This window comes from Pempheris klunzingeri, chromosome 11, assembly GCF_042242105.1.
Source record: "Pempheris klunzingeri isolate RE-2024b chromosome 11, fPemKlu1.hap1, whole genome shotgun sequence".
Classification (NCBI taxonomy): Eukaryota; Metazoa; Chordata; class Actinopteri; order Acropomatiformes; family Pempheridae; genus Pempheris; species Pempheris klunzingeri.
The window spans coordinates 25,905,905-25,977,993 of NC_092022.1; the positions used below are offsets into that span (position 1 = coordinate 25,905,905).

Sequence of the window (72,089 nt, forward strand, 5' to 3'; positions counted from 1 at the left end):
GCACGCTACTTACAAGCTGATATTATTATCCAATCATAACAATCTGTCTCCTATAAGCTGATTGTGGAAGGTGCAATCCCCTCGCCGTGGTGATCAGACAGCTGGGGCCCAGGTACATAATGTATCCTGGAATAATTATGGGATTTAGGGAGATGTTAGGCTTTGTAAGTGCTTTTGTGACAGTGTTGAGTGTTTGACACAGCGGTACTCCTAGTGCACAATACCTGGAGGTCTGTGTGTGTGTGTGTGTGTGTGTGTGTGTGTGTGTGTGTGTGTGTGTGTGTGTGTGTGTATATACATGTAGATACATGCTGACCACAATCCTGTCTTTGACAGGCTCACTGCTCCTGTGATCTAACTGTTGACGGTAATTGCTTATTAAATTCCAAATATTTGCTACTGCTTGAATTTCCTCTATTAAACTACAAGGTTTTTTCTTCTCTTTAGCTAAATGTCTTCAGGTATTCTCTTTAAAGCATGTTGTATTTGGTTTATTGTACTTTGCCTTTGCCAGTTCTGATTTTTAGGTCTTCTGTTCTTCTCCACAGAAGCTTAAAATAAGAAAGAGTACCTTCACTGTGTTAGACTGTATAGAAGAAATGGAACATTGGCTTCACTTTTCGTGACCAGAAGCTATGAAGCGCCGAGGCAAACTTCATCCTCGTGCCCCTAATGCACAAGGGAGAAATAGCTCTCTGATCTTCAACCTCCAGGGTTAGCGTAGACTTTAGCGGTTAAGGCTTCTTGGCCAACAACCCTGAAGGAAAACTTCATGTGCAAGCCAATGCGAAAGTGTCTTAAAGTGCCCCCCCCCCCAAATTCATCCAAATTGAGCCTAATTTTCATTTAACATATTACCTCAGCAAACATTGTCCTCATGAGTTTATACTCACAGTCACTGGTTTAGTCTTCTTCTTTGTTAGTAAAATGGTAAATGATGGTCCCCTGTAGAATAAGATAGATGATAAATGAACTGATAAGAGGCAGGTCAACAGTCAACTCTGAAAAAGAACAAAAAACAAGATGGTGACAGCCACAAATCAACGGGCAGCCTATGGGTTAGTTTGTTTGTATTATTATGTGTTTTCAGTGGTTAGTTTGGTCTGATGTGATCTGAGCGACGTGTTAAAAACATTGATAAAGGCTTTGGGAGAGCAGTAACTGTGTTCTGCAAGGTAGAATGACTTTTTTTTGTCAGTGGAGTGTTAAGGCTAGGCTCAGAAACAGGATGGACTCAACACAGAGACCTTTTGGACAGGTGACACTCTTTTAATTAACAAAGACAAACAATACTTACAAAGTGGAACTTGGCAACAAAGACTTAACTAGATTACAAAAGCTTTTGACGATCTGGCACAAGACGAAGGGAGACGCAGACTATTTATACGTGAGGTAATGGGGAACAGGTGGAAACAATCAGGGCGGGGCAGACAATCACACCGGCGGGAAACACACAAGGGCAGGAAGTCAGCCTGAAACGAGAGGAGAGTTTAGGGTTTCAAAATAAAACAGGAAGTGGGAGATAAGACTAGACACAAGTGAACCTAGACAACTTAACACACACGACGAGACATGACATGGAGTCTGGCACTGTTGAAGAGAACGAAGAGAGAGAGAGAGAGAGAACTGCTCTGTGTGATGCAAGGTACAGTGAATAATAACCTGCTCTTGTGCTGCCATGATTAGTGCTTCTGTGCGGTCTTTTAAACCAGCCTTTTCCAGCCACTGGTAGGATTTCTTGATAGAAGCCACCAGGATCTAGGTTGTTCCGTCCTGGACAGTGGCTTTGATGCTCACCAGTCTCCCTCACTCTGCTTAGTGTACATTCTCACTGTGCTGGACTTGGTATGAAACCCCCCCCATGCATTGTGAGGAGCTTCCTCGTTGTGATATCAGTTACCGGCTCTTGTTCTGGGAGATTGCTGTGGTCTGTCCTTAGATCCACTAGCCACTGAGTATTGGGGTTATGTGATGCCTCCTTCTCCCATATGCTCTTCCAGTATTGTTCAGTCTTAGCCCTGGATGCATCTCTTCTGAACACTTTAAATGGTTCGGTGGAGAACATCGTATTTATTCTCCTGGTTTGTTGTATTGCATAGGCACATCTCTCTTCTTCACACCCTTATCTTGCTCTGAGAGTTGACTAACTTCTCTCCGTGTCGCCTTGATATTTGTAACGCTCTTTGTGGCTTATGCTGTTTAACTTGTAGCCAAGCACCTCTGGGATCACTGCTGCTGTGGTGAATATCAACTGATATAGTAGTATATATTGTTACTCAGGCTCAGTATTCGGCAGCAGTGGTGCTTGGGTGTCCAGCTAACTCATGATCTTCAATCTCAGATCAGTCGCCTTGTGTTAATGGAGTCTCTCTAATGAGAGCTTGTTGGGGCTTGGTACCCAGTTTCAGAGTGTGGGGGTGATAATGAAACCCCCCCCTCTGACCTGTCATCTTGGCCCCCCCTTGCCACGGCATATTTGCTGTACCTCAATCTCTAGTTGTGATAGCAACCCTGGTTTGCGAATGTTGGAACACTGAGCCAACAGTTGTTTCTTAGCTAGCCTAGACGTTGGGTTTCGATATATCCCACATCCTCTGCCTATGGCCCCTCTCACTGGGGTTACTTCCATAGTAACTCTTCACCTGATCCATTTTCTCCGCCCTTGTCCACCTACGCTTTGCTCCAGTAACCCGTTTCTCATCAGGTTGCCCAGGTTGACCCGGGCAGAGCCGCTATGACTCTTGTACGTGTGGTTTCACTCATCCTGAGGGAGGCTAATAGCACCAAGGACCTTGCCTAAGAGTCCACACCGGATAAAGGTGTTCGAACCCCTGACCTCCAGAGCCAAAGTCAGGAGCAACAGGATTGTGGTAAATAATGAAATTTAAAGTTCACTATCTGGGAAACACTGTCAATTAACTGTGACACTATTGATGTAAACACGGAGTCCTCCGGTGTCCACCCCCCCTCAGCTGGTGCCTGCTGCACTGAAGGACAACTGAGCAACTACTCAGAATGACGTATCACTTCACTTGAATAAGGATTACTGAAAGTCAGTCAGAAGTAAAGCTTGAATAGAACAGCTTAGCTGAGAATAGCTGTTAACAATTCTATGTGGGTCTCATTGCAAGATATGTCTGACATCCCAAACAGTGTTGTGTTACTTAGAGTGACAGAAGTATTTATCATGTTTGACCTTAACTTTCACAAACCTGTTGACCTCCATTGATTTTGTCTCTCACGATTTTTGTAGTTTTATTGTGCAAATGTGAACCCTGCTGTTACATCAGTGGTCTTTTAAAGCTTTTCCTCACAGACTGCCCAGCCAGCAGGCCTGACCATCCTCAGAATAGCGTGTTGTGGTCAGGGCTGGGTCACAGGCCCTCAGGCAGCAGCCAGCACTGCTCAACTAAAGGCTTTTACAACCTCCTTCATTAGCAACTCCATTCACTCTGCTCAGCCCTTACAACTAATTCCTACTATCTTCAATCACTGGAGCTGTCACTGAAGCATTCAAAGCCTGGAGAGTCGTAGATTATCAAAGGGGCTTGAGATCATGACTAGGGTTTATGTCATCAGTGCAGAAGGAAAAGAACTTTCCGAGTGGATTATCTCAGTGGATTACATTGGCTGCTAAATGCTATCAGATGAATGATCATAAATGTAAAGCACAAACAGCATATACAGGGGATTGCCGTCATCCTCACACCTACCTCAGCCCTAACACTGGACCTCCAGTGCTCTTCCTCTCCCATGCCACCCAGACGATGTTGGTCCTCCTCTGCTCCCTGCACATCTGAGCTTTATGCATTGAACACTTTGCAGTTTGTCGCAGCTCATCCCTCCTCCATGCTGTCACTGGCAGTGTTCTCCTCCACTGCACATCTCACTGATCATCCACCTTAAACCTACGTCAGGCTGCCTCCTCTGTTTGTTAGATATACTCCATACACGTGCATGCACAGTGCAGTGCAGTGCAGTGCAGTGCAGTGAAGGTCCAGTCTAGACGATAAATGTCTAGTCTTTTTTTGACATTGCTGTTTAATTTTAAGCTTCTGTACTAGAATAGCTATACTTGCTTGTTTTTACATGTACACAATGCTGTCGCTGCTACAGTGAATAAAACAACAGTAGAAGAACAGCTGGAAACCTTGTAATATAGTCTAATCCACATAATCACAAAATCAGATTAACACTGGTTCTGAATAAGGTACAAATGGATAAATGGTCATTTATACCTCATATTTTTTCCCCCTATCTATTTTACTGCCAACAAACAACAACATATTTGTTTTTTGTTAATGAAGCCAGCACAACCCTGTGGTCTTGGTCCAGTTGTAGAGCTTTAATGAACAGACAGTTACGCCAGTGTTACAGTGGACACACCGAGAGGCTGAGAGGAGTAAATGCCAATACAAATTTCTCACTAGTCTAATACTTCCTACAGGTAGAATAAATTATACAATGGCAACATACACACATGCCAAACAGAAAGCAGAACAAAATAAGCAGCGAAAGGACCAAGAGGTGAACAAGAGGGTGGGGGTGATGAGCATATCTGTACATTTGAACCTTGATGTTCTCCTTGGTTTGCTGTCATTGAAAAAATATATATACAGAAGGTAGAAGGTTAACACAGCCAGTGTCTAAAGAGTTTCAATGGCTCTCGTGGAGGTGCAGAGATATTATAAAAGCCTCTTATGAGACAGCGATGATTGTCCTCACCATAGGTATACATGTACACCAGCATCCAGTGGGAATGGAAATGAACTCATCAAACAGTTTTATTTCATGGCATCATTATTAAGTTGACGATGGTCTTGTAAGCCAATCATTTAACACTGAGCGTCTCTCTGGAATGGCATCAAACACGGAACAAAAGGTGAAACAAAGAAAGAAAACTTTAAGAACGCACAAGCATATTTTGACTGTTCAAGTACTTTCTACGTGTGGAATGATGCAATACGGGGAATGATTCTCTGCTGGGTCTCCGTTTATCATCCAGCCATTAAAGTTGAAGTGGCTTCCATGGTGCGATTGAACACAAAGCTTGACGCGGTGGTGGCCTTGCAGCATTGTGGCTCCTCTGCTGAGCGGCGCAGGAGCTCCTGTGGAGGCCACAGAGGACTGGAATTGTGAGGAGCTTTCCCTCCTCTCTGACTGCGCCACACATCCTCAATGAAATCTATTTTGAAATTATTCAGATCCACATTATGAATCACTTTTGACTATCTGAGTCATAAATTCTGCATCCGTAAAATTCTCAAATGAAAGCTGGTAGTCAATTCAGGTAACAGAATTCCTATTATTAAGACTGTTGAGATCGTTTAGTACTGAGTTAACAGCAAACTAAAATGTGGTCGAATATACTAAGTACTGGGGAAATTAGAAATAAAAGTCTGGCTCTAAGTCTGTTTCAAATGAAGGCCTGGTTGTCTCTGCAGCTGAGGTCTGTTATTTGATTTACAGTATACAGTATCCTCATTTACTGATAAACTCTATACATCAACAGTGAGCTGAGAGGAAACATTAGGATTTTAAAGGTCTGTCTCAAACAAAGACCTGGTTTTGAATATAGACGCTACAGCTTTACGATAGCTGTCACGGGTAGATGGCCATTGACAGATGCCAAACATAATCCATCACAGCATTATATTTTCTCAAGGAACTCATGTAGCAAGTATGAAAGAGTTAGGAGATGCACTTGTTAACTAAACAAACACTGCATTTCTTTAGGATGATTATGAATAGTTGATTGACTATCCAGTACTTGTTTTTCATAGATAAATGCATGGCAGGGACATTAAAGCAACAGGAACCTGGAGTCAAATTCCTTGGATGTGTACAAATAAAATCCCGATAAAGTCGATTCTGATTTTGATGAAACTGACTAAAATCAAAATACGTGAAAATGTGGAAAAGAATTGAAATGACTGGCACTAAGCTGCCTGGAGAATCGTCCAGCTCTAAGCAAACAGGGAGTGATCGTCGCACTGAGTGTCAGCTGCTCAGTCAGGAGCGTGTTTGACCTCCAACTATTGCCAAAGCTCTTCAGGGAGGTCTTGTTGTTGATAAGAGGGACTGCAGAGTCAGAACCGAGACATCTCTTCAGGAATGGCTGAATTAGTCCATATCAGTCTGCTACAGAGGTGTTTATCTCCCTCACATACTTACACACACATGCACACATGGATTCCTGAAGGCTGACACTTTCTTCCTGTTTAAGCTGCTAATAAGTTGTGCTGATATTCAGCATCTATAAAGTTGACTATTCTCACATAAAAATAGAAAGTATTTAGGGTCGCCCCATCATTTTATTCTAACGCTAAAACTCAACCAGGGTCGATTGGTCTAGTTGGGTTGTAATTTCTTAAAGACAGCTGGTGAAAATCTTATTTTTACTGGGTTTCAATTCTCACCGGCCATCTGTGATGCTGTGTGTGGTCAGAAGTAGTAGAAGTAATCTGAGGTAGCATCGATGAGCTGTAATCAAATCACACGTCCAGTTGTCCGATAACACAACCAGAAAAATATGTGAAATAAATGAAAAGTGCAACACAATGTAAGTGATCACGGAGCACAGCAGAGTGACAAAGTGACTTCGCTGCCGTGAATTGAGGCAGAAAGTTATTCTTATCAGATAAAAATGGCATTACACCTTTAGATTAGACACCTTTACAGGATTAGATGGTTTTCTAATGTTTAGCTGTCAACAGCTGGGCATCACTTGGGTGTCATCCTCAGCATTTTGAGATTTCTGCTCTAGTGAGCACATGTTTTGTAACAAACATCTGTCCCAAGCTTTTGATAAATAGATTTTAGACTGCGGGGCACAAGTTACACTTACCGTATTTACCGGACTATAAGCTGCTACTTTTGTCCCACGCTTTGAACCCTGCGGCTTATACAACGATGCGGATAATCTATAGATTTTTCTTCGCTAACGTTTCAGCACACAGGAGGAGGATGAATAAAAACATTAATGACTTTTCTGTTTTGTTCGATCAGCCGTGTTACAGGCACCGTTTGGAAACAATTAAGGTCTGTAAATAAACATTTACAAGATCTTTCTGTGTAAATATCTCATTTCACAACGTAGATATCTGCGGCTTATAGTCTGGTGCGGCTAATATACACTACTCACTAAAAGTTAGGGATATTTGACTTTCAGGTGAAATATATGGAAAATGTAAAAAGTGAATGCTACAGTGATATTATATCATGAAAGTAGGACATTTAAGTAGAAGCATGCACTGGTGATTTTATTCATCTTAAACAATTTATTGAAAGAAAATCTACCAACAGTGGTAGGTAAACCACAACAAAACATTTTCAGTGTCTCAATAAATTGGGACGTGGCCAAAGGACGTCCACTCCTCTCCTTTCTGTGACTCTTCCAGTCTCTGTATCACTGTTCCAACCTCCTGATGACACTCTGTGACCCTCTAAGCTCAGTGAACACCTCCGTCTGAGGACTTCCTGTTTGAAGCCTCCAGTGTTGAGGTGCTGCTGATCAACTGTTAGGTGTCGTCTTGGTCTCATGATGTCAGAATGTGAACAGCAGGATGAGGAGGACTGTTTAAATACCAATTCTACCTGAAGCAGGAAATGTATTGGTGGATTCATGGATCAAACCTGTTGTGAATGTTGCTGTTAAGCTTCTTGTTAGAGAACAGCAGCTGGTGCAGAAAGTACTGAGACACTGAACAGTTGGACATGTGCATTCAAAGGTTTAGAGAAGGTCACATTAAGTTCACCTGAAAGCTGAATATCCCTGACTTTTAGTAAGTAGTGTATGTAAAAATATTTTTTTCTTTTAAAATTTAGCGGGTGCTGCTTATATTCTGATGCGCTCTATAGTCCGGTAAATACGGTAGTTTAAATTGAGTGGCTCAAGGATCACATGGTTCACATCACTAGTTTATAGTTATGCAGTAAACCTGCACACACTGATGCTGTGTTCGACGTTTGGTACAATATTATATAACAACAAATAAACACTAAGAAACGTTCCTAATAGAGGAAATCCTTGTTGTGGATTGGTGTGGTCCCATGGGAAATGTTTAAAGCATGGATAGCTGCATCATTCTTAAATCCTGGTGAGACAGAAACTTAAATTAAAGTATAGAAAAGCTAAATATCAGCCCCAGGTATACTCTATCACACACACACACACACACACACACACACACACACACATACACTCTCCAGGAGATTTGTGTTGATGGTAGCAGAAGGTGTGGGTTGTGCTGGTGACCAGGTGTCATGTTGTTTAAATATGTTAGGTAAGTACTAGTAGGCCTGGCCGGTCTCAACCTGCAGCAGTCCCAGTACAGCTGAGTGGTCGGCCAGCTTCATCCTGCGCTGACTGGACAGGCTGACGTTCTTTGCCAGGTAATCCACAGCAGCTGGAGAGAAGACAGGAGGAAGACTCAGTGACCATGCGATGGAAACCTCTTCAACTACTACTGAGATACTCGGTACTGTGGCACCTGAAGGCACCTGAAGGCACCTGAAGGCACCTGAAGGCACCTTCTCACTGACTCTGGTCAAAATGAAAATATTAAAACTATATTTAAGGGCGCCACGGAGTGGAAACCACTAAGGAATACGACCCAACCAGTGACCCAGGTTTGATTCCACCCTTTTTCTGCATGACATCCCCTCTCTCCCCCCGTTTCTAATAAAGCCGTGGTCTGTCAGTGCATCTGTAGATATGTCTGACAGCATCACACATTCAGAGTCTTCCCCTGGCTATTTAACACTTTGCATCTGGATTAGTAAATCAGTAACATCAAGGACGCAGTGAACACAAATCCCCTCATATATTCACAGGTAAACACTTTATATGGTCTCAAGGCCATTTCAGATTTCAGACCACCACACTGACTCAGCTGTTGGTGAATATATAATGAGTAGCATCCAAGATATTGATATGCAATAATAACATTGTTTTGCGTGTGATGGAGCAGATCATCATTGTATTGATCACCCCTGACGTCACCACGACATCATCAGGGTTACTTTATCCATCTCCTCCAGAGCCACACTAGACTTCATACACTGTTTCCACAGGCTGAGACTTTTTTTTTAGCTGTAAGACTCTATAAGAGAGAGAGAGAGAGAGATCCTGCAGTTCAAAGTGCAGCAGCTACAGGTGGAGGTGGTGCTGGTATGGATGGTAATACTGAGGTGAATGAAGCATGTACATGTAATACCAAACCTCCTGATAATTATGTTAACATTCTCCTAATTCATTTTCATTAAATGAAAGATGTTTATAACTAAATACATTTGCCTTTTCTTCAGCTTGAGCGTATAGAAACTACAGCTTGTTTCATTCTTTAAGGTTCTGTTTAGATCTTGGTTATTGCCTGCGTTGGACTATGTTTAACCAAATCCAGATCCATCATATTTCCCTCCCTTATCCAGCCTAAACCTACACACCTACGCAGAGAACTCAGGATATGAACCCTGGGCTATGGTTCCAAAGTTGTCTTTGTACACGCTGCATATGAACATGAGCGAGGCAGCATCAGTGTTTCCTCCAAAGGTGTAACTTCTAGGACGCAGGGTTAGACAGATTCATAATAAACGATTGCACTGTTTCTTCATTACCAGAGCGCACACAGAGGAAGAATATACATCAGGCTTGAGACTTGATGACAAGACGCAAAATGTAGAATATCAGTGAACTGATCCTTTAACACGTATTGTATTGTTGTTATATCCAATCACACTGACTGACAGAAGAACACTATGTTTGACAGACAGACAAAAGGAGCCAACAGTTTGGCTTCACACCCAGAAAGACGGAGAGGCAGGTAGTCTCTAGAATAACAGTGGTTCTTGGAAAGCCGGTATTAAAGCTCAGAATATTTTTCTCTCGGAGTGGTGGATGTTGCCCCTCCCTGGTTCAGCTGGTGATAACTTCCCTTTTATAGGGCAGGAGAGAGGAGGGCTGACAGCAGATGTGATGTGACATGGTGTGTTTGGGTGTGCATGAGTGTGTGTGGTGGCTATTGGGGGGAGATAAGTAAGGCATGTCAGTTAGGATGTTAACATGCACAGAAAGGAAGCTGTCACTCTGTGCTGTGGAATGAGAGAAAGAAGAGCACCTATGGGTGGGCAGGTCTGCCTGCCAAGATGCCAGTCACCCAGACAGTTAGTGGGGGAGCAGTGTGTGTGTGTGTGTGTGTGTGTGTGTGTGTGTGTGTGTGTGTGTGTGTGTGTGTGTCCCAGGGGTTTAGTGAGGCCCTCTAAAGGAAGCTGTTTTTCCTGTCAACCAGGTTTATACCTTAAATCCCTGTTGAGCAGTCACACTGAGAGTCCTCTGCCTCCAAGATAGAGCCTATCTGATAACACACACTAACACACATGCACACATGTACAAACACAGGTGCACACGCACTCACACGCCTCAGCTATTTTGACAGTATGTACTTTAATCTGTCGGGAGCTTCCTGCAATAGAACAAGAGAGGAGTCAAATGTCTGAAGTGAACTGTTAAATCTGTCTGCAGGAGGGAGAGGTGGGGGTGAAGGGCCACAACTAAACATCTCATCACAGAGGATCACATAGAGTACAGAGTTTTTCTTCAAGAAATGTTTTTTAATAAACAGCCCTTTAATATATGACTTATTGCTGTAATGTTGATGATCATAATGGTCATCGGACGGCGGTCTGACACAGGCAGTTACTCTGGTGAGTACAATGATGTCATAAACCAGACTGAAAGAAACGATGGACAAAACTACGACCCAAGTTGAGCTAAATTTGTATGATGTTCAGCAGGACGTGTGGCAGCATCGTAGGAATCATGCCCACAATCCCAGACCTCGTGATTTACATCCACTGCTAACATTCAGCAGCAACGCAGGCAGCCATGTTCTTTACGTAGCAAAGCACAAAGATGGGGCGTGGGAGTCAAGGCTGGGGTCGGTGTGGTGGGTGGGACAGTAGCATGCCTGATATAGTGACTTCAGTTCATGAAGGGTCAAGTTCAAAATGAAATTTGATAAACACAAACCACAACACACTGTCTGTTGTTGGTGCTCATGACTAAGAGCCCTGCCCTGCACACTGTGAGCGCAGCATGGTGCATCTGTGTGATACAAAGAACATGTTGGCAGCTAGGTGTGTTGTCTGTGGAGGTCCTGCTGGCACAGTTTGGGTTTGATGTTTCCGTGGCACTATGCATGTGGATAAATGTCACTAACTATGTGATTTAACTGTGTTGTATCAGTGACAGAGAGTCATAAATATAGTGTTTGATGATGCTGGTTAGTTTGAACTAGTAGAACTCACTCTGGCCGTACTGACTGTACTGGTAGCCGGCGGCAGCCACAGCCGGGTCCATGCTGTAGCTAGTGGTGCTGTATGTGGGGGGACAGTAGGACTGGGATGACGGAAGGCTGTCCACCGTCTTAATAGAGGCCTCGGCCGACCGCTGGCTGCAGCTGGCTGAGATGGCATTGGATGGAGAGGAGTCCAAGGCGCTGTGGAGTGGTGAGATGGAGAAGTCGTGTTGTGGCTGTGAGGAAACACCGCTGGGGTTACTCAGGATGCTCATCACCTGCAAACACGGAGGAGAAGATGCTGTCAGCAGGATTATCTCATCAGATCAGAGCTCAATGACGTCTGCTCTCAATATTCTAGGTATCCTTTAGCTCTGCCAAACTGTCACAAGATCTCTCATCATCGATATTTCCTAATAACATACACATACGTGTTGTTGTTTAGTTAAGCTAAAAAAGTCTTGACATCATCATACCATCGTGCCAGTTCTACTGAAGCACACTAAAACCCGACATATTAACATATTAACATGGTGTTTAGACCAAATTAAAGAACACACTTCAGTGAACAGAACACTGACTGACTTTTCCAAATGTGTGTGTTCATTTATGTGCCGTTGGAACCTAAAACAGGAAGGCCTGTTATGTGACTGTGTCGTGTTTGACTCGGTATGAGCCTTGTAAAGTATGCTGATAATGATGTGTGGATACTATTTAGACAGATAGATTCCTTTTACTGTCATTGTAAATAAATTCAAAGCACAAAAAAGTGAAACAAAACCATAAAAGTACAAAGATACAAAACAACAAATGCCAAAGAATAAATTATATTCCACTCAAATTATTGCACAGGCTCTGTGTTTTAAGAGCATTATTTAGTTTGGTGATACAATAGATAAATAAATGAGCACGTTTGGAAAAATCCGTCGGTGTTGAGCTCTCTGAAATGTGTTATTTGGTCGAGGCATGTCTTCATCAGAGCTCAGACATGAAGATATCTTGGACTTTACATCCGTTGACACAGAAGTGTGGAACCCAGCACAGCATTAGAACATCGGTATGTTGACGTCATGACTCTTCTGCTTTAGTTTCCTTACAGGCAGAACCAAATTACAGAGAGTCGTTGCTATGGAGACGATGCATCGCCTCCTTCTGTCGCATGGGCGTAAAGCGGACGGTTTCATTGCAATTTCAACTCATCTTGTAGGGATTCTTTGATCTGAGCTGAGCTTACAGCTGGCGGATGATCACTGAGGCCGTGGCTCCGAGGTACAGCAGGTCGTCCACCAACCCAAAGATTTGGTGATATGACAAACATTATTCACCAGAGACGACATATATGAAGCTCCTCCAGTCCACATGTTGAAAGGTCCTTGGGTGAGACACTGATACCCAAAAACCATTTACCATTTTGCAGCAGCTAGATGCTACAGGATGAGCATCAGAGTGACAAAACTCTTAGCTTCCATAAAGAATAATTATTATGACTGTAACATCACTGTATCTCTGTCTGATGGATGTTGGCATACTCTTAAATAAGAATGTAAGACATGTGGAAGCTGGTGTCTGCTTGAGCGGTCCGGAAACCAGAAGTTATTGGCGTCCGACAGGCAGGTGGAGGTGCACGCTGGACCTGAGGCCTCATCTTTAAAGGTTATGTTCTCTTTAAACTGAGCCCTGGTGCATCCCTTTGAGTTTCCCTCTGCTCTGTTGTTACTGGAGGAGTCCTGAGAGCTGAAGTATCAGCAGAGAGGACAAACACATACAGAACGTGACCAGTCTGGAAACGCTAGGTGATTCATCCTTTTAACTTCTTAGATGCAGCTGGTGGCAGTAAATGGAGAAGTGTGAAGTGTAAATGAACACAATGTGCATCCTTTTAGATAAAAATTTCAGACAAAGAGAGTTTGCGTTTTATATAATTTGAATGTCCTCAGCTGTTCTAATGAGGCCTTGTTTTGTTTATGCTCATGTTAGAGGAAACCCTCTTCTTTGTTGGTCTCTAAGCTCAGTCTGCTCGTGCAGCTGCAGCCCACTGATAGCAGGACTACTTACCAAAACTGTAGCCAGGAGCTAATGCAGCTCTTCCCAAACATTCCCAGACTGAGACAGCATGCACAAGGTGTCCAGTGGTGTCAACAGTGTGTCACTACAGCAGGTTTGAAGAGCTTAAACAATGTGTTTAAACCACACTGTGGAGGTGAAGAAGTGATACCGGCTATTAACTCACGTCAAAATGCTGATATTACAGGGCTGATTGATTATTTTATGATTATTTATTATCTAATTATCTAATTGCTGGTCTTTTTCTGTCACTGCTATCTTCTAAAAGCAGATTTGAGTGCACAGTTTATAATACAATAGACAAACATCTGTTAACAACTCCTTTCATTGTAGATTTGTTACAAATGGGTTGTTTGGTTTGCCAGTCCTCTTGCACCACATTGTTGAAGAGACATTCGTATCATTACACCACTGGTAGTATACGCCGATCAACTGTGTTTAACTTTGCACCGAGGGCTCCCTGCTTTCAGGAGACACAAACCACGTCACCCAGCAAATATCTAAATGCTTAAAGGGGTATGTTAACGAGATCTGAGTTTCTGTAGATACAGAATGAAAATGTCCAGATGCTTGGTAACGACGCCAAGGTCACCTCTTCACCAGTAACTTCACCTACACACAGACACTGATGGTGGTGGAGAGGGTGACGAGCCTCCACCTCAAACAGTGTAAGGAGCCTTTAACAGATGACAGAGATGAGCAGATGTGCCACGGTTATCTTTGTGCCACACATTATCATCTCCTCCGCTCAGGTGTGCTCCTCGGCCTCTCACCACGCTGCTTGAAGACACCAACATCATCTCGTCTCTTCATCTGTTCAGCTCAGCTTGCTGCTTCACTCTGAGCTCAGTTTAGAAAAATAGTAAAATGGGATTTTAGGGTGACTTAACAAAATCAGAGAGTGCATGTGAAAGGCTGAATATGCTTCAAACAAAGTGCTTATTGGATTATTAAACACCACCTGCAACCCCCTCCATGGTGAAGGCGTGAAGCCTGTCCACTGGAACATTTGGAGGGAAATGTGTCCATCATTGTTTTATAACTTTACAAAAAAGACCACCTGCCAATCACACTTACTGACACAGTTATTGATCAGGTGCATGGAGGCTTTAAACCTCTCTCTCAAGATCCTTCACACATTTACCTCCATCACTTTTTGTGTATAAAACATCACCTTAAATGGTAAATACTCCGTATTTGTCCTTCGCCTTTCTCATCATTTCAACTACTCAACGAGCTTTTACATCACATCCTCATTCATACAGGAGGAGATTCTGACTCTATAGATATACAGAGCTTAACAAATGTATCAGACCTCCACCCAGTGGAAGGTGTTTGCCTCCCCTGCCCTAAATTAACAGTAGTGCTGATCACCAGATTATTTCTTTAGTTCCTGTGATGGTTAACCCTCCAGTATGTGCAGCTCTTTAATCACAATGATGGATCTGAAATGATGGAAAAGGAATCTGGAGTAGAGGAACTGATGGATTTGAATCCTATCAAACAGATCTGGGATTTATTGGATTAAAAAATAGATCACACACTAATTTAATCCTAAACAAGTCTGAGGGAACAGCTGGGAACTATTTGGAGCTCAATAACAAAAGAGACGGTGGAAAAGTCCATGAAAACAATCAGGGAGGTCAAACTAGATATTAAGATTTCTGGTTCAAATATGTGAATAAGGACTATTTAGTTGTTCCAGTTTGTTATTTACCTAATAAATAATAATACGATGTTTAATTTGAAACAAGTTGTTGACAGATTTTTAAAATATTGGTGTTTTCTCCTTTTTATGACAGCTGGTCTGAGACATTTTGAAACAGTCTTGATGATCCCACTCATCTCATCTCATGGTTACTGCTCTCTAGGTCTGCATCCCAACTACAGTCTATGTTGTTGAGTGTCCATGAAAGTGGAGATAGAAAGAACAGTGTATGGAGGACTCGCTCTCTGTTTTTGTGAACCCTCACTACACTTCATCACTGTAGAAGATTTGCATTTAGAGTGTATGTTGCTTCATTATGATTTACCTCACAGAGTCGGGCTGAGCTCCCGTCGTGGGTGGATACAGTGACCGGGATTAAGACTGATGTTGACATGATAATGGTATCAGAAGGGATCTATCACTATCTTCCATGGAATTGCACAATCGGACAGAAATAGGAAAGCGCATCGACCATGTCGGTGTTGAATGTGGGATATCTGATGCAATCAGAGGAAATTATGCAGTCAGTTTATGCTATTTCACAACAAGCAGACGCCGTAATCCTGAAAATCCCAACTCCCCCATCAGTGATGAAGAGAGAAAACAAATTGATGTCATGAGGAAGAAATCTTTAAAAATAAAGAGCTGCAACAACAAATTTAGGAATTAAATTATCTAAATAACGACAGTGACCTCTCTAAAACTTAAAGTTCACATTACATATTGAAAGTTTACTGTATTTGACAAAACAATCTCAATTCAAGGTCCACTTACTAATATGTTCCGAAGCTTTTGACCATATCAAACTGTCAGGTGTCACTGTCACGCTCAGCTTTTGGTCCTGAAGTCCTGAAAGTGCTCCAAGTAACGGAAAGTTTAACATCTGCATTTCCATGACCACCGTCTAACCTCAACAGAGAAGAACGAGTGGGCCTTGAGTCGAGACGTTTGGGCAAACTGCCGCGTTCAAGTGCTGAACAAAATCCATACATTTGTCAAATTAGAAATGGTTTCATGTCCTAGTCACCACTCTGCTGCTCTAACATTTTATTTTTAACTCACTACTGCTCTCATGTGCTATTAATTCAGATTTTTGGTGTTTGTTTGGTCAGTGTTAGGCTTCTGTCAATAAAGCCAATACTTATCTTTTAAAATTCAATATTACTAAAGATAGAATTAGGAAATACAATCATTAAAGGCAGGGTAGCTTGATATTGGAATAATAATAATAATAATAATACAGCCAAACCCTGAACAATACAATCAACACTAAAAAAGAAATACAGCCAAGAAATGTGAAAAAGGAATGTTTGTTTTCTCATATTCACCATACAACTACACTGTTTTTGTATATACTGTATGTATATATATATATTTTTTCCTTTTTTTATATCTTATTTTTTAATATATTTATACTTTTACCAGTATGTGTATATGTGTGAACTGCTGCTAAATGTGAATTTCTCCACCGTGAGATAAATAAAAGCTAATCTAATCTAATCTACTGTGTTGTGCTCTGTTCAAAAAAATTCTGTTCTTTTTCACCTATATTTATATTTTTTGTATATATTTTTTTATTCTTCATCCAATGTAAATACCCCTGCCCACCCCCCCGTGAACTGTACAGTCTTTTCAATTTTTTTTGCACTATTTCATCTTTTGCACTATTCTGTCTATTTTGCACCTTTTCGTTGTTTTGCACTTCACATGAGAGCTGCTGTTTTTATTTCAATTTCGTTTCGTGCTTCTTGCACAATGACAATAAAAGAATTCTGATTCTGATTCTGGATGCATTTGATATATGATTGGACAGAATTTAAACAAAGATATCAAAACATGCTCCTAAATGCCTTTAATTGGCAAATTAAAAAAAAAAAAAAGTCAATCATAAAATGCCTTATATACATGCAGCATCAGTTATCATAAAGAATATTTAGTTATTTAGTTTTTGCATTTTCATCATTTTTTTTGTGACCTCTGCACCGTAACCCGACCGAGCCATGACACATCCCCAGTAAAAAACTAATAAAGCATAATTAGTTCAAGGCCAATTAACTACACACAGTGTGCACTTATATTAGTTGAATTAACTAAAAAATAAATGGCTGTAAAATTAATGTTTTTAATGTTCTTATGTTTAGATTTTTTTATGGTTGTGTCAACATACAGACACTGTGTCAACTGAATGTTAATAAATGCATGTACTGCATTATGTGTTTGTGGATGAACAAGACATATTAAAGTCTTCTAAGCTTCAATATTTGACTTAAATAATAAAGAACACAAAATGAATCTGAAGCCGTCGATCAAAATGCTGAATTGAATTGAAAATTGTCCAAAAAGTACAAATATTTTGGCTTTTGTATTTCTGTTGTATTTATCAACATTCAAACCAATTCCACTGTGTCAGCACATTTATATATATTCTTCTTTGTTGATATAACACAAATGCAAGCAGTAAAATTTACATAATCAATCATTTTTTTGTGGGGCTTTACCATGTTGGTCATGTCAGTACAGGTTGAAGTCTTTGTGTTTGTGCTGTTTTGTTGTTGACTGTTTTCACTTTGAAGGAAATTGATGTGCAGAAGTTCGGTTCTTAAAATGAACGCAGGCTGCTGAAAAGAGGAAATGTTTCACTTCAAGCCTCAAATTCACTAACTGCCCAATTTCCAGATAACCAGTGTGCACCATTACATCCTACTTGGGCTTTTTCCTCATGCGACGCAGTGAGCAGATCAAAGTTCCCGGTCCTGCAAGGCTTCACGCTGAGTCTATCTACACCCTCTCACATCCACCAACCCCACTCACTGCTTCCCCCCCTGCACCACACCGACGACTATTACAAACCAACTGGTAACCTTTAATGATTTCAGGCCAACAGCCTCTTTATCAGAGCATGCCGGGGTCAGGTCAGAGGATGGAAGCAGACAGAAGCTGTTTGTTCAAGCGGTGGGATGTTGGGCCGTTGAGTGATGTCGGGTCAAACCACAGCTGACAGTGTTAATATCAGCTCCTCCTCACCGTAATGACATGTAAATAAACAGAGGGATGGATCTCAGCTGGAGGCTGACAGGCAGAGCGCTGCTAAAACCACAGACAGCTGGGTCCTGAATGCATCGCAGAGAGAGACGCATAGTAACATGCCTATAGACAGACAGACAGACAGACAGACAGACAGACACTGCAGTAGAAATATCTGTTGTATATGGAATACTTGCTTCATAATATCTTTTCCTTGCAACAGCCAAAGGTACTGACATGATATAATAATATCAGGAGAGCAGTAAAAGGTAGAAATAACCACTCAGGTTGCTGACTTTTTTTATTTTGCATCTTATTTTGCAGGGTTTTTTTTTTCTATATTGAGATTCTATGAATATCAAACTCCAAAGAATGATTCCTCATGATTTCGTTGATCCTCAACAGTGAGTGAAAACCATCTCCTGAATCTGTGTGTTATCATTTCAGCCATTTCTGTCTCTCACTGAACAGGATCCTTCGTCAGAGATGTGATGGTATCTGGAAATGATGCACACCCTCCAGCCAATCAGAATCGAGCATTCGCTGTGGTTACGGTACGAGCGTTTGTAAAAACTGGTCCCATAAATGAAAGAGCAGATGTGAGTTTCAGGTTGTATTTGTTAGCGCGCTGCAGCTAGTCAACGCCTACATTTCATCCAAAGCACTGAACTAGAGGGGCTTAACACTTTTCTACCCACTCAGTCAGCCAGACAGCACCCTGGGCTCTGTTTAGTTTCCACTGAGGGAGGAGAGGAGAACATTTTGAGTGATAAATAAAGAAAAATATATCCTACAAACATTCCATCAGTGGGTATGATTTAAATTCCTCTGCTTTTCTGGCAGCTTTCTTGAGTAGGTCTTGTCTTTTATTTATTTATTTGCTATAAAGCTCCTTGCTTCGCTTCTTGCCAAACTGAAGCAGCATCTGTTTTTTAGGCGATTTCTAATTAACATCTACCCCCCCTGCCCCCACTCTATTCCTCATTATGGGAATGATGTAAATATATGTGCTCATCCTTTTTGATTTGTTGACATGGGAGCGTGCCAGTTGACAGCGTGCCCAGTCAAAGGGCTTAGGATCGCAAATTTTAATAGCAACTGAGACTAATATTAGGCACCACACTCATTGACATTCAGGTGCACACAGCCGTGTCAACACACTGCGAACTGGTTGCTGCAGCGGGACGGGCACAGGAACGGGGGTGCTTTGTATTCTCTCAGCGGGGGGGCGGGGGTGAGGTCCCTCTGTGCTCAGGTTTCTGGAATATAATTCAATGCGTTTCCTTTCGTTATTGATATTTTAAAAAAAAAAAATTCTTAATTTTGATAGAAGTGTATGTGGTAATGGTGCAGTGTGGGGGGTGGGGTATGGGGGGGGCGATGGTGGGATTGGGGGGGGGTGCCGTGTAGAAGAGGCCCCCCACATCCCCCCACCCCACCTCCTTATCTCAGGCCGACAGTTGTCAGGAATCACGAGCAGAGGCCTGAGTTAGCGAGGCAGGCAAGCAGGCCTGGGGATATGGATCAAAGAGACAGAGCTGGAGAACCAAAGCAGCTCTGATCCCCCAACACTGAAACCCACTCTATTCTATCCTTACTCGGCTGCTCTCTCTCTCTCTATCTCTCACCCTGACATCAAATAGCGAGCCAGAGAGCTCCACCATTCCAAAGCAGGCTAAATCTTCCTCTCACAACAAACCGGAGAGGAAATGAGAACGCAAGAGGAGAAATGCGCTCTTCTTTACTCCATGTGATGTGTTGATGTGTTGGGGTCACTGTGGGAAGTAATAGTTTCATCTTCAGTGGCAGGTCACTAAGTTGTCTGACCTGACAGAAACGGATTAGTGGTCCAGCATCACTGACTGTTTGACTGAAGAAAAAACCCTCCACCACTTAGAGGGCTCTAAAGCAAAATAGATTTATCGGAATTTGTCAAAAAGTGTGGTTGAAAAAAAAAAAGCTTCATTTTTGCAGGATTTCTTTGGGGGTTGTCGAGGGGGAGAGGGGGGGGGTAACAACTCTGATGGTGAAGCTGTGAATAGGGTTTTTATTTACACATGCAGTGCCATCACAGGGATGGCATTTCATACTGTCATTTTGTCTTTCTGTCAATAAGACTTGGAATTGGCTGCACACTCCATCTCCACATGAAAGTCAGCCTCTAATTCTTTCTCATTCAATTTGAGAGGAGGAGGCGCTGAAATGGCTTGTGTGAATTACATTCCAAATGCAATATAGCTGTTTCAAATTGAATTATTGCCTGTCAGACGTACAGCATATGGGCTTCCTGCAGTTTTGAAGTGGGATCTTAGGAAATTCTCCCTACATTGTTATCTCATGTAAATGCCTGGGAACATGATGAAAGGGTCAACGGCAGTGAACCCATAATGGAAAAGCTTCAGCTGGGACTCGGAGCTATTCAGAATAGACTGAGAGGACAATAAACACAGAATGCAGCGGCATTCACTGCAGATGCATTTCATGTCAGCAATGAATACCATTTCAACCATGTGAATTTACTGGAGCTGTTTTGATTTAAATTTGATGGGATTTCCTCCACAGTCAACTCATGTGTTTGGTTCTCTGTCTTAACATATGAAAACAGTCCTGCCTTAAGCTCACAAATACACCTGAAAGCTGGGTTTCTTTCGCCCGGGGTTAGGGTTCGGGTTTTTGCAGTAAGTTGACGGCTGCCACCATCTTACCCTCACTAATCAGTATTTCTGAGGTCAGGTGGGATGTGTTGGTTCCTCCAAAGGCTTTCTTTTATGTTTTTTTTATTCAGTAGGTCTGTAACATGTCTATCATGTATTATATAAAATGTTTGTAATGCAATTTAATATTGCAGGTGCTGTATCAAAAAGATTTATTTTACGTGAGATGATAGAGCAATATAATATTATAATGTTAACAAAGAATTACAATATGGATACACATGCAGAATACTTTAAACAAATCCATAGCACAGCATTAACCCTGTAAAGCCTGAACCATGAAAAAATTGCCAGAAAATTCAAATTTCTTTGAACCTGGAGTGTTTGTTGAACCTTCTGACAAATTACAAAAAAAAAAAATTAAGTTTAAAAAGTCTTAATTTGTATCGTTTTTACTACATCTGGCATTTTTGTGCAATTTATTGCTCACAGTTTGTTCATCTTAAACAAACAAAAACATATAAAACACAGATAAGATACAAAAAATATCACACTGATGATGTAGAGGTCTCAAAAACTCATGTATCAAATATGATACACTTGGCGTTAAAGGGTTAAGCAGAATTTTATCCACACTGTCGCCCATAAAGTTGGAATAATTGTTCAATACCCCCAATGTTATTAAAGCCTGAATACACAGTCTGCAAAGGTTCATTGTGGTTTAAGTTTCACTGTGACATGTTTGGAAGAGTTTGATCAATAAAGTTGAGAAGATATAAACTTTATTTATCAAGAATAAATCACATTGTCACAATCAGAACATTTTATATTTTATTCCAACTTCATGTGCAACAGTGTGTATATATACATATATATATATATATATATATATATATATATATATATATATTCTCCAGTGTGGTAATCCATATTGTAGTGCTATGTTGCAGCTGTGGCTCTTCATATTCATGCAGTTTTCTTTTTGTAGCATCAAGCAGCAACACAGTGATTAATAAACACTCTCCAGTACAACAGTAAATCTCTTTTTTGTCACCGTGTTCTCATGTCTGTGCTCTTGAAAAAAGAAAACAGGAGGAAGTAAATTCAAACCAAACAGGTCTGAAAAAGACTCTCAATAAAATATGAAGAATAAAAACGCAATCACAGACAAATGTGGTGTTGAATTAGATTTTTTCAGCTCTATTTCACTCTCGTCTTCTGACCGGGTCTTGTTACTTGAGGTTAGGGTTAAACTGCTCAGTCTATGTGACTAATTGCATTCAAGTTCTTCCTCAGCCAACGATGTGTCGTCGTCCATTCTGCCACTGAGTACGCAAAGTCTCATTTGGAACGGTTATTGTTATAGCAGGACAAGATAACACGGGGGAATCCCTCAGTCGTGCCTGTTAGTGTGGTCACACAAACACACTGACACACAATCTCTGCTGCTCGTTCTACTCTTGAGAAAACTGCACTGCAGCTGAGTCTGTATTTACACCAACATTAAGAAAAAATAACATCAATACTGAATGATTCTGGAAAACCCTGGATTACATTCAAGGACCTCTTTTTCCAAAAATGACTGTCCAGTGTTTGGAAAGATCGGGATTATGGTTGATAAAAAACTATAATTGCAGGTTTGTGACATAACATGAGTTCTGGTCTCCTGTGAGGAAGTCAGATATTCCTGCATGTATGAATGTATCATCTTCACTTCGCATCTCGCTGCATGAAACACACACTACATCTGCAGTGGCACCAAACGTCAACACTGGAAGTAGGTTATGAGGTACAGAAATGTACAATACACATGTAACTCCTGGGGATACACAGCCTGTTCATTTATTCTGATCCACAGCGGGGGTGCACGTGCAGAGCATACATGAGGACAGACAATATAGAATTTAACAGCTAGAATAATCCAATGCACATTGGACACAACCAACCAAATGCACAGGAGAACTGGCACTATTATTCTGTTATATAACCATGTCTACAGTTGAAAACGGAAACCAAGAGTTGTTTTCGTTGTTATCAATCATGTCTCTGAACAAAGATCGCCTCAAGTGTCTGATCTTGAATTGTAGCTACATAGTTGTGGAGTCCTTTTACAGCTTGTTTTTTGGGGCCATTTTAGTGCAGCCCTCCAACAATAACATTTTTTCCGCCCATATTTAGGTGGAAAAAGAAGAAAAAGAGCAGTAGGTCCTTTTGAAGTAACACGGTCTGTGAGTGGCTGTGGCTACGTGTCTCTCCTCTTTATAATAGACTTTGTGTCATCTGTGTGTATATTGAAGTCCATATTTACAATTGAATCAGACTCTATAGAGATTTTGGATAACAAACCAGCAGTTTCCTTTATAAATCCTCATGGATTCAGGTGGATGATGCTCATAAGGAAAGAACTGGGTCGTTTCAGCAAGATATTCAAAAGAGCACAAACTCCCTAAAGATGAAAACTATAGATGCTGCTTCTCCTCTCCTGTCAAATTAGGTTGAAATGCCACTGACAGTGTGAAAGAACCACTTGAGGTCATGGGTTTTATGGATGTCTTACCTAAGGTGGACTTCCTGGATCATATTTCATGGTCGAACCTGAACATACCGGCTCATACCGACAGTGTTCAGTGGTGTTCTCTGTGCTGGTTTTGGTCTAATATCCCATTTATTAACCAGATATCAGATTGATAAATGCATGAACCTGTAACAAATATTGGCAAATAGTTTGTGCCTTACAGGGGATATACTGTAAATGCTTCTCTAATATGGGTTTACTCTCACAAACAAATGTCGTCCTCACTGAAATTACATTTACAAATATTCTACAATAAAAACCCTGAACTCAAGGTTTACCAATACACCTCTTTGTCTTCTTCAGTCTTCCCTTTCTACCAAAAACAAGCTTGTAAGTAACCTAATGTTAAGATTTAATTTTGTAAACTACTGATTCCAGGATCTTCCAACTTTCAGCCTCATTTTACGACATCTATTTCATATTTGTGATATTCTAAGAGAAATTAAATAGTTTTTATGGACTGAAGTGACTCTACCCAATCAAATTTTAAGGCACTTGGCCAATGTCAGTCAAAAGATCCATCCATTATCTATTCCGCTTATCCGTCGGGGTCGCGGGGGAACTGGAGCCAATCAGCAATGCTTTATTATGTGAACTCCAGCAGACCATCATTGTATTCCTGTTACTTTACACGACTGTAATACTGTTACAGTAACAGCAAACATTACACTCCAGCAGCAGCAAAGGTTCAGTATTGTGGCAGCCAGGATTTCTCATGATCCTCCTGATTACACTTCAATGAATTTACTGGCTAAAATCAGTAAACTGATCCACTGGAACCAACGGAAAGGGAATACTAAAGAGCTTATGTGGAAATAAAAGATAGTCGATGGAACCCCCCAGGTTAATTTGGGTCAGTGAAAATCAATGGATCAAGTCGTCCACTGGAGTAAAAACCTTTACTACAGTTATTTCCTCTAAACCACTACAGGACTACGGGATATGGTGCTTGGATATGAGCTGCAATTCATCGGAGCAGCCAGCATTAACAGCAGCATCTGCTAATTAAAAAACGAGAGACGATGTCTGAAATTAATGATCACAGTCATTAGTCAGTGAGATTATTTCTTTTCTGTTTTTCCCCCTGAAGAGTGGAAAGGATTTGTTCTCCAAATGAACTTCTTTCTGGTTGAAACTTCAAGCCAGAATCCATTACGAGCAATGAGGTCGAACAATGTAAGTGATTGCACAGACTAAGGGTTGGTGGATAACATTAATTATAAAATGTTATTGTTTTAATTCACCCATTAGCAAAGGGGTGTGTGGAGGTAATGCAGCACTCACTGATAGGAAAAGGGATCTTCTCAATAATGTGGAAATGTTAATGGAAAAATCTATCTTATCTTCTCCTTTCAAAAAAAATCAACACAGTAATTCAAGAATCATTCTAACTGCTATTAATAATACTATTATTCTCTTCATACTGTTCACACTTCATGTAATTTGAGACCAGATGAAGGCGCAGGATAACAGCACTACAGACTGTAAAAGTACCGTCCAAGCACAGTATTTAATATGTGCTTGATTCAAAGCAATATTGTTGGAGGCAGTGTGGCCATGGAGACGCCACCCACACTCATATTTTCTGGTCATGTGTAAAGATGACAACGTTTCTGGGACGAAGTGAGTGAGACTCTGCGGAAAATCCTGCATTATATTATCCAAAAAGACCCCAAGATCATGTATTTGGGAGCCATACCTGAGAAAGTAATGGAACAAAGGGATGTTTATTTATTCAAGGTCTTGATTATTGCAAGGTCATCACAAGGAGTTGGATGAAAACTGATCGCCCGCTACTTGGACATTGGTTGGACGTTATTGACGAAATCTATACCATGGAAAGACTAACTTATCACTTGAGGCTGAAAATGTCTACCTTTCATCAAAAATGGAGAAAATGGACAACGTTTAGGGAGCTTGAAGCTGAATAAATAGACTGTGTGGAGCTTTTTGATAACCACTTGCATAATAAGGAATAAGAACTGCTCCTCGTGTTTTCCCTCTTCCCCTCTTAAAGTTTAAAAAAAGACTGAGCGAGTGGCCACACAGCCCTGTAGTGCCCTGAAGGCTCCATCGTACGTACACTGCTTTCCCCCCTCGCTGTGAGATCCTCCCAGGTCACTGATTCCACTGATGCGAGGACCAGCACTGGGAAAATTAATCTAATAGCTTTTTGCCAATTACTAATTGACAAAGTGTTCAGCTAACCCTGCTAATTAGTTAACAGTAGAAGTAACATCATTTTGACATCATTTTCCATTAATCAGCCCACCTCAGTCAAAGGTGACTTACTGGGATTACAGCAATAGATTACAGCCAAGGACACTGATGAGGTTGATCTTTAGGTTTGTCTACTTTACGTGATTCATGAGTGAGTTGACTACATATCCTCGCACTGGCATTACTAAAGTCTAGCAGCTCTTACCTGTGGGGAGAGACCGTTGCTGACAGGGTTGACGTGGTTACTCGGTGCTGCAGAGCTCATGAAGGTGTCGGAGTAGCTGGAGAAGCCATGGCGGTTGGAGGCTAGCCCATAGGCAGAGCTGCTGTCAGAGCTGGACAGACCGCTCTGATGCATGGTGGATGGAGGTAACGGCTGGGGACGGTGAACTGTGCTGACACCGTCTGAAGAGCAAAACACAATAGTGCATAGTGAGTATTCAAAGCATATACATGTATCTAACACCTCCCTGTACCCTCTGACTTCTTCATTTCCTCTAATGCTCAAGCATGTAGATAGGACAGGAGCTAGGATGGTGGTTTCCCCTGTGCTGAACAACATTAGACACAGATTTATCTATGAGCAGCAGCAGCAGCAGAAGACTGGTAGCTGAAAAACACTACCACGAAGAAAAGAATGGTTTGGATATATGTTGCATGCAAGTGTAGCAGCAGACTCAAGTTGTCTGCCAGAACTGCTTTCATACCTAGTCTATTGGGTTTGGTCTTTTGGGCTGGTGTCAAAGCCGTCAATAGTCCTCTGGTGCGGACCAAACAACTCAAAAGACACTTTCTGAATAGGTGAGTCTCAGTCCACTCACTCCAAGTGGGCTCATTGTGGTCTGAGAGGAAATGCACCAACTGCAGGGTCTTAGTAAGGTACATGTGTAATGTTGGCATCATTTCAAAAGCTTAACTACTATCAAATCAATCTAGTGATAGTGAAGAAGTTAAACCTGCAGTGTAATGAGCATGTATCCTGGTCTGTATACACTGGTAGTCCATTATGTCTTTTAGAAAGTGTGTGTTGATTGATTTCCCCACGTGGACGTCAGATGGCCCCGATGACCTGAAATTCTCCACAACCGACATAACTACAGGTGACATGACCTTCTTGTTTGAAGTTTTCACTTCTTGGCCCGTAGGGGGAAGAGGAACAGCAACATGACATGGACCTCTCTGACTCTTTAGCAGCTGGATTTTTGACTTGCATCTTCAAACTAACAAACAGTGTTTCACAGAGCTCCCAGGGCTCACTGAGCGGTCTGATGAGGATGAACCAGACCTCCACCCAGCTGAACAGCTCTTCACCACCACCACCATCAAACACCAGAGGGGGGAATGTGTTTTAGAGGAATGCATTCATCCCTCCAGTAGAGTTCCAGGAGGAGGAGCAATGAAGCCGTTCTGGAGGTTCGTAGTGGAACAACATCTCACTACATGTACACGTGTCACCCAGATGTCTACTATCAACATAAACGTGTTATCTGTCCTACCTTGGGGCAGACTGTTGGTTGGGTAGCTGGACTCTGGCAGCTGGTACGTCGGAAGTGTTGCCATCCCCGTGGGAGGGAATCCACCCGGCAACAGGTGGTTAAATGCTGCTAACTGATTGGCTCCTGCTTGTTTTCGCCACCTTGCCCTTCGATTGCTGAACCACACCTGAAAAAAAACAGAGCAAAAACATTGGTGTTATTCAGTAAATTGTTTCTCAGAGTAAGAGTGAGTCATGTTTCATCTAAATAAACGACACGTTAGCTGGCAGCTGAAGACGTGAAACATTCTGTGTGTCTCTGTGACACATCTGTTTTGTCAGTGAGTATTTTGAAATTTTGAGTTGAGGTTAGGAGCAGCATGGTGGTGCTGTGGTTAGCACTGTTGCCTCACAGCAAGAAGGTCCCGGGTTCAAATCCCAGGGTCTTTCTGTGTGGAGTTTGCATGTTCTCCCCATGCTAGTTCTCTCTGGCTTCCTCCCACAATCCAAAGACATGCACATTAGGTTAATTGGTGACTCTAAATTGCCCGTAGGTGTGAGTGATTGGCTGGCGACCAGTCCAGGGTGTACCCCGCCTCTCACCCAAAGTCCAAAGTCAGCTGGGATAGGCTCCAGCTCCCCCCGCAACCCTCACAGATAAGCGGTATAGAAAATGAGATGAGATGAGATGAGATGAGACTTGAGGATGGTGAATACTAGAAGTGTGTAGTGCACAGTGTGACACCTGTGGAGCTGTGTGTGTCAGCGACACTGCTGGTTACTCCAAATGTAAACCCAGCATCACTGATGGGTGTCCCTGGATGTACTAAGCATTTGCACCCTAAGTGACCAGAGGAGTTCAACTTTAAAATATCACCAAATTGTACAAGAAAAGATCACTGATGTTTGGCATAGATTAGAAAGTAAACAGTTAATCATGGATTGTTCCTCACTGACTTGAGACAGCTGAATGCAGCCTTAATAGGATGAACAGAGGCCAAAGAGGAGGGACAGGAGGTGTCAAGATCACACAGCTAAACACTTTACACACGATTAATCAAAGTAACTTACAACTTCATAATCTAGAGGCTTGGGAATTCTTTTTTTTTTTGTGGTACCACAATAATTCTAGTTTGTTATTTCTAGTTTCTCACAAGATGCATGTAACAGATTTTATTAAGCCAAATAATCAAAACTAGCTCTTGATAAGATTTGAGCCAGAAACTTCACTGCAGAGATTTTGCAGCCGCAAAAAGAATTCCATTCATATTGCTTGACTATTTATATCCACTGGCAGCGTGTGGTGTCACTGCTGAAAGTTGTGTTTCCTGTACAAAGAGAGGTCAGAGATAAGGGTGTAAATGTGAGTGTGAAGGCATAGTAAGAACTGTAGGAGTGCACAAAGATGTACGACAAACTGAAGTGGAGCCAGCAGCAGTGGGAAAGTGCTAAAGTGAAGCTCTCAGATGATTTTAAGGTAACCAAAAGTGCAACTATAGCATAATGTGCAGTATCATCAGCTGTCTAGAGGAGAGTTTAGTGTGTCAAACTCAAGGACATGTCAAACACACACACACCTACTCCCTCCCAAGTCCAGTGAAGTAGGTCAAATCAGGCAGACTGTGAACTGACGAAGGTGTGTGTGTGTGTGTGTATGGCCAAAAGCTAAACAGTCCTGTTTTTCAGCTCAGCAGGACACTAATTTCCAAGTTCTTAATTAAAGTCAACTAAAAGACAGAAGCTCAGAGCAAGTATCAGCCTGTCGCTCTCCAGTAGACCCCCTCTCAGAGCACTGTCACCCCGTCACACACATTTGGACACACAGGTAACTGCATTTGTATCACTATGAATCAACCGCACAATGGCACTCACATGAGTTAATACAAGCACACACACACACACACACACACTAACACACACACACCTCACATTCCAAACCATAGCAGGAATCTATGTATTGCCTCCAGCTCCCTACTCGCCCACTTTCTACAGGAATCCTCCTTTTTCATTTGGAGCAAATGAAAACATGCCTTTCAAGTGGAGAAGATCATTTGGACTCCTATTTCTGTGGAAGAGACTCAAATAATTAGAGCAGGTGTTGACGCCCTGAGGTACTACTGCGAGAGAAGCAGGAGAAGTAGAGTCGACTGATCACCGCAACAGTCCAACTTCCAGACGGGAAGAATGAGGAACGGGAGAGACAGAGTGTCACCCTCATCCTGCCACCTCCTCCTCACAAGAGCAACAGAAAACAGTTAAGAGCTTATTATAAGAGATTATTCAGTTGTTTGTTGATTGATGAGGGCAGAATGTATTAGAGTATGTGTGTATTTATGGATGCATCAGGTGTTCAATTAAATAAATCAGATTTTATGTTTTCAAAAACGAGGCTGATATTTAAAGCAACTGTGTTACATGAAAATTCTACACAAAATGGCTTTGACTTTAAAATTTAATTTAAAATTATATTTAATATGCTGATTTCTGGTTTAGAAGACATGACACCCCACCCCCACCATGACCAGGTCCACACCCCACCCCCACCATGACCAGGTCCACTCTGCCCCACCATGACCAGGTCCACACTCTGCCCCCACCATGACCAGGTCCACACTCTGCCCCCAACATGACCAGGTCCACACTCTGCCCCAACATGACCAGGTCCACACTCTGCCCCAACATGACCAGGTCCACACTCTGCCCCAACATGACCAGGTCCACACTCTGCCCCACCATGACCAGGTCCACACTCTGCCCCACCATGACCAGGTCCAAACTCTGCCCCACCATGACCAGGTCCACACTCTGCCCCAACATGACCAGGTCCACACTCTGCCCCACCATGACCAGGTCCACACTCTGCCCCAACATGACCAGGTCCACACTCTGCCCCACCATGACCAGGTCCACACTCTGCCCCAACATGACCAGGTCCACACTCTGCCCCAACATGACCAGGTCCACACTCTGCCCCAACATGACCAGGTCCACACTCTGCCCCACCATGACCAGGTCCACACTCTGCCCCACCATGACCAGGTCCACACTCTGCCCCCAACATGACCAGGTCCACACTCTACCCCACCATGACCAGGTCCACACTCTGCCCCACCATGACCAGGTCCACACTCTGCCCCAACATGACCAGGTCCACACTCTGCCCCAACATGACCAGGTCCACACTCTGCCCCACCATGACCAGGTCCACACTCTGCCCCAACATGACCAGGTCCACACTCTGCCCCACCATGACCAGGTCCACACTCTGCCCCAACATGACCAGGTCCACACTCTGCCCCACCATGACCAGGTCCACACTCTGCCCCAACATGACCAGGTCCACACTCTGCCCCACCATGACCAGGTCCACACTCTGCCCCAACATGACCAGGTCCACACTCTGCCCCAACATGACCAGGTCCACACTCTGCCCCCAACATGACCAGGTCCACACTCTACCCCCACCATGACCAGGTCCACACTCTGCCCCAACATGACCAGGTCCACACTCTGCCCCCACCATGACCAGGTCCACACTCTGCCCCAACATGACCAGGTCCACACTCTGCCCCAACATGACCAGGTCCACACTCTGCCCCCACCATGACCAGGTCCACACTCTGCCCCACCATGACCAGGTCCACACTCTGCCCCCAACATGACCAGGTCCAGTCTGCCCCACCATGACCAGGTCCACACTCTGCCCCACCATGACCAGGTCCACACTCTGCCCCCAACATGACCAGGTCCAGTCTGCCCCACCATGACCAGGTCCACACTCTGCCCCACCATGACCAGGTCCACACTCTGCCCCACCATGACCAGGTCCACACTCTGCCCCCAACATGACCAGGTCCACACTCTGCCCCCAACATGACCAGGTCCACACTGCCCCACCATGACCAGGTCCACACTCTGCCCCCACCATGACCAGGTCCACACTGCCCCACCATGACCAGGTCCACACTGCCCCACCATGACCAGGTCCACACTGCCCCACCATGACCAGGTCCACACTCTGCCCCCACCATGACCAGGTCCACACTCTGCCCCCAACATGACCAGGTCCACACTGCCCCCAACATGACCAGGTCCACACTCTGCTTCAACATGACCAGGTCCACACTCTGCCCCCAACATGACCAGATCCACTCTGCCCCAACATGACCAGGTCCACACTTTGCCCCCAACATGACCAGGTCCACACTCTGCCCCAACATGACCAGGTCCACTCTGCCCCCATCATGACCAGGTCCACACTCTGCCCCACCATGACCAGGTCCACACTCTGCCCCAACATGACCAGGTCCACACTTTGCCCCACCATGACCAGGTCCACACTCTGCCCCACCATGACCAGGTCCACACTCTGCCCCAACATGACCAGGTCCACACTCTGCCCCCAACATGACCAGGTCCACACTCTGCCCCCACCATGACCAGGTCCACACTCTGCCCCACCATGACCAGGTCCACACTCTGCCCCCAACATGACCAGGTCCAGTCTGCCCCACCATGACCAGGTCCACACTCTGCCCCACCATGACCAGGTCCACACTCTGCCCCCAACATGACCAGGTCCAGTCTGCCCCACCATGACCAGGTCCACACTCTGCCCCACCATGACCAGGTCCACACTCTGCCCCCAACATGACCAGGTCCACACTCTGCCCCACCATGACCAGGTCCAGTCTGCCCCACCATGACCAGGTCCACACTCTGCCCCACCATGACCAGGTCCAGTCTTCCCCACCATGACCAGGTCCACACTCTGCCCCACCATGACCAGGTCCACACTCTGCCCCCAACATGACCAGGTCCAGTCTGCCCCACCATGACCAGGTCCACACTCTGCCCCAACATGACCAGGTCCACACTTTGCCCCCAACATGACCAGGTCCACACTCTGCCCCAACATGACCAGGTCCACTCTGCCCCCATCATGACCAGGTCCACACTCTGCCCCACCATGACCAGGTCCACACTCTGCCCCACCATGACCAGGTCCACACTTTGCCCCAACATGACCAGGTCCACACTCTGCCCCACCATGACCAGGTCCACACTCTGCCCCACCATGACCAGGTCCACACTTTGCCCCAACATGACCAGATCCACACTCTGCCCCAACATGACCAGGTCCACACTTTGCCCCACCATGACCAGGTCCACACTTTGCCCCACCATGACCAGGTCCACACTCTGCCCCACCATGACCAGGTCCACACTCTGCCCCAACATGACCAGGTCCACACTCTGCCCCACCATGACCAGGTCCACACTCTGCCCCCAACATGACCAGGTCCAGTCTGCCCCACCATGACCAGGTCCACACTCTGCCCCACCATGACCAGGTCCACACTCTGCCCCCAACATGACCAGGTCCAGTCTGCCCCACCATGACCAGGTCCACACTCTGCCCCACCATGACCAGGTCCACACTCTGCCCCACCATGACCAGGTCCACACTCTGCCCCCAACATGACCAGGTCCACACTCTGCCCCCAACATGACCAGGTCCACACTGCCCCACCATGACCAGGTCCACACTCTGCCCCACCATGACCAGGTCCACACTCTGCCCCACCATGACCAGGTCCACACTCTGCCCCCAACATGACCAGGTCCACACTGCCCCCAACATGACCAGGTCCACACTCTGCTTCAACATGACCAGGTCCACACTCTGCCCCCAACATGACCAGATCCACTCTGCCCCAACATGACCAGGTCCACACTTTGCCCCCAACATGACCAGGTCCACACTCTGCCCCAACATGACCAGGTCCACTCTGCCCCCATCATGACCAGGTCCACACTCTGCCCCACCATGACCAGGTCCACACTCTGCCCCACCATGACCAGGTCCACACTTTGCCCCACCATGACCAGGTCCACACTCTGCCCCACCATGACCAGGTCCACACTCTGCCCCAACATGACCAGGTCCACACTCTGCCCCCAACATGACCAGGTCCACACTCTGCCCCCACCATGACCAGGTCCACACTCTGCCCCACCATGACCAGGTCCACACTCTGCCCCCAACATGACCAGGTCCAGTCTGCCCCACCATGACCAGGTCCACACTCTGCCCCACCATGACCAGGTCCACACTCTGCCCCCAACATGACCAGGTCCACACTCTGCCCCACCATGACCAGGTCCACACTCTGCCCCACCATGACCAGGTCCACACTCTGCCCCCAACATGACCAGGTCCACACTCTGCCCCACCATGACCAGGTCCAGTCTGCCCCACCATGACCAGGTCCACACTCTGCCCCACCATGACCAGGTCCAGTCTTCCCCACCATGACCAGGTCCACACTCTGCCCCACCATGACCAGGTCCACACTCTGCCCCCAACATGACCAGGTCCAGTCTGCCCCACCATGACCAGGTCCACACTCTGCCCCACCATGACCAGGTCCACACTCTGCCCCCAACATGACCAGGTCCAGTCTGCCCCACCATGACCAGGTCCACACTCTGCCCCACCATGACCAGGTCCACACTCTGCCCCACCATGACCAGGTCCACACTCTGCCCCACCATGACCAGGTCCACACTGCCCCCAACATGACCAGGTCCACACTGCCCCCAACATGACCAGGTCCACACTGCCCCACCATGACCAGGTCCACACTCTGCTTCAACATGACCAGGTCCACTCTGCCCCCAACATGACCAGGTCCACACTCTGCCCCCAACATGACCAGATCCACTCTGCCCCAACATGACCAGGTCCACACTTTGCCCCCAACATGACCAGGTCCACACTCTGCCCCAACATGACCAGGTCCACTCTGCCCCCATCATGACCAGGTCCACACTCTGCCCCACCATGACCAGGTCCACACTCTGCCCCACCATGACCAGGTCCACACTTTGCCCCAACATGACCAGGTCCACACTCTGCCCCACCATGACCAGGTCCACACTCTGCCCCACCATGACCAGGTCCACACTTTGCCCCAACATGACCAGATCCACACTCTGCCCCAACATGACCAGGTCCACACTTTGCCCCACCATGACCAGGTCCACACTTTGCCCCACCATGACCAGGTCCACACTCTGCCCCAACATGACCAGGTCCACACTCTGCCCCAACATGACCAGGTCCACACTCTGCCCCCAACATGACCAGGTCCACACTGCCCCCACCATGACCAGGTCCACACTGCCCCCACCATGACCAGGTCCACACTCTGCCCCACCATGACCAGGTCCACACTCTGCCCCCAACATGACCAGGTCCACACTGCCCCCACCATGACCAGGTCCACACTGCCCCCAACATGACCAGGTCCACACTCTGCCCCACCATGACCAGGTCCACACTCTGCCCCCAACATGACCAGGTCCACACTGCCCCCACCATGACCAGGTCCACACTGCCCCCACCATGACCAGGTCCACACTCTGCCCCCAACATGACCAGGTCCACACTGCCCCCAACATGACCAGGTCCACACTGCCCCCAACATGACCAGGTCCACACTTTGCCCCAACATGACCAGGTCCACTCTGCCCCCATCATGACCAGGTCCACACTCTGCCCCACCATGACCAGGTCCACACTCTGCCCCACCATGACCAGGTCCACACTTTGCCCCAACATGACCAGGTCCACACTCTGCCCCACCATGACCAGGTCCACACTCTGCCCCAACATGACCAGGTCCACACTCTGCCCCAACATGACCAGGTCCACACTTTGCCCCAACATGATCAGGTCCACACTCTGCCCCAACATGACCAGGTCCACACTTTGCCCCAACATGATCAGGTCCACACTCTGCCCCACCATGACCAGGTCCACACTTTGCCCCAACATGACCAGGTCCACACTTTGCCCCAACATGACCAGGTCCACACTTTGCCCCAACATGACCAGGTCCACACTTTGCCCCAACATGACCAGGTCCACACTTTGCCCCAACATGACCAGGTCCACTCTGCCCCCAACATGACCGGGTCCACACTTTGCCCCAACATGACCAGGTCCACACTTTGCCCCAACATGACCAGGTCCACACTCTGCCCCCAACATGACCAGGTCCACTCTGCCCCCAACATGACCAGGTCCACTCTGCCCCCAACATGACCAGGTCCACACTTTGCCCCCAACATGACCAGGTCCACTCTGCCCTCTCCTCTGCTTGCACTGGGGTTTCTTTTTTTGGGTTCTGTTCCGTTGCGATGGAACTGAAATGACACTTCGTTAACAAGTCAGTGAGAAAGTGTTGTCTGTACATTAACGGTTGATATTTGAATATCAGGCTGAAACCTGTCTGAGGTGATGTCACGTGCTGAGTACAGGTATACTTCTTGGCTCTACAGAGCTATAAGGCATGTATGGACCGCTTTCCACACCACACTGGTTTCTCACTCTCTCACTTCGCCCGGGTCTTGACTGATCCATGTTGCTGTTGGGGATTAAAACTCCCATGAGACAGCTCAGACTCTTCTGTGATCTGCTGTGAATTTTACAATGAATGGTAGGCTTGAAAGTGGTGGGAAAGACCGATTCCAGCCAAGACGTTGAGGAGTGAGACATGCGTGAGGAATGCAGCGCCCACCCCACCATTGAACACCTAACAGCTGTCGTTTGAGCTCTGCTGTATTTTCTTCAGCACTACTGGGACACTGTGGGGCTCTCAAAACAAAGACAGGCCAGAGAAAGGTAACTCAGCTGACGTGGAAACAGCTGGAAGAGTCTCAAGCACTGAGTGAATGTGGAGACGTCCGGTACAATAATGAATCCAGTCACACAGGTTAACAGCACGGCAAGAACCGTGTTCTGTGAAGGATTATCAGAACAGAGAAGAAAAGGAAAAAGGAAAATCAATGCATGTCCCTTTTGTTTAACACTTGAAAACAAAGTGTAATAGCTAGAAATGTTGGCCAAATTAATCTGTGGCCCCAAATGGGCGAGACAAAGGTTTCAGAGCGGATAGAGGCCGGGGATGTGTCTCCCATACCAGAACAGGATAGGGTTAATTGATAGAAATAAAAAAAGCTGTTGAAATAAAAACTTTCTGAAGTGTGTTTTGTGGATTATCCCGATTAAGGGGGCTAGTGTTTCTGAGAAGAGATGCTGCTGTTGAGTGTCATAATGACATTAATATTTTGAGCAGCACATGAACGTCAGTCTCGTTGGTTTGTTTGTGGGACCTGGTTGTTGAACTGAGCGTCTGGTCAGTGGCTGAGCAGAGCGGCACTGCGGCAGCAGCAAAAGCTGACATTAAGAAGAGGAAAACTAAAGTGAAGAGACAGTTTTCAGATCTATGTCAGGATGCTGATCCATGAGCGCAGGCAGGGTGTTACTTTATCAGCACACAACACAGTGGAATCTATGTCATTCAGTCATTTTAGTGATTCTTCTTCTTCTTTCTTTTCTTCCTCCTCTTTTGTAACGCAGCACAGTTCAAACATTTACTGACCCTCTCATCTTTATGTGTCTATCGGTGATGTGAACATGGCCTGTGCTCCAGTGGATGAACAGAAGCACAAACGGACAGGTGGGTGGATGGATGGATGGACGGACAGGTGATGGACCAATAGATGTGTGGAGGTAGAGCTCGGTGTCAGTGGATTACCTGCACCCTGGCCTCAGTGAGTTTGGTCCTCTGGGCCAGCTCCTCCCTGGTGTAGATGTCAGGGTAGTGGGTTCTCTCGAAAGCCTTCTCTAGCTCCTCCAGCTGCTCCGCTGTGAACGTGGTCCGACTTCTGCGCTGCTTCCTCTTCAGGGGGAGGTCAGGTTCTGACTCCACATCTGACACTTCATCCATCCGACTGCCTGAACAAAGACATGGAGGCGGACATTAGGGGTCACCGACGTGTTTTATAAATTATAAAAACGGAGACGTACAAAGCAGTCAGCTCCACAGTTGCTGGATGACATGTTATCTATGGACTCCTTTCACAAAGTCACGATTTTGCAAATTTGCATTGGTACAACAACATCACATGACTTACCATGAAAGAATCAAAATCTCTCACAACTAGCTGATTAAATCAAAAGGCACATCAGCTTAAATAATAATAAGAATGTTTTTTTTTCCAGGGCATCTACTGATTATAGTAATACTACATTATTTCTGTTTGGCAGTCCTTTGAAATTGAATGTAATTCCATTATTTTGGATGGTTAATAGACTAAATGAGCATTTCTACAAGTCGTTCTATGGCCGGACAATGTAAATAAGCTGTATTTTAATATGAAGTCTGTTCTTTAAAACGTTCTTTATCTGTTTTTACGATCCCTAAATGGCCTCTATGATCACAGCAGCAGGTAAAAACAGGTAAATTGCGATTTACAGTTTGCTCAAGAATGTTAAACTGACAAACGTTTCAAGTTTCAGCTGAGATATAATGTGTGTGTTCATTTATGCAACACAATAAACAGTATATTAGGTTATTCAGCTTTACGTGTAAAATTCAGGTTAGCGTCGGCAAGAGTGGTTGAAGACAAACACACTGGTATTAATATGAAACAACAAATGGAGGCCAAAGTTCAGGAAAAGAAGCATGTCGCACACTGTTTTGATGTACAAGCCATCTGGGTATTTCATATTTGACCAGCACATTATGTGTGAAGTCTGTGTGTTCTACTCACAGATGGAATAAGTAGAATTAAAAGCACTTATGTAAACGGTGGTTCAGTTAAAATGTGCTCTGCGCTAACGTTAAAGCACGTTTAAAAAGGAGGGGGGGGGGCTCAGCCTGTCTGTCCCACTCTGCTGCAGCTGCTCATTTGGTTCCTTTCTTTTGTTCCTTTCTCAGAGTTCATCAGGACTTTTTCATGCTACTTGAGTTTTTACGGGACCTGAAATGTAGGGACGCTGAAAACTAAATGAAAAACAACATTTACACTAAATCTAACTTTGTTACAGTAACAAGAATAAATGTCATTTATTGTCACTTCCACCCTTGGTTATATGTTACACAGAGCATCCACAGCTACAGCATGATGGATTCTATGGTTCTCTTTAATAGATGATTGTTGATTGATGGTTAAATGCTGAAATAAGCAACACTGGCACACTGACTTCAGCACTGGAGGACTTGTTAACTTGTCACCCGACCTTGGAAACAACAATTTCACCTCAAGGTGCATTCACTCTCTTGTTATGGACTTTTCTACCATATGTTTCATCAAACTTTGCAACAGAGGAAACTAAGCACCCCCCCACACACACACACCCCCTCTAGAGTGAAGACAGGGATCATGTGCTGTGTGCTGTTTGTAATATGTGTGTCCGGTAGCTTTGTGGTTTTATTGTCTGTCAGTAACAAACTCTGTTGTTCACAAATCAACAGCAGGCATGTTTAAACTTCCTTCAGATGCACACAGAGGGAGGTTTGAGGAAGAAGAAGGGATAAATGTAGCTTCCAATAATTTCTCTATATGGTTATTTATATGATAAAACAATTTTCTTGTGCTTGGTAAATACAATTTTATATCAAAACCTGTATGTTCCCAGCATCCCTGAGGGCACAGTGCTGAGAGCTGGAGAGGAATGAAGGGTTCTAATCTCTCCAGACCACCTTGGTGATGTGTGTAGCATCATTCTTTGACTGTGGGCCTCAGGGCAGCCCAGACAAACACACTGGCAGACTGAAAATAGTCCCCTAAATATTTATTGTGCAGCTGATTTCACTCACACACAATGTGTCCACGCTGCTGTTCAGAAGCAGCTGTGGACGATTACTCGGTGCATGCAGATATCTATCTCAAATGAAGCTGCCTGCTGTTTACCAGGATTGGAGAGCAGTCATATTGAGATATAATGCTCAGTATGGTATGACAGATCAGATCTCATATGGGAGGTTTACATGATTCCTCTGGTTTTTTTTAACTGGCCAAATGAAAAATTCTACACTTTCTACACCACCTGAAAGACCTGAATGAACCTGACTATTGATGGTTAAACCAGCAAATAACACAGAGGAATCTTGTTCTGCTCTGTAGGAGGAAAATATCTGTACTGACTAAGGATGGATAATGTATTCCTTTAAAACCAGCAGGAACTTAGATTGAAATGATGTCTCACCTGCTAACAGACCACAGGATCCCTTTGCATTTAGCTGATTAGATAACTATAAAAATGTGTCCATTAAAATCCAAATGTTGGAGATTCTCTCTCTCTTCCTGTAATTAACAAACGTGCTTTAAAGAGAGGCAGTTACCAGCTGCAAATCCACTGATTGACTGTGTTGCTGAAAAAATGCTGTTATACTAACAGATATTAGAATATAGAAACTTGAAGACTGCCACACTGACCCTTCACTTCACTGTAAACCACATAAAGAAACAGCCAAGTTCATCAGCATCAGAAATATAAGACCAACATCCCCCCCGTGTGACTTAAACCTACATGAACCGACGTGACAGGACACCAGCACGACAGGGTTACTGCTATTCTTACGTTCAAAACACAAATAAAAAGGAAAACACTTGAAAAGAATCGTATAATTCACCAGGCATCATGTCACAGTGTGACAGACTGAGAACAACGTTAAAGATTCATCTCCCCCAGTGTGAGTGCAGAAGAGTGAAAAGGTCTTTCATGGAAATATTTGTCGTAAACGTATTGTGGCGCAGTGAATTCTGGGTATTGCCTGTGGCGAGAGGAGGACAGATATTTTTGTAAACTTTATTGATTTGTTTGGATGAGTACGTTCATTGTGTGCAGAAGCTGGTCCTGTGCTGGTTAAATAAGAAAGAAAAGGCCCATCAAACTGGTTTAGACAACTACAGGGTCGGCTCTGTAGTTTAATTAAACAAGGAATTATGGGATTAGTGCGAGGCTCCCATTACAGGCCACTGGAAGAGTCTCAGGGAGAATATCTTTTTGTATCCCCCCTTAGCTCCCCCCCTTGAAAGCTCCCGCAAGAGAATTCTCAACGGATTACATGTGGCCGCAGGACATGCTGCTGCATTAATTAAATCAATTCTTTCACCATTTAGTCCCTGCAAAGATTTGTTTTCCTAAAAACCAAGGTAAAAAACATCTATATTTGTGCACTGGAGGATTATTTACACACATGCATTTTTAAAGAAAGTTTCCATTTACTGGATATGTCTTGTTTGTTGCTGGCAGGTTGGTGAAGGGATGGGGGGTTGCTGCAAAGCAATTTGGCACTAACTCAGCGTGACAACACTTGAGGCCGCAGCAGTGGGCTGGGATCACTTTCCAAAAGGCACCTCGGAGTCCTGCGGGTGCTGCTGCGGCGGGATGGACTCTATTTGTTTTCCCTCCACATGCTGCTGGATTTAAGGGAGGAGAGGGGCAGAGGTGGGAGAGAGAGGGAGGGATGTGAGTGAAATGAGGCTTCCTTGCCTTACATTATTTTCTGTTTGTGACTCTTCCTCTCCGTCTCTGTCTCCCCCACACTGCATGGATTTGGCATCCGACTGAGAAAAATGGCCGTAAGATTTTTTTACTTACAGAGTTGTAGGAGTGTTGTTAGCAGTCAGGATGTTCACAGATTGCTGATGAGTCATGGTTTTTGATGTGTGGAGTGCTTATAATGTGGGTCAAAACATTTTGGAAATCTAGATAAAATCTGTTTTTAAAATAAAAAAGAACATCTCAGCCTTCAAGTGGACGATCATGATAATAAAACTATCAGCTGTGTGTGCGGGAACCTTTTTCAGTATATTATTATTATTATTATTATTTCAATATTGATATTATATTTAGAATATAGGTCAGATTTTTTTTTCTTTTTGTCTTTTGAATATTAAATATTTTAAAAATGAGCATTAATAATAATAACAATAAAGCAGATGAAATCGTTTGAGAGCCCTGTTCAGTGTACGTCTGTGCTCTGGCAATAACATTTCATTTGCACTTGAATAATTGGTGTTTTGCCTTTAGGTTTGTCTTGCCAGAGTGGAGACTTTAAAAACCTGGATCGCCTGAGAGTGCAGAGCTGAGAACGAAGCTCACAATGATTGGACGTGCAAATGAAAGTGCACGTTACAGCACAGTGTCGCCGGGCGGCCGCACCAACGGCCTCGGCGGCACTGGTGGTTTGGTATTGCATGCTTGCAGCAGCACCACGCTCACTTTGGATGGCAGCACAATAAGGATCCCCAGGATGGAGGAGAATAAAGTTTGACAGGCCGGTGGATCAGGAGGGTCAGCTCTTCTCCCCAGCTGATAATGGAAAGCAGAGATTATGGTAATGAGACAGACGCCTAGAGCCGATAGAGGGGCTAAACCTGGACTTCATCTTTGTCTCCACCAGATCCCTCAATTGGCATGCTATGTCTTATCAGGCAAACGGGAGCGCCGTGAAGCTCCTCACACACACACACACACACACACACACACAGTCACAAGGTTTGCAAATGTGCTGCAGTATAAATAGCAGGCTGTACACTTTGGTTTCACACAACAGCCTGGTTTTGTTACAGAGTGAATACGATTAGTATAGAAACACATCCATGCTCTTATTTTTTTATCAGATCACTGGCATAGTGTGCAGCAACTTCAAACACACACACACACACACACACACACACACACTCTGTCTTCCTCTAAAAACAAATCTAATTAAACAATTATTGTCCAGTTCGATCCAAAGCCACTTATTCATTGTGGCAGTAAAATGGGACATTGTGATTACTTAATAAAGATCGCTCTAATTCCATTTCCCTGTTCTAGGGAGAGTATTTATCAGCAAATTAATACCCAATTATTCTCTTCAGAGCAGAACGTGTCCCTCTGAGCCTTCAGCTCTCAAATGTTGTCCTGTAGTGAAAAATCAATTTGACATTGACATTTTTGTTTGATTTTCATTAAATGAGTCAGTTAGTACTAATTGTCCCGGGATCAGTCTGACAGCAGGAGGCCAATGCAGGACATCGGTTAGTGTTTGGAGGTAATGTAGACACCTGGGTGAAATGTGCAGCATGAAAATAAATCCTTTGCAGGGCAAATATTTAGTTGATTCTTACAGAAGAGACATGAAGGCTCAAATTTAATTTTAATATATATATATATATGTTGTAGTTACTTATTAATTTACTGTGGATTTCATCTCTAAATGCTGTTCACGCTGCCTGCAGCTCAGTTCTGCTGGTAAAACATGTATTCAGTATTCAGTTACTGTTACTGTACAAACCTTAGTGACCGTACTACTGCTTTTTTTCTTCACTTTCTATCAGTGGAAGCATATGATGCACTTTAATTAAAAAAAAAAAAAAAAAAATGCGATTTGTTTGGTGAAAATCAGCAAAACAAGAATGTATTTTTAAAAACCAAACATATGAGTTTATTTTGTTGTTTTTCTTTCTTTTGGAATAGACAAAGGTTGCTTTAGTGGAAGGGTGATGGCATTTTAAAATATTAATACACCAACACACAACAACTAATTAATACACATGATTGTGCCTCAACAGCTGATCTTCTCTGTGAGCAGGTGTTCCATCCTCAGGTGCCCTTAAGGTTCCCAGAGTCTGTTTTACTAATAATTATTTGTAGCAGTGGACACGTGACACAAGTCCTGTGCTGACGGCCAGTGAGGCGTGTAGAGTGTGTAAACACTGCGTTCTGGTGGAGAATACAATACTGTTTCCCACTTTGACCAAGACACGGGGACAAAGACAGACAGAGCTCTGGAGAGCTGCATGAAACTAATTATGGGTCATTTTGAAAATCATATTAGTTCCAGTATAATTCCACTCAGGATCTGCTCCACAGGCTCTGACCAGTCGAACAGACTTCATTGTCTCAACAATTGATGAATTTATTAGTGCAGAGACGTGTCTTTCTCAGAAACTGGCCTGTTGATGTGTTAGTTTTGTTCACAGCAGTTGTGTTTGTGTGCATGAGAGATGAAAGACGGAGAAAGTCTTTTCTAGTGTGCCGTCTCCGATAAGGATCTCTGTCTCCACTATGTGCTCAGCCTGAGGGCAGGACTGAACCCACCTGCCTGCTCCCTCACTGCCAGCACTCCACGTCTTCACACCGTGACTAGCTCCTACACACCTCCCTCCACCTCCCTCCACCTCCCACCGGACCCACCGTCCAGTCAGCACGCTTTTATTTACATGGACTTGGAAAGTTCAATAACGTGATGCACCAGATTCTTTAAAAAGCCTGTGTTAGTTTAAGACTTTAACTTATTAAAATCTGTATTCTGTGTGGCACCACCCCCAACTTTTGGTTTTTAGTTTTCTTATAAACTAAATATTATCACAGAAAACTCTTTTGAGGGAGTGTAATGGCTGCACAGGACAGACAGCTGACTTTAGCTGTATTCACCAACACCTGTACTGAGCTGCCACAGACAGAAAAAACACAAAAAACTATCATGGAAAAAACAAATCCAGCATTTTTAGAATTTGTAGGAATGTCCCCTCAGTATGTTGATAAAATGTTGATGTATTTGCAGTTTCACATGAGTAATATTCAGACTTTAAGCAGACAGAAAGACTGATGATCACTCGTATGATTTTAGAAAGAGAATATGAATGTTTGTCTGTCACGTGAATTCACTTTCATTGTACAGGGGTCAAGGCAGAAATCAAACAGGCACTTTAACCAGCATGCTGGTTCTTCCCCTCCACATCTAGCTGACCGAATAACCAGCAGCAGGACTACAGTCAGCGGCTGAGGAGCTTTGGCCGGAGGCGTGTGAATAGTAATGTGGACGGGGTGAAGTGGAGAGGTGCTGCCTGTGGCTCTTTTAGCCGTCTCGTCTTGGCTCTGAAGGCTCTTTGGATGCCTCTTTCTGCTCAGCTGCCTCAATGACAAAGTGGGCTCACCTTAAACAACGGAGGCCCGGGAGCCTCCCACGGCCTTTCAGGGCCAATAGAGGCAGCACCTCAGGGGGCCGCCGGCCATGAAAGCCCACGAGCAGCCCTGCCGCACTCTGCAGGACTTCAGTAAACACTTCCAGCCTGAGTCACTAAAGCTGAGCAGCCAAGCAAAGTGCCGCCTGCATATTTAAGAATTAAAGAGGTCAAATGGTGCCGAGGCATGACATGGATCAGATAGATGGGGGAGGCTGCCGGAACATGAACTAGATTTTTTTTTTTTTTCTTTTATATCAATGCATTTTAACATATTGAAGCTTCACACTCCAGGCAAACAGCATTTATCAGAAAACCTGAATGTTACTTCGCCTGCTGCAGTTGTACTTTTCTCCAAACCTGTTTGTGTTGATCAGTTTAAACACCCTGTGTGTCTGCCAGCGCAAACCACATCCAACTCAATTTATACCAACTCAACCAACTATCTTCTATAGATTAACAGCTCCCAGTTGCTCCTGAAGGTTTTCATTCAATAAATATGTAATTTGTTACATAGCTTACTGTAATATCAACTATAGGTACACACAAAATTTGCTGCAAAGGCATATTTTCATTTGACTTGCAGATTTTTATGCCTGTAAACAAAACAGGGCTTTGAATTGAAGGTCTGAACACTCAACTTATTGAGGCCAAAGCCAAAGTTTTGAAAAATATTCAAAGAATACAAAAGACAGTGAAATAAAATCTGCCAATTGGCACCGGGAACCGTTCCTTCAACAAAGGCCTCAAATTCAAACCCAAGTGAGCAAAAACTGAGCTGAAGCCGAGACCAGCGCTGCAGCGCCGCCGCTGCCTCTGCACACGCTCCCTTTCACGCAGTTCAGCATTGTTCTGCCTTTGTTCCAACACAGCTCTAACACAATGGAATTTAGTCACAACAAATGCAAGCAAAAGTGAATAGTAAGCAGCAGAAGTGGAGTGTGTGCAACGTAGGCAGTTTTACAGTGATGAGTAAAATATTTGCCAATAGATTTAGGAACTCTGCACTCTCTCTCCCTCTCTCTCTCTCTCTCTCTCTCTGTGTGCTGGAAAAAATGAATTGAAAAATCCGAACTTTGAAAAAATTGTTGACGGCAGCCACAAACACATGGTGTCACAGAAAGCTATAGGAGCTGTTACTGCGAGCTGTGTGCTCTCAGTAAACGCTACATAAAACTGGCACTGAACTCAATCCAGCCCACACAAAGATGTTGGCTTTATCAGAGCATTATGTCTTAGCAAACTGCTATTAATGCAAAGTCTTTATCTTCTTTCCTCCCGAGGCACTGGCATGCAAGTGTCTTTATTTAGTAGATAAAAAATAGCCATAAACAAAAATTGCAGACTGTCAATATAAACACTGATAAAGATTAGAGCTGGGAGCAAATATAATAATAAGAGGCACTCGTAAGATATACTCGACACAGCAAAGCCCTCAGTGGACAGCTGCAGGCTTAAAGAAAGCAATTGCAGAAAGTTTTAAAGAGCAATAGAATAATCTTATTTTGGAAGAAAGTAGATTAACAATCAGAGAAGCGCAAGAAAAATGAAGTGATTTGTGCTTGTTGACTCTCTTTACAGGATTGTGGGTAAAAAGCTTTGAAATGCACTGAGGTGTGTTTGTAAGAGATGCAGGGATAAGTGAGCGGCTCGTCTCTCCAAAGGGCAAAAATCTCTCTGCTGATGTCACTTTTCATGCCAATCTGGGTCGTCCTGACCCTCCGAGAGGCCTCTGATGAACACGTCACACACTGGGAATCGGTACGGTCATAAACCAGCCTCACTGTCTACTGTAAAAGCAGAGCAGGGATGTGTAAATGCTGTTTAAATTATTCTAATTGACAGTGAGGGCTATCCACACACACACAGACACCAGCAGCTGTAACACAAGGCAATGTGATTTAACATTATAAGATCATTTCTTAGCCACAAGAAGCCATTACGTTTTGCATTCGTTACAGCTTCGGATATTCAATTCAGCACTCAATTCAAGACATGAGTGTTGGTTTCTTTTTCCAGTGAAGCACACAAAAAACATTTTAGCTTTAACCAATCAGAGCACATCAAGAACAAAGGTGTTATATACATTGTGATGTTAATTAACCACCACAGTAGCTGGTGGAAAGTTTTAAAGGATAAGGCATGTGTTTTTTTACAGTCAACAAATCCCATGTGCAGACACAAACCAGTACTGTCTAGTTAACTCATTTAAGCAGAGGAACCACTTTAAGTTTTAAAGTTGGACTAGCTACGAGGGCCCGTAGTGTAAAACTGCAGGTCAAACCTATAATCTAGTGTCTTTGACTGTTGCAGCAGCTCAGAGCCAAGTCAGTGCCGTCACTTCCACTGTAAGACAAACCCTGCTGTTTGAAGCTGAGCGCTCACTCTCAGCCGGCTGCCCCAAAATGTCTGCACTCATCGCTGTCCATCACTCTCACAGCTGGTGGAGGGGGGGGGAGCAAATTTCTGATTTGCAACACTCAGAGGACATGTTTATTGCCTTTGTGTATAAGAGCGAAAAGGACACAAATAAGGCAGTGAGAAATATTCCAGGATAAAGAGGCTAAAAAGCAGAAAATGGGCAATTTTATGGCCATAAGTGGCACGTTTTAGGTTATCTGGCTGCACTGGTAACCACTAATTAGGCTCCATGCTCATATGGTGACTGAAAATACAGGCTATTTATGTTTATATTCAAGAAATTGGAACAATTGATACGAATCTCTGATAATGAGATTTTGAAGATTTTAGGATTTCTACCAGCAGTTTTTCTACCAGATGAGCCAAACTCTGCTTACTGATGCTGCTTGATAAATAAATCACAGAATTCAGAGAATGGAGAGAAACAAGAATATCAGAGACCTGCAGAACATCTCTGCAGTGTTCCTGCTCGCTGTCTCCACCTGCACTGTGTCAAGTACTGACCTTTCTAGCGTAACCTACAGACCGACATCTCTAACTGTTAAGAAATCCCAAACATCTATCGAGCAGATTGTCATGAGATTCAACACATCCGTGCTTCCAGTAGGATGAAACATTCCCCAGAAAATAAAGCCTTTTGACAAGACGCCGTCCTTGTTGTGCCACCTCTGGGTGAAATGTTGGATTTCCAAGTTTCAATTAGCAATTTTTTTTTAATTATTATGATTTATCTGCACATGATGAGCTCCCTTCATTCACAGACAGAATGAGAAAACTGATGCATCAAAAATAGCAACTCCTTCTATTATTACTCTTATTTTTTATTTTATTTTTCTTTTTAATTTCAACCAACGTGTTATATGTGGCATGAACATCTTAATATTTGGATTGCTTTAATTTTGTTTTACAGTAGAACTCCTCTCTTTCTCCACTAGAGTTTGTGACGACTGCTTCATTTTCTCCACTGTCACTACAAACACATCCCCAAAGCTCCAAAGAACACGTACATTTATGTCTTCTCAATAGTTCATCTGCTCTCTTGGTGATGATTTTTGTGATTATTTTCATCAAATGAACTCATTCTAACAGTGTGTGACGCTGTGTGTCCAGTTTGGAAGAGAGCTTGTTGCCTTCACTGGTCTTTTCTGTTAGCAGATTTCACTAACAGTATCAAGACACCTGCCACTTGGAATGACTGTAGGGAGCACAAGGTTTTTACTTTCAGCCAAACAGCAGTAAAAAAAAAAAAAAAAAAGTGGAGAGAGGACCACAGCAAACCCTCCCACTGCAGATGCACATTCATTCAAAGCAGCTGCATTTGAAATGCCCATCAGCTCTGCAGCGCAGAGGAGAAGCTTTCCTTTCAGCGTTTTGCTGTTGTCTAGCTCAATCGTGTCACTTTGAGGGAGTCTATTCAAAGGTATTCATGCATCTGCCTTCAGGCCACAATGGCCGCCACTTTATAAACTGTCAGCCTGCTTGCCTCAAGCCTTTGGTTCATGTTTCCTTTTCTTTAATAAACTTGGAGGAGTTCATCAACTCCTTCAATGGCAAAGGCAGCCAGAAAATAACAGACAGGCCTCCTAGTCCATTTCAGAGTCCTTCTTTTTTTTTTTTCCTCCTTTTTTTCCACATCTGAAAGCAGCCGTACTTGCTGTTTTCTGTCCACATGCCGTCTGAACGGAGCCAAAACTACTCAACAATGCCGACTTTAAGGCCAGCATTTGGGAAAAAAAGGCAAATTCAAGTCATTTATTTCAGTTCAGTCACTTTGTTTCCAGCTAAAATCTGAACGTCATCATCAGACAGGAGGACAGCAGCGCCTCATCCTCCATCAACTCTCATCATCACACATGTCACATGGAGCCGGTGGCATGAATCACTTTTGATAAATTACATTAAAAGTGAGTCTACTTGAAAAAATCTATTTTTTTGGAATCAAAAATATTCATTTCATCATTTTCTAAGCAGTTCGATACGTCACTGAAGACATCCTGTGTTTTACTGAGCATTAATCTGAGCCACATGCAGTATGGATACAAAGCACAAATAAATCTGATTGGCTGGTTATTAGTGGTTATTTCGATAGATATATTTGCTATATTTATTTAGGATATTAAGAACATGGAGTGTGTTACAACAATATATTATAATATATAATATATAATATTGTGGACTGTGGTGTGACGGCTGTGATTACAGCTCAGAATACATTTTAAAAAATTAAAATCCTTTACTGGAGTGTATGACATTTTATTTTCTAATCATTCATTCAGCTTTACAGCCACCAGACCTGAACCCTGAACCCAGCAGCAACATGTCTGCAGCCTGGTCTTCATATCTGGACTTAAGTTACATGACCAACACACTTATTTCATCAAATCATATTTATTGTATAGTAGTTTTGGTGACCTAACTAATAGTAATGACACGTTTATTATTGTTACCATGACAACAAGCACCTGTTGTTACCATGATGATGAAGGTCACGTGACTACTTATCTCATCCTGTTCGTCCAAAGCACATTAAGTGTTGAAATGTTTCTCAGCCAGGTTGTCAGCCGTCTCCAGTTAACGTCGAGGCCTCTGCTCAGAATATTCAGAGGTTTAAACCGACGTCGTCCACGGAAGAAAACTCCAAATGAACAATTCATTTTGTCATCAGATGCGACGAGAGCAAAAAGCCCTTCGTCTATTTCCACAGAGATGCAGTTTGAACAACGCTCAGTTCCCATTGTGGCCTGAGAGAGTGTTAAATATGTGGCTCGAATTATTTTAATGCAGTGACGGAGAAATGACCATTAATCCACTTTCATACCTTTCAGTAGCGTGAACATTTACTCTTCCCCTAAAAAACTGCCAGGCCTTTATGGCCCACTAATCTCTGTATATTTAAGGTAATTTTCTAGCCAATTACACTGGATGGTTGCGTTTGGTGAATGTGATTTCCTGCACGGATTGATGGAGAAAAGCATGAATAAGCTATCTAATAGATCCGAGCACACAGACCTCTGTATGGAAATTTCAAACAGGATTTTAGAGATGCATTTAGTTCCCGACTAAAATAATTCCCTCAACCATTTCCCCAACACAGGACCTCTCCATTCACTGCTAATATGAATAATCAGTTATACACACATCACTTTTATTTTCACACTGTCTCCACGCTTGTATTTGGCCAATTCTTTTTTCTTCTTATTTTAAATTAAACTGAAAAAATGGCTAATGATAGAATTAAGAGAATACAATATCTAGCTGCCTTTTTCAAAATTAAAGTATTAGAATAATTCATAGTAGATTATTTCTTTTCATGCTTCATTTTATGTATATTTATCAGGTCCGTAGCAACGAGGGGGGAGTTTAAACACTGAGTAAATTCCAGAATTTCTAGATTTAATATTGTAAAATCTTCTGTATTCATCCTTTGAACGAAACAAAAGACCGAGGACGTCCACAGTCTGGCCTGCGGCCTTGATTCTTATTTACATTTTGGTCCACTTCTTGTTTTTTCCTCTGAATTTCATCTTCTCTATTTTTCCTGGATCAAACTATACCATGTTTCCTACTGAAGAGCCAGTGACAGTAATCTTCTATAGATGTTGAGAACATGCAGATGATCTTAGGCAGTATTTAATTTAGGCGACAGATATTTTTGTTTCTTGTGTAAAAATAATTTGTTTTAGTCAATGAGAGGCTAAACCTAAAAAAAACAATGTCTCCCAGAGCAGTGCAGTATTCTGTACGGACTCCTTTAGGAGGGGAGCTGTGTGTGCACAGCCAGCAGTGTTTGATCCTGCGGCTCGCTGCGAGCGAGCCGAGCGGAGGAAGAAACCTTTTGGTGGTTTGTTTGCAGCAGGCTCTCCGCTGGGTTTCTCTGGACGGCCAAATGAGCTGGATTAAAGCAGACGTCTCCCTGCCAGATCCTGACACAGTGGCAGCAAACAAACCAATCAAGCACAAGATATCAATTTAACCTCTTAAACCCTCGACTTTAACCCTTTAAATAAAATATCACTGAGTGAACGATTAAAACCCCAGAGAGCTTTGATGGCTGCTCCACTCCATCAAATGGAAATATTCACAACACATTTGGTGTGAGTGAGTTTGTTCAAAACATGTCAGTGATATATAATATCTATGTAATGTAACTGTAGAATATCAGCATGCATAATACACATTCAGCATCAAAGTGGAGCTGCACAGCTGCAGCACAGCTTTCAGACACTGGGCTTCTCCACAACACTCACCGAGGGCTCAATTAAAGACCAACCAAAGTGCTGACATATTATTAATTTGTTGTTGCCATATTGTTTGTGTCTGTTTGCCATTGTCCTGTGTGTATCCTTTGTAAATGGGCTGTTAATAGGAAGCCCGAGGCTTCTGACTGCCCTCAACCCCGTTTTGCCTGTTTGCTCTTTGTGCACCGCTCCTCTTTTGTTGGCTGATCAGCTTCCCATTGGGTCGCCAGACAAGATTCTTGGCATTTGTCGGCGAAATGAAAGGAGGATTAAGGGATGGCTACTGAACACTCCATGGCAAAGAAGTGGGCTGCTATTCTCCCATTCAAAACCCCCTCCCAGTTCGGCAGCTCCCCTTTATATATATTTGTTTTTTCAAAGACATTCTCATTGAGTCCAAAGTGCTACAAGAAATAAAGGAAAATCAACAAGTAGGTCAATCCAGAAAGAAACGCTAGTGGATGTTGAAGAAGAGGAAGAACGGTACAAAGAGCTGTATTCTAGGTGCTAATTACAACAACTGTGATGGGATGTTTTTTTATGACGGAAAAAAAGGCTTCATGTGGGGAAATAAAAATCATTTCATTAGATTCATTCAGAATTGAAGTAACTGGTTGATCTAGAAAATGTTAAAAAATAATTACAAACACCAAACGCAGGAAGGAGAAAAGCTGCAAGCAGCATTTTTAACGTGTTGAAGAACATATGGATGATCTACAAATATAGATGTGTGCCAAGTGACATCTTCATGTGATAAATATGTGCACATGTGCATTTTTTCTTACATATTAAAGCAGTTACAGAAGACATTGTACCTGCCATATCTTAAGGTTCCTGCTCCTTCCTGTCGTTCTGTGCTCTTCCTCTGTACTGCCACAGTGACCCAGTTTCCCCGCAAGGATCAGAGTGTGATCTTCTAATGCGGCCCCCGCCAGCCTCAACAGCCTGAGCCAACCATTAACCCCTTCGTTTTATACAAGCAGAGGGAGAACTTAACAGAGGGAGTTTGGCATAAAGTGATGAAATATTCACAAACAGAGGCCCAGACAGGTCCTGTCTCATGCAGCAAATGGGCTTTAATTAATAGACAGGCAGGCCTGAAAGCAGCACTGGCACCAGCTAATATGATGAACTCTCATTGTGGCAGTGCCACCGCAAATGTTTCTGATAAGCAAAAGCAGCAGAGGATCAAAGCCTCTAAGCTGCTCACTTTGCTCCAGCAGCTTCCTCCGTTCCTCACCTACTTTTTCTTCCTCCGCTCTAAAAGTCAGAAGCACAGCACACGAATCCTGTCCTCAGGTCAGCATGCCACCACGGCGTTCACCACGCTCACCGCTTCCACACAACCACAACATGTTCCCATTAATGGACCTCCCTGTGTGGATCCACGCCGTGTGTCACTGCTTTTATATTCACACAGTATTGGTAGGGTAATAACTGACGTGTCTTTAGGCTGATTCACTAAACTGCAAACCTCTGAACGTACAGCAGGATATCTGCCACATCTGTCTGGTGACGTTTAGAGGACCTGAATATTATGAATATTAGTGGGATGTAGTGGTAAAGTGGCGTTTTCATCCTGAAGAATTATTAGATTGTAAGAATGTGATCAATAATAACTAGAGTCACTGGATCAGTGAGCATCACTACAGGCTCCAGGTATACGTGGTAATGAGATGATGGAAATGTGTCGCTGATTCCCGTCACGGTGGATTTTTTACATGGGATTTTGCTCAAAACATTCTGCTGTTGCAATATAAAATGACATATTATTATGTGATTTTATCCAAATCTTCCTCTCCAGGTGTTTTTATACTGAGTCAAAACGATGGTATGGATGATATTTTACGTTTAATCTGTTTCTGTGGCTCTGTAAATGAAATCCTGCTGTTTGAAACACACTGGATCAACATTACATTTACGTTAAATCCAGATCACATCACATGAATGGGAATGATTTGTTTAGATAGCCATCCGTCGTGTAGGCTGATCCACGGTCCAAGAAAGCAAAGATGTTCACTTTGAAGAGAGAAAAGCAGCATAAAGAAACATCTGGCATTTTGACGTGATGAATGACGTCACCGATCAATCAGTTGCCACGGGAGAAAAGTGCATTTCAGCACAATGATTAGCATTATTTCTGCTGCAGATTGGCTTCCAGCCCCCTTGTATCTTTAAATATGTCCCTTAAAAATGTGAATTTTCGGTGAGAGGCAGCGGGGGAGAAAAGGGAGGTTAATCCCAGTTTAATACACTGATGCACAGCCCAGGACCGAGGCTGTGATGATTGTGTTATCTCCAGCCAACATTTGGGTCTCCCTCAATTTCAACCCGGCAAAATAGCTGGGAGAAAGTGCAGATGGAGCGGAGTAAGTGCGGATGCCCGGGGAAAGTGTTATTAATAGCTGCAATAGAACTTCCCACAGCCTGTGCTCTCCGTAAAGCTGCTTCCAGTCACTTCCACTGGATTTGTTTGAAGTGCTCTCTACATCCTCACTGTCGACCTTCTTTTTTCTTTCAACCAGGCTTATTCTGGACTCCAAAATTGACACTGTTTTTTCCCTACAGTGAGAGGTATCTACCCTGCCGTATGCATATCTTTGGAAACAGCATATTGGCTAAATGCTGCCTCAAACTGCAGATGAAACGGCTGCATCAGTTACTGTCGGTGGACACAGTGTGTGTGTGTGTGTGTGTGTGTGTGTGGTAACCACAGCAGCTTCCTGCATCTAAACATCACACCGGCTCCCATCATCACATTAACAAACATCTAATAATGTGTTTACAATGTATTCTGGAAAATATATAATAAAAATAATCAATACAAATCAGTAATCCACAGAATATGATCGTTATTCTGCAGCTTTTGATATCTAGTCTATATTTTCTACATCTATCATACCTGCATATCTTAAAAATAAGATCTGCGCTCATGTTTTGTCATGTAACATGTAAAATACATTTAAGAGTATGTGCTGTAAAATAATTAGAAATTGGCCGATTGAAGAGATTATTATTAATTATTGATTATAAGTCTCTTATAATATAGTTTTGCATTGTTTCTATGTGTATCTGTAAATAATTTTGTGACACAAAAATGAAGTCAAACTAATGTGCATGCAGTAGATGTGTATTTAAGAACATGATGTTTAATAGTAGGATGTGTGTGTGACTCTGCTGCTAGAACACACCCCGGCTCTCACCGGGAATGTGCCGACACGCCACCAAAAACAATCCCATAAAAGCAAATGAAATGAATATTTAAAAATACAATCTAAACAACACAAGAGGAAACCTTAAAATCTCATGAATTTGCGCCGTGGGCTCCACACCACGAAGTGAGCCTCTGAAAGATGAAAGTGAAAAGAAATAAAAGGCTCAATTTAATCTGCTTTAAAGCCCTTCAACAGAATGCATGTGCCTGGAACTGTGAGAGTGAGGGCTGATGGGGGATAAATATATTTCTTACCATGCCTTCCAGCTATTACACCCCTCTCCAACACAGACGCCTATTCAACAGACACCGGTTTCATTACCAGCTGTAATAGGCTAAGTCTTCAAATTATTAAACGCCAGGCCCAGATGACAGAAAGACATTAGCTGGGCTGATCTTTTGAAGAACATGAAAAGGAGGACAGCTGATAACTTTAGAAAAAAAAATGTCACCAGTGGAACCAGTGGTCAGGAGACACTGGGAGCTACAGGCCTCCAGCCTAATCATCAGCTCCTTCTGCTAGGATGCTCCACTCAGACAGGCCTCCAGCCCAGACAGCAGCATGGAGGTTCTTCTACAAACAGGCCTCCAGCCCAGACAGCAGCCAGCATGGAGGTTCTTCTACAAACAGGCCTCCAGCCCAGACAGCAGCCAGCATGGAGGTTCTTCTACAAACAGGCCTCCAGCCCAGACAGCAGCCAGCATGGAGGTTCTTCTACAAACAGGCCTCCAGCCCAGACAGCAGCCAGCATGAAGGTTCTTCTACAAACAGGCCTCCAGCCCAGACAGCAGCATGGAGGTTCTTCTACAAACAGGCCTCCAGCCCAGACAGCAGCCAGCATGGAGGTTCTTCTACAAACAGGCCTCCAGCCCAGACAGCAGCACAGAGGTTCTTCTACAAACAGGCCTCCAGCCCAGACAGCAGCATGGAGGTTCTTCTACAAACAGGCCTCCAGCCCAGACAGCAGCATGGAGGTTCTTCTACAAACAGGCCTCCAGCCCAGACAGCAGCATGGAGGTTCTTCTACAAACAGGCCTCCAGCCCAGACATCAGCCAGCATGGAGGTTCTTCTACAAACAGGCCTCCAGCCCAGACAGCAGCCAGCATGGAGGTTCTTCTACAGCTCCTGCTCTGTGAGCCACAGCAGAGCAGCAGTGGAAACAGATTAGGCTGTTTGTCTCCAAAACAAACAAAAAATAATAAAAAGGCCGACATCATTTAATAAATGTCAGATTGTCTCATACCAGATGCTGAATGCTGAATATATATTTCGTTAATCTGTCTGAGGGAAATGTTAAATGTAGCCTGCGTTCCCTTTTCCTCCTGAAGTATGAACAATAGTTTCCTCTTGTTGGGGTGTAAATCTAAAACATGTTGATGTGATCAGAGGAGCTGAATCAGTGTCTCTGTTTTACTCTGTGGCTTTTGGTTTGGGTGAACTTGACATCCAGGACGGGCCGCCGTGAGGCCCCCGGCCCCCGGGCCAGGGCCCCCGGCTCCTGGGGTGAGCGGTGTCCCCGTGAGGCCGCCTGTAATTGATAGTGACTGGCACATCGGTCATCTGTCAGCGCTGCTTTCAGGGGAGCGTTTAAGAAGCGCCACGGGAGCGCGCGCCGCTCCAGCGCTCCCATCATAAATAATTAAGCGGCCCCGGTGTCTGCTGGGAGAGCAGCTCACAGGGGGCCAACCCGGAGCGACTAAACGCCCATTTAGGCCCAATTTGTAGACAATTCATCGCGAAGACAGTCCAAGCAACAGCTGCTGTGTGTGTGTGTGTGTGTGTGTGTGTGTGTGTGTGTGTGTGTGTGTGTGTGTGTGTGTGTGTGTGTGTGTCAGGCCTACCTTTCTCGCCGAGGATGCCGTCGATGCTGTGTTTGGTTTTCTTCTCTCCGTCTTCATCCTTTTTATCACACTCATCCTCATCGTCCTTTTTCCCAAATCGAGCTCGAAGGACGCGACTGATGGAGCTCACTGTGGACAGGAGAGAGTAGGACTCATTAGAGTCATTAGAATAACAGTAAGAACAATTATTCTAATAATAATAATTATTATTGTTGTTGTAATAATGGTGATAATAATTATTATAACAATAGCAATAATAATTATTATTATTCTAATAATTATAATAACAGTAATCACAATAACTATAATTATTATTATAGTGATACAAATATTTATAATAATAGTGATTATTATTATTATTATTATAACAATAGTAATAATAATAATTATAATAGTGGTAGTAATAATACTAGTAATAATAATAATTATTATTACTGTTAGAACTATTATTAAATAATAATTCTTATTATTATCATTAGTAGTAATAGTAATATTATATTTCGTTTCCCTTGGTTTTATTTATTCAGCAGTGTTTTTTTTATCTTTCATTTGAAGGGAAAAAAGCGGAGAATGTAGAATTGAAAGGAGCGTGGCTTACCAGAGGAGGCCTCACCTGAAGGGACTGTGCTTCTGTCACAAACCCCGTCCTTCAGCAGCTTATCCCGGATCTCCCAGCTGAACATGCCCGGGTTGTCCCGCTTGTACTCCTCGATCCGCTTCTCCACGTCCGGCGTGGCGACCTGCTGCAGGTGGAGACCAGGACCAGGACCAGGACAGAGTGAGGACAGGCTGCTCAAGGCCCTCACACGGTGGTTTATTTTATTTTATTTTCCAATAAATACACATAAAAAGTATACGAATAATCGAACAGTATCAAATATGTATGTATAAATATATCTTAGTTTACATGAATAACATTAATATTAATTAATAATATTATCATTATTAGCAGTAGGTAGTAGGAATATTATTATTATCATCATTATTATTATTATTATTATATTATCGTTATTATTATTATCATATTGTTATTGTTATTATTATTATTATTATTATATTACGATATTATCATCATCATCATCATCATCATCACAGGCTCTTCCTCTCACCCTGGGCTTGCTGCCTCCTATGGCCCCGGGCCGGATGGAGCCGGTCTCCTGGTAGCGGCACAGGATCTTGGACACGCAGCCGTGGGAGACCCGCAGCTGGCGGGAGATGACGCAGGGCCGGATCCCGTGGTGCGCCATCTCCACTATCTTGTGCCGGATGTGGTTGGGCAGCGGCCGGCCGTTGATGAAGACCCCTCCGAGCTGGTTGACCCGTCCCTGGCCCAGCGGAGTGGACACTGTGGAGGACACAAGGTCACACTCAGGGGGCCCCCGGTATTACATCAACACAGGCGGATGGGGGCCACACCTGAGCCTGAGCCCCCCCCCACCCCTCCTGCACTGCATTTACAGAAATGGAGCCTAAATATAATCCTAACAAACGAAATGTTCGGTCAGACTGCAGGAAGGTGACACCTCTCAGCCCCCCCACCCTGACAGGAGCCTCATTATTCACCACCACGCGCTCCAAATAATGAATTCAATTTCCAGGCAAAACACTTAAAGACCCCCCCCCCCATGTGTGCTTACAGACCCGGCCTGTCTTTGGACTAGTGGCTCCTGGAGGATCACTGTGTTTATCCTAGTAATCTGGTATCACAACACCTGATCACAACTTCTGGGACACAACAAAGACTCGGCAGCTTTTCACTGCGTCCTTCAAGGCCTGTCTGTCTGTCTGTCTGTCTGTCTGTCTGTCTGTCTGCAGATTTTCCTCCTCAGTCCTGAGCGGGTCTGCGGGTCTGCGGGGCCCAGCGGGCTCCTGCCTACCTTCCAGAGGGAATCCGGTGCGGGGGTAGTTCTGTCCGGGAGCCGGGCGCATCATCCGCGGGACCGTTCCTGGCAAAGACGACATGGTAGCATTAAAAAAAACCAAGTGAGAAAAAAGAAAAGAAAAAGAAAAACGACGGGCGCGTTTCTAGACGTCCAGATGAAGTGTTGGGGAGGGAGAGCTGTCAGTGGGAGCCCCCAGCAGCCCGTGTTCTCTCTGCTCTCACACCGGCTTATTTAACCACGGTGCAGCTCTGCTGAGGCCGGCTGCGGGACAAGTCTGGGCCGGGCGGGCTCGGCAGGAGGAGGGGGGGGGACGGGCTGAGAGCACCGATAGGTTCTTCGGCTTTCTCTTATTCGAGAGGGAAAAGCTCCAACAAGTTTCAGCAGCCAATGAGAATGAAGGGATAAATCTGCACACACACACACACACACACACACACACACACACACACACACACACACACACACACAGCTCAGGTCTATAAAACGCACAGCACATCACACCGGGTGGACACAAACACACACACCCGTCAGAGAATATAACGCAACCCACTGCAAGAGACAGCTGGGGGGGGTGGGGGGGCACTGATGGACGGGGGGGGCACTGATGGACGGGGGGGGGGGGGCACTGATGGACGTTACTGAGGCTGCTGGTGTCTCTAAAACACCTCAGTCCTCTCTGATGTCCTGCAGGAGCTCCTGCTGTCCAACAGTGACTTCACTAAAAAGATGAGCTGCACATTCTCATCTGATCACCTTCAGTCCTGTTCAGAACCTCAGGGAGGAGGAGGAGGAGGAGGAGGAGGAGGAGGAAGAGGAGGAGGAGGAGGGCCAGACTCCTGCAGGCTTTATGGAAGATGGCAAAAAAGAAAAACAGAGAGGTGAAAAATAAAGAGCAAATGAAAATCCAGATGAAAAATGTCTTGAAGGAAGGAAGAGGACAGGCGGAGGTGAACGTCTGAAAAATAAGTCACACAAATGTTTTAAGGTTCCAGAGGTTTCTAAGAATATGAGTAAGGACTCAAAGTGGTTATTCTCACATTAGCACAGTAAGGAAACAGGTTTGAAATTATTTTGTTGCTGTCCACAATGAATGCCCACATTTCAATATAATAGTTAAAGATTTAAAAAAATAAAATAAAATAAATACAAATAAATAGAAAAAGGCAGCATGTGAAAAAAGAGATAATAGAAATATAACATGTGCTAGAAATAATTCAGGATTCTTAGTTATACACAGTATAATGTGCAGTGAACTGTTCCAGACTGAAACTAATAAAACTGAAAGAAATATAAAAGACACACAAAGTGAAACAATAATAGAAACATATATATATAAAGATAAATCAATAATAGAACGAGGTGTGTGGGTGTATTTACAGTCTGTTCAGGCCTGCAGCCATCCGTCCTCCTGCTCTCCGTCCACACCACCTTTATTTAGCGCTTAAAAAGATAGTATGAGAACAAAATGGCCACAGTGTCGTTTTCCTCGTATGACTGAAGATGGGACGAGGCAGGATGCAACAACAGGGATGTTTCGTTAAAAAGTAGAAAAGTAGTCTGAACAAACCTGTTAGAACGACGTCTCTTATCAGATGGAGGAGGTTTCTGGAGCTTTCAGCCACTTGGATTTTAATACACGTCTTAATTAAAATCACTAGGGACACACATAGGTTCATTTTTACATTTACAAACACATGGAGCTGTCAGCACCAGAAGAAAGACAATGAAACACACACACACACGTGCTGAAAGAGAGAAAGAAATGAATAAAGAAAACAGGAAAAACATAAATCGATGAACAGGGAAACTTAACGTCACCTCTTAACAATAAAAGGGGAAATATTGGAACAACATTATTCGATCTTTGTCACAGTACAACGTCTTAAAAACAGGCTTCCATGTTTAACTCACAGGTTAATAAGAAATCTGGTAATAACACATCTGGGACAGTCAGAGCAGCATCTTTGTGCCGGCAGTGCAGCTCCAACATGTCCTCCCTCCGCTGACATGCGCTGTCCTGCAGCCTCCGTGTCATGTGATAGGCCGGTTGCTTGTTTTTGTATTAATCAGTTAGATCAGGCTCGCCTTCATAAATGTCAAAAAAGAAAAGAGTCAGTGTGAGCCACATGAAAGTAGCAGTCCCCATTTACCACGCAGTGCGTCAATTGGTTTCACTTAATCGATCTGGGTGACCGAACCGTGAATGCCCCAGTTCACCAGCAGCAAAAGTCCCAAACATGTGTGCTGCACAAAGACCTCCACCTCCTTCGAGCAGCAGCATAAGCACAGTTTGTATCACGGTGCTGCAGAGTTATATTCACTCAATATCACACGGATCAGAAGAGATGTGGGAGCGGCGCAGTGACACAGGTTACCACCGGGGCAGGATCGGTGTGTGTGGTTATGCTCAAACAGTCCGCGGTCCTGGACCTGCTGCGTGGCCATTTGATTACATGTATTAGTTTAGGAAAGTGTAACATCGAACTAATGAAGATTAGATTAGATGTGATGTGACAGAGGGGCCCCCCTCCCCAGAGGTCCCCTTTATTTTACCTCAGCACACTCAACACACACACTTTCAATCAACTACGTTAGATCAAAACTCTATAAAGCTGAGGCCTCAACCTCTCCTCTTCCCTCCTCTTCCATCAGGCAGGATGTTCACACACACACTTCTTCTGCTGTCTTCTCTCCTCTGTGTCAGAAAGCATGGACGTCTCACTAAACAAGTGAAACACAAATGTTAGCTCAAACACTAATCCAATTTCAAATGGAGGAATTTATTTCCATACAATTTTGACATCCATTTTCAAGTTGTGGGGGGCCACTGACTGTTTTGGCCACCATGGCAAAAACTCAGTAATCAAGATTATGAGTGGGCATTTGATACAGAGATGGTGTTTAAGCTGTTGCTTTGCAGGGGCTGTGGGCCTCACAGTTCCACAGCACAGCGCCAAACAAAGCCTGATATATGGCTGACATCTAAGTTCACTCTGAACCCTCACGTTGTGTCTCAGAACACAGGAATCACATTTAAGTCCAACTGGTACCATGTGAAGGCCCCCAGCTGCACGAATACACGGCCGACAGCACCAGATCCTTCTGCTGGTAAACACTGAGGTTACAAGGAATGAAGGATACTGGAGGTCAGTAGTAAATATGCACCGTGATGTATTTACTTCAATCAGCGGTTAAAAGGGACACACTGCAGTTTATTGTCAATCTGGAGAGGTGACTATATTTAGCGTTAATGAAGACAAAAGATGCAAATCAGTCATACTGAGCTCAGCGATGAATACAGAAATAAAGTCAAAGATTTCCAAAAAGTCAAAGCCGACACTGGAAACATAGCTAATTTCTTACGGTGGGGTATTTTTTACTGTTTGCTGGCATGTTACGGCTCTGTCGAAAGCATCACTAACTTGTTTTTTCACAGGCGATTACAGAAAGAACAAGACGGGCTCACAGGCCGGCAGAGCATGGGACCTCCATGAGGCTGAGAGCCACCTCCGGGATCAATGTTGCTATTTTGTCGATCAAGCAACGCAGATCCACCATGCAAGATGCATTTCATTTGCTTAATAGCTGTCTGAAGCTCCTATTCATTGGGCAATTTTTCACAGGAGTAAAAGTAGATAGCATGATGATGATGATGATGATGCTGAGCGGCTGAATAACATCTTCAGTCTGCACGAGATCCATGTGGTCCATTTGGTACAATGTTTGTATTATATGAATTCACGTATGAATACACATCGACGTATAAATAACTTTTTATAGACTTACAAAGTGCTGTGCTTAAAGTAGAAACAATGAGCGGCTAACAGCTAACACAGAACAAACATTAACTTTACTCTCGAGCTGGCTTCCAGGCCTTGGGCCCTGTTCTTTGGACGCGGATAGCTGAGTTAGATTGACTTGACGAGCCTGAATTTCTACGTTCTTACCAAGAAAAAAGCAATGAAAAAATGTATTCTTTATATATTTTAGTTCCTTGGGGCACTAATTACAAGAATCAATGTTTTTTTATGAACAGACTCCACATTTTTTGAAATATTGGCCTCCACCAAACGGTTGAGATGTCGTAAGTAAAACATGTTTTCAATAAGATCTAGTGAGTCAAAATGTGCTCTACCATATGGTTGAGCAGAAGGTTAAAGGGTTAAAGCATCATAAAATCTATTGTGGATAGTCAACAGAGTAACCATGCACGTTTTTAAGATAAGCCCCAAACATCAACTCCTGTTCGACTGAAAACATGTGAATTGAGAGAAATCTCCTAAATCTGTAATCTGTCATTTAATTTTCACCCTAAAGATTTAAAGATCTGTATAAATAAAGGGTTCTACACCCAAATCACATCAGTAAATTAAAGAAATGTCAATCCCCATGTGGTTTGGGACGCTGTGAACAACAATCTCTTTATATAAAGGGAACCAGAAAACAGGCTCATTAATTAGCAGCATTAAAATGTATAAATTGGTGCGTCATAAACATCAAATGTATGTATGGATATAATTCATTAACACACTGTGCGGCTGCAGTAAAGATGTGTGGAACCAGAGCGCCGTGCCACCTAATCACATGATCAGCGCTCAGCCAATCACATCCAGGCTGCGTGACACGACACTGAGCTCACACCGCTCCTGAACGCCCTGCGTGGTGGCTCTCTGCTGCTGCTGCTGGGCTGTGAATGAGTGTAAATCATAAAGAGTTTCCCCACCTGCCCCCACACACGACCACCTGTTCCCATGTGACTGACGCTCCATACAGCTGAGCCACACATCTGCCCGTGGAATCATATCATACTGTGATATATTAACACGGGAGCTGGACTGAGACTGGAATAAAGCTTGTAATGTAACTGATCCAAGCCGTCGCAGTGTCTTCTCATCCCCACATCTTCCTGTGTGTGTTGAATGGGGTTCTTTGTGAAGATATAAATGGAAAGAAGGAACACGGAGCCCACATACTGAGTGCGTCTGGTCCTCTTGTTGCTGAAACTCCGATGGAACACTACAGTCTTTTTTCACAGCAGATCATACACTACTACACTACTCACTAACAGTTAGGGGTATTCGACTTTCAGGTGAAATATATGGAAAATATAAAAAGTGAATGCTACAGTGATATTATATCATGAAAGTAGGACATTTAAGTAGAAGCATGCACTGGTGATTTCTTCATCTTAAACAGTTTATTTAAAGAAAATCTACCAACAGTGGTAGGTAAACCACAACAAAACATTTCAGTGTCTCAATAAATTGGGACGTGGCCAAAGGACGTCCACTCCTCTCCTTTCTGTGACTCTTCCAGTCTCTGTATCACTGTTCCAACCTCCTGATGACACTCTGTGACCCTCTAAGCTCAGTGAACACCTCCGTCTGAGGACTTCCTGTTTGAAGCCTCCAGTGTTGAGGTGCTGCTGATCAACTGTTAGGTGTCGTCTTGGTCTCATGATGTCAGAATGTGAACAGCAGGATGAGGAGGACTGTTTAAATACCAATTCTAACTGAAGCAGGAAATGTATTGGTGGATTCATGGATCAAACCTGTTGTGAATGTTGCTGTTAAGCTTCTTGTTAGAGAACAGCAGCTGGTGCAGAAAGTACTGAGACACTGAACAGTTGGACATGTGCATTCAAAAGTTTAGAGAAGGTCACATTAAGTTCACCTGGAAAGGTTAGAATGCATTTTAGGTTCATCCTGAGATTTCACCTGGAAGCTGAATATCCCTGACTTTTAGTGAGGAGTGTATATGTGAGAAATAGACACTGTGTGGTGGAGGTTGGCTGACGTTCATTGTGGTTTTAGAAAAAAAATGGTATAATCCATGCAGGCTGAGTGAGATAGAACAGCACTCTCAAAAGATCTGCTCTGAAAACCGTGTTTCTGTAGAAGGAGAGGTTCTTATGTGAGCCAGATTCTAAGATTATATCATTTTATTCTCATTCTCAGAATCACACTCGCTCAGTCACACCTCCTGTAGAACAGACACGGAGACCAACGGCTGTAGAGTCATGTGAAAGTAGCATTGCATTATGGGACAGTTAGCAGGAAGTACTGATTTTGATCCATTTTGGACTTTTTATGGGCACTTTATAGTGGATCATCTTTTCACTGAGGGCCACATACAGAACAACATACAAAGGGCTGGGCCACTCACTAGAAGTGAGCTAGATTGCTAACTTTAATCCACTAGAGGTGATGTATATCTCCTCACCTCTAGTAGATTAAAGTGGGCAAAATCAATCAAATGCAGGTAAATTCTGCTTGATAACTGAATATGATTCAAGAACAAAAAAAACAGCCTTTCCATTAGTGGGCTTTCATTTATTAGTTGTGGTCCAAGCTGCTCTTTGCCTTGTGGGCGCTTGTTCAGTGTGATCAGTGAGATCCACTAAACCTGCCAACCATCAGCATCAGAGAGGGAAGCTTGAAATAGTCTGTGCTAGAGCCCTGGTGCTTGAATCAATAGCCTTACCTCCACTTTCTCGGCGGACACCGTAGATTCCTCTGTGCTCACCTGTCCCAGCTGGAGCTCCATCCCATCGTACCTCCACACAGCTCGTCCCATTTAAGTCCCATCATGCCAACTGCACCTGGCACAGCTTCAGAAACATCCTCACCTGTCCTGGTGCTCTTTAGCCTGCTAACATCAAGCAGCTCCTCCGTAATGCAGAAGTGATCTTCATTAGTTATCAGCTGTGCTCTCATCGCTGAAACTTTCTACTCTCACTTTCTCTCTTACGTTTCCTTAATTCGGCCATCTTGGGTCACCTGTAGCACATTTCTTCTTCTATTACTCATTTTATAGAGAAGCTGCCTCGTTCAAGACAGTTACTCCACCTAGTGGTGAGACTAAGAAGTACAACACAGTCCAGCACAGGTTCCATGTGTGGGCCGCATTCCAATACAGTTTTAGAACTTCCTGCGGGCCAATGAAAATTGGAGCACGGGCCGCAGTTGGTCTGCGGGCCGTAGTTTGAACACCCCTGATCTACACTGTTGCCCATAAAGTTGGAATAAAATGTTTTTCACCTCTTCTCATGAAATGATTGTGACAATGTGATTTATTCTTGTTAAATAAAGTTTATATCCTCTCAACTTTATTGATCAAACTCTTCCAAACAGATCACAGTGAAACTTAAACCACAATGAACCTAGTTAGTTAGTTAGTTAGTTAGTTAGTAAGTAGAGGAAGCAGCTGCTCACTTTCAAGATTTTGGAAATGTGTAAATATATGATATTGATTCGGAGAAGACACAAGGTACATCCCACCGTGGCTGAAATTATATATACATATATGTTTATTTTACTTCATTTACAAAATGCAAAGTGAGCAAACAGAAGAAAAATCTAAATCAAATCAATATCTGCTGTGACCTTCAGAACAGCATCAGTTCTTCCAGGTACACTTGATCACAGTCATCATATTCAGGTGTATGATTAACCAGTTATACCAAACAGCTGCTCATGAGCATCAGTTTCAGGTTTAGGTTGAAACACACACAACTCGTTAGCTGAAACAGAAACAGCTGCAGGAGGATAAAAACTGGGGGAGGAACATCCAACAAGAGAGAGATCTTCCTTCCCCCTTGGTGATGTGTCCTCCTCAAGCTAAGGGTCCTGCTCTGTCCCTACGACTGCACTCTTCTAGACAGAGACCTTCTTCCTGATGTTGCTGTCGCTCAGGATTGTTACGTCTATCATCAGAGGAGTTCTTCCTCCACTGTTTCCTGATATAATATCTGATGCTGCTCATGTGGGGATTCTTGAATCCTTAATGTTGAATTCCTGAATCGTTGGTCTCTCTCTAATTAAAGAGTTTGGTCTGGACCTGCTCTTTATGTATAGTGTCTTGAGATAACACTGTGAAGATGATTGATTGATCATCACTGCCTTCTTCTGTTGTCAGTCTGGATCTGGAAGTCCCTGAGTGGACAGTCTCTCTGTGCTGGACTCTCTTGATATCGTGGCCTCTGTCTCCTCCTCTTCGGTTCTTCACAGCTGTCTTAAAATGAATCCAAATAGACTCAAACCTACAGCAGCACAGGCTTCCTGTCTGCTACGGGGTCGACCACAAGTCATGAGGTGTTTTGGCTGAGGGTTTTATGTGATCAGATCAGGTTGTTCAGATGTGGCCTCACTAACTAAAGGTAACGTGCTGTAAGACTATCCTGTTTATTCTCATCCATCTTGAGTAGCAGTGCACTCTTATTTTGAAATGAATGCAGCAATAAATGAGTCAAGATTTGAAACTGATCAGCATCATATTACTACATACTGTTACACTTTGGTCTCAGTTAATAGTTAAAAGTGCATGACGATGATTATGAGCCTGCTGTGAAAATTAAATTCTCACTAAAACCTGTGGAAAAAGCAGCTTTGATAACATTAACAACTTTCAGCACAGTGAGTTCTGCAGTTCATCAGCTGTTCAAACGACAAACTCTCATTTAATATCAAATGAGAAGCCACATGGCTCCATGATCTCTACTTCATCAGTCAGTCTGTCTTTTGTTTTTACTGTAGGAACATTTACTTATAAAGATAGGTCTTCAAAATCCTAATTAAAGTATAGTAGTATTGGTAAGTATTATCTAATACGGCCATTTGTACCTGCTGATGACTTCATTTCGGGGCTCACTGAAGCACTTTCACAGGTTTGGGTTTAAGAACGTGTTGCTGTGAAAACAGCTCCAGGTGAATGTTCCAGCCAGAGATCACCTGCTCAGTGGAGCACAGATAGATCAGTGATCAGATAAAGCACCGGTGCTTTATCTGATCACTGATCACAGCTGCAATGTGGAGTTCAGTGTCTTTTCCAAGGACTCTTGGCAGTGTGGTGTGGAGGATCAGAGTGCTGATGCTTAGAGGACAGCCCTCTCCACTGAGCCACAGGCCTCTGGTGCTCTCTGGTGGAGACACTGTGTAATAGAGACAACTTTTCTCCATCACCTCAAACATCACCTCCATGTTTCCACTTCAAATGTCTGTGCCACCACTGAACCTGAATGAGACATGCTTTATACTGAAACTTGATATTGAGCTACAGCCACATTGTTACTGACATCTACTGTTAGTGATACCAACATGCACACTGACAGAACATCTCTGTGGCCGTATATTACTGGCTGCTGTATCGTCATTTTCCTGTTTGTCTGTGTTCAGCACAAACACAAATACACTCCAACATGTTTTAGGCCCTCCACAGAGGAACGTCAAACCTCAGTGTTTTCATCAACCCACGTCTGTTGGTCGCAGAGCTTTGACCTATGACGCCTCTGATCACACCTCCAGCTGCTTCCCTGTTCAAAACCTGGACTAGCACTACATGAGCAACCCTCTCTGGGGCTCACGTCTGTGTGCACAGATCATTATCACAGGTAGTTCTGGTCAGTGACACAATTACAGCTTCTCCTTCATCTGGTGGTCACTTTTGATGGCACCCATATTCAGTCTCAGTGCGGCTGTATGGACGATGCAATGAGGAGAGATACTAGTTAACATGATATCTAATAAAGCCCTTAGCGTTGATCCTGTCAGCCCTGAGTGGGACCCTTCACCTTACTGAACATAGCACACTGTCATCACACTGCTCAGGTACCTGATCAAATGTACGCATCATGAGCTCAACGTATCCACAGTACAGGCACTCATGCTGCAGTGAGGTGTTCCCTGATTAACTTTATATGTGAGTTTGTGGATTCTTTTCACTGCTGCATTTCTGTGTGCAGCATATACAGACAGAGATATTTCACACTCTGCTCATTTTAACAACTTTATATACTGCTCGTCTGCAGCAATGCATCATAGTCTGTAAAATCTTCCAGCGTCACTGTCCAAATCTGTGACGAGTCAACGAGTCAACGCAGAAAAACATCCACGTTTCAGCTGAACAAAGACGGAGTGAAACGGTTTAAAGAGCAGAATTCTTCCTTCGTTCGGTTGAAAAGCCTCCAGTGAATTTTTGTTCACCTAGTCTGTTTTTTATTATTTTAGTATATGTAGAAGTGTGGGTGTGCATGTATGTAATGTATATACGCGTAAAAGTATGTATGTGTGTATGTATACATTATTTTATTTTGTATTATTATTTTATTCCCTTTTTGTGCTTAGTATTATGTTATTTAGAAATGTATACTGTACTGCAACAAATGGCAAACTGTTTATCCTTTTGCACAAGTTATAAAAATCGAAATAAAATAAAAATTAAAAAATAAATAAAATAAAGAAAAGCCTCCAGTGAAAGTGCAGCTGTAGGTTTGAGCAAAACAACAAGAGGTCAGTGATGAACCAGTGCAGAGACCTGCCTGCTCTACAACAGCACACTGGAACCTTCTTAGCACTGTGTCACCTTTATTTTATATACATGTTTTTGAACATTTCAACTGGACAACAAACTACAACGGTCACTGCATGCAAGTACTTTCACTTTCACTTTCCTGAAGCCAAACACAACTACTGTGTCATTTACATTGTGAGGAAAAACACCCTTTACCAAGGAGAAAAAAATAAAAATAAATCAAAAAGCAGCAAATCGATAAAGTGCACGTCTGAAGGAAGTGTTGTGCGGCAGCTTTCCCCGCTCACTTGGCAGCAGTGTATGGCTTTACAGCACGGCCCAATCAACCAGGACGCTCACACCGTGGACAAATCTAGGCACCGCAACTCTGATCTGGTTGTGTCTCTTTTTCAGTTTTCCCCTTTCTTAATTTAAAGGCAAATTAAAACATTACATAATAATATACATGTTTAGAAACCAAATACACAGCTGTTTGTCGTCCAGGTTCCTGCCTCTTCCTTCATAAAGTCAAACCATGAGTGATCACGAGAGGCGGAGAGCAGGCAGACGTAGTGACGTATGCATTCAGTGCAAGACAAAAATGTTAAACGCACAAAGATACGCAAGACACTGAGGCAGCCGTCGACAGTCATCACCTCACATTACAAACGTCTGGAGGTCTGTTGTACAGGGCGGTTTCATTAGATATGTGTGGAAGACTATTATTAATTAGGGAGAGAAGTGCCGAGCTGTGCCACATACCGGACACGTCTGGATTATCAGTTCCACTGAGGAAAGCTGAAGACAAAGTTGCACACCCTGATTTTGTTGAAGCATATCTGACTGCATACTAAATTCCCCTCTGAACTCTGAGAGCATTGAGCGTAATGTGAGGGCAACAGTGGATTTTCTAGGCTACCGATACACAGAGTAGAACGTTTCTGATAATGACAGTTCATGTTTTAAACAAACACGACGTCAGAGAATCTCTTAAATGTAGTTCCAACAGTGACCAGGATATGTGCTGAGTGGGACAGCTCCGTATTAGAGACATGACTTCGAACATGGCTTTGGCATTTCTGTACTTCAGTGTGTTACTTAATAGATGACATGCAGCCTGATACTCATTTACTCTAAACAACTGATAGTGAAACTATAAGGGCAGATTTTGAAGTCAGCTCTTACTTGAAGTATTTAATGATTTTCATTTGGTCCTAATATCGGTCCAGCTCGTGTTTTTGTTCTTGTTAGCTAATCTCATGTGCAGGAGCCAAAAACAACGCTGAGCAGATCTCCTGAACTAAGAGCCACAGGCAGGCTGGGTGTCACCAAGTATTAAGAAAACACCAGCCGTATCCTTCAAGTCAGGACAAACTGCAATCTTATATTTTCTACTTGAATAAATACATTTTCCAAATATTCTGGAGGAATAAATTATTTCACACGTCTTCAGTTCATCGTATTATCCTACTAACATAAGACACTTTCTTCCATTCCCTTGTATGGACAGCCGTCTATGTCAACGTGGCACTTGTCCAGAGGTCAAAATATAAATGTAAAATCAAATCTACACAAGTTCAACGTGGCACACTAGACTGCAACTGAGAGGAATCTAATTTATGTGAAGCTTCTGTCAGATTCAGATCTATAAGCCACCTGGAGACGGCAGGAGTGAGGATCAGGAAATACGCCGAGGGGAGGTTCATGTCTGGACTCAGCTGTTAAACCTTGTGGCTTCTATTCAATACTTGATCCTGTTTTTTCCCTTTTTAATTCTGTGTGACGATTCACCGGCTCCCATCCCGACCTCCTGGCCACGCCACCACAGAGGAACTCCCTCCACTCACACCAGACATCCAAACTCTCCCTCTTATTTCTCCTCTTCTTCTGGGAACACCGTTGGACCAAACGCTCCCCCGCTGCTGGCTGCTCACTCAGGTGGACGACTGGCCTGCTTTACTTGCTGTGATGAAGGTACTGCTGGGTGAACATGTTGAGCTCGCTGTCCAGCCAGCCTGCCTTGTTCCTAATATAAGACACACACATACACGTTAACAATGTCCACATCTGTGTAATGAGGCGACACGTAGGAGGCTGTAAGTGCAGGCTAATGGTGAGCTGTGCTGAAGAACTGGCTATATTCATTTGAATGAGTCATCACAGAGAGAAGCAACATGAAATTGTCTCTTAACTTTGCTGCCACCACAGGCCCTAACCATGCTGCCTTCTAAACCTCTGCCTCCAGTTTTACAGAGGACAAAGAACTCTAGCAACTTCTAGTACAAAGCACCACCTCAGGCCCGTCCCACTGTGATTTAAAACTGTCCCAGACGAGCGTTATCAGTCTCTGGAGACACACGGTGAAGTCTAAAACTGGTCACTGATCTCACTATGAGACCCACGTCTGTGTCTGCTGAGGTTTGGAGACCAGTCAAATTATTTAACACCAAAATGTGACTGCTGCTACAAGCCACATCAGAATAAGGCAGAAAGAACAGGCTAGGATTAGAGGCAGTGTCACAAAACCTGTGTGAGTGGCACAGATGTGAATTGATGACACGTCTCCTTTTGCATATTTTATCTACTTCCATTGTAGCACTAACTATCACTCACCAAACACTTAACACTGATGTTTTACAGTTTGACACCACCTGAGACCAAGAGTTTCTCAGTGTCACATGTGTGGTGTAAGGGCTGCACTCATCATAGCTTTTCTCTGTTTACAGTGAATTACAGTGCAGACACTGGAGTTGTCCCTGTTTGAAAGGTGCTACGGGCTGCATGGTGAGTGAACAGTGAACATGTGAGTGTGTCTATAGGTCTGGATGGATGGATGGATGAAAGGTGCTATAGAAATATTCTCGCCGTGCCTCTCAGCATGAAGTTTTTGCACTCTATGTGGAAAACACAATGTGCTGGCTGGAGCTTGGTGCACTGCACTGGTGATTTAAAAGAGGCTGACTTGATCTTTAATGTCACTCGACCACAGCCTTTTTAATGTGGACTTATTACCATGTGGTATTTGTGCGTGGTGAGGGTCTTACCGCAGCAGCTTAGCCTTGCTCTGCAGGCTGTCCAGCAGTTCAATCTTGTTGTTCATGTCAGTGATCTCATCGTCTAGGTTCTGACGGGTGACATCTACTTGCTGGCAGAGCTGAGCAAACACGCCTGCCAGCTCCCTGAAAACCACAGACAGCAGAGATACAAACAGAGTTCAAGGCTGACCGAAAAGATCCTTCCCCTGAGCGGCTTTTAACCCCCTGAGTCCGCTGATCGATGTAGACACATTCACTCCAAAGTGTAGGCTTGAAACTCTTTCCTAGTTTTTGTTTTGTGTCGACAGACCAAGTAAAACAGGAGATATTATTTTTTTTATCATACTGTTACCTGCACATACGTCCGATACGGGATGCTGCATTTAATTCAGTATCTTTGTCATTTTTCATCATATCAGAAAACGGTAAAAAAAAAGCCAGAATCTGCTGGTTCTTCTCTACAGACTGCATTTACTAGCTTGTTTTCTAGGTTTAGACTGAGGTTTTTTTTTGGAGGAGGGAGAGACATGAAGCGAACACTGGATGTCAAGCGAGCCTTGGAATTATTTTATGAACTCCAAGATGATGTTGGGAGGGTTCATTAGCATGTTTGTGTTGTTTATTACAAATCAAATCAGATTTTATGTGTTTTGTGTGTTTTTTGGCCAAATGTGTTGATACAATATGTCAAAGTGAAAACATAAGAGCCAGGTCATGTAGGAAATGTTGTGCTGAACAAAAGGATACCAAACATGGGCATATTAAACATTGTTCTATGTGGTATATGAAGACCAAACAGCCAAAATAGGCTCAGGACTCTAAGGGTTAATATCAGATCACAAATCAAGTCGAGTCCTTCCGCCCTCTTTCTAGTCGCTGATTAAACTGGCACCATAGCTGAGGAGGCAGTAATGGTCAGATAACACTCACTGCTGGACTTGGTGGCTGCAGTTGGATCCGGTGTAGCTGACGATGAGCTGCAGCTTCTCGCTGGCGTAGTCCACAAACTGTCTCTTGAAGGCTCTCTCCTTGGCCTTGGTGGTCCAGGTGAGCCGCTCGTAGACGTAAAGGAGCCCATACAGACCTACCGACAGGGCGATCAGACGCCAGCCCACGGCCTTCCAGATCTGCACACAGCAACAACACACATGACAACACACTCTGCAGAAACATGAGCTCCTGTTAAAGGGATCCGGCTCTGACGGCCGGTCCTGGTATAAAGTATAAAGTATATTAGTGCTACCTAGTCTGGGGTCTTCATAGCACATGTCAGAGGATGTTTATTATGTAATAATGTTCATGGTAAATTGATCCTTAATATTCAGGAATAAAAA

General features: G+C 43.7%; 2 protein-coding genes across 2 annotated transcripts in view; both read right to left on the reverse strand.

Moving 5' to 3' along the window:
* Positions 1-8,292: 8,292 nt before the first annotated feature.
* Positions 8,293-57,512, reverse strand: LOC139209239 (paired box protein Pax-7-like). The gene is made up of 9 exons (XM_070838879.1): positions 57,428-57,512; positions 56,660-56,895; positions 56,149-56,293; positions 55,551-55,679; positions 36,625-36,824; positions 27,039-27,204; positions 25,748-25,947; positions 11,308-11,575; positions 8,293-8,408 (listed from the first exon to the last, which is right to left on the reverse strand). The coding sequence occupies exons 1-9, from the start codon at positions 57,510-57,512 to the stop codon at positions 8,293-8,295; spliced, it is 1,545 nt and encodes a 514-aa protein (XP_070694980.1).
* A 10,216-nt stretch (positions 57,513-67,728) lies between these two features.
* Positions 67,729-72,089, reverse strand: part of mfn2 (mitofusin 2) — a 16,347-nt gene continuing 11,986 nt past the window's right edge. Inside the window, exons 16-18 of the mRNA XM_070839937.1 lie at positions 71,686-71,882; positions 70,765-70,899; positions 67,729-69,746 (exon numbers count right to left, since the gene is read on the reverse strand). Of these exons, the coding sequence (XP_070696038.1) occupies positions 69,677-69,746; positions 70,765-70,899; positions 71,686-71,882 (402 nt within the window). The 3' untranslated portion in view covers positions 67,729-69,676. The remainder of the gene's footprint in view (positions 69,747-70,764; positions 70,900-71,685; positions 71,883-72,089) is intronic.

What these genes read in the sequence shown, in the direction of transcription:
- LOC139209239 (XM_070838879.1), bottom strand. Translation starts at nt 57,512, where the DNA reads ATGTCGTCTTTGCCAGGAACGGTCCCGCGGATGATGCGCCCGGCTCCC. An exon ending in CGGCATCCTCGGCGAGAAAG is followed by an intron (nt 36,825 to 55,550) that starts GTAGGCCTGACA and finishes GTCTTTGTTCAG; the next exon opens with GCAGTCGGATGGATGAAGTG. An exon ending in GTACAGTCAGTACGGCCAGA is followed by an intron (nt 8,409 to 11,307) that starts GTGAGTTCTACT and finishes TCTTCTCTCCAG; the next exon opens with CTGCTGTGGATTACCTGGCA.